This window comes from Lathyrus oleraceus, chromosome 4 (genome assembly GCF_024323335.1).
Source record: "Lathyrus oleraceus cultivar Zhongwan6 chromosome 4, CAAS_Psat_ZW6_1.0, whole genome shotgun sequence".
NCBI lineage: Eukaryota > Viridiplantae > Streptophyta > Magnoliopsida > Fabales > Fabaceae > Lathyrus > Lathyrus oleraceus.
In genome coordinates, this window is record NC_066582.1 from 214,612,055 (window position 1) to 214,684,143 (window position 72,089).

The 72,089-nt window shown below is 33.3% G+C and overlaps 3 protein-coding genes and 1 long non-coding RNA gene across 5 annotated transcripts in view; 2 read left to right on the forward strand and 2 right to left on the reverse strand.

Moving 5' to 3' along the window:
- Positions 1 to 22,533: 22,533 nt before the first annotated feature.
- Positions 22,534 to 24,222, reverse strand: LOC127074605 (salicylate carboxymethyltransferase). 2 transcript variants are annotated; one of them, XM_051015936.1, is made up of 4 exons: positions 24,085 to 24,222; positions 23,609 to 24,013; positions 23,279 to 23,536; positions 22,534 to 23,113 (listed from the first exon to the last, which is right to left on the reverse strand). In XM_051015936.1, exons 1-4 carry the CDS (start codon positions 24,145 to 24,147, stop codon positions 22,736 to 22,738), a joined length of 1,104 nt encoding a protein of 367 aa, XP_050871893.1. In that variant the 5' UTR covers positions 24,148 to 24,222; the 3' UTR covers positions 22,534 to 22,735. The 2 variants fall into 2 exon arrangements, with proteins under 2 accessions (XP_050871893.1, XP_050871895.1); XM_051015938.1 differs by having other exon boundaries at positions 24,115 to 24,218.
- Positions 24,223 to 26,396: 2,174 nt separating this feature from the next.
- LOC127074606 (uncharacterized) lies at positions 26,397 to 27,848 on the forward strand. Its single transcript, XR_007786068.1, has 2 exons — positions 26,397 to 27,331; positions 27,517 to 27,848. It is a non-coding gene; the product is annotated as an uncharacterized LOC127074606 (long non-coding RNA).
- Positions 27,849 to 36,885: 9,037 nt separating this feature from the next.
- LOC127136733 (uncharacterized mitochondrial protein AtMg00810-like) lies at positions 36,886 to 37,335 on the reverse strand. The gene has a single exon (XM_051063260.1). It carries the CDS (start codon positions 37,333 to 37,335, stop codon positions 36,886 to 36,888), a length of 450 nt encoding a protein of 149 aa, XP_050919217.1.
- Positions 37,336 to 71,051: 33,716 nt separating this feature from the next.
- LOC127074607 (uncharacterized) overlaps positions 71,052 to 72,089 on the forward strand; it is a 2,633-nt gene continuing 1,595 nt past the window's right edge. The window contains exons 1-3 of the mRNA XM_051015939.1: positions 71,052 to 71,199; positions 71,328 to 71,460; positions 72,013 to 72,089. The exon at positions 72,013 to 72,089 is cut by the window's right edge and continues 135 nt beyond it. Of these exons, the coding sequence (XP_050871896.1) occupies positions 71,337 to 71,460; positions 72,013 to 72,089 (201 nt within the window). The 5' untranslated portion in view covers positions 71,052 to 71,199; positions 71,328 to 71,336. The remainder of the gene's footprint in view (positions 71,200 to 71,327; positions 71,461 to 72,012) is intronic.

The following is a 72,089-nucleotide window of genomic DNA, read 5'->3' on the forward strand; positions in this document are numbered from 1 at the left end:
GGTCATAAAACATGTTTTTGATGTCGAAAACTAATGATGACCATGTTCTAGATAGTGATAACAATTTAACGAAAGCATAAAGCGGTAAAACGGTTAAAAATGTAATCTAGGATATTAGGGTTAGCTAAAACTTGATTATTTGATTATGGAAATCAAATGGAATCTAACTCAAGTCTCATCTAAAAGAAAATTCAAGCAAGTGTTTATAAGGATGAAGCATTTGACAAGTTCTTAAGTATAAGAAAGTCCTATTTTGATTAGTCCGAGTGAATACATTGTAAAGCATAAGAGCATTCTCGTAAAAGTGAATGGCTAAATTACACACACACACAAGCTTGCTTTCAAACTTATTTTTCTCAAGAAAATATTTTCAAAATTACATTGAAGTCATGCCAGATGATTCATAAAAGATAGGAGCAAATTTTTGTCTCTGCCAATCAATTGGCACCTTGACCTAATTGATTGGATCAGTTCAAAAATGTGTCATATGCGATTAAGACAACATCTTAATGGGGTGTAACGGTTAAATATCTTTCTTTTTCATTTTTAACTTGGTAATCGGTTAATTTGAAGACAACCAGTCAATTGGTGTATAATCGATTGGTAAGTCCTAAAAGGCCATATTTTTTTTTTACTTTTTTGTGCTAACCTATAAATAGATGTCCAACTTTCAAAATCATCCAGAAACGTGTTTTCTTTTCTCACCTCTCACTCTCTCTCTCTAAAATTTCTTTCATTTATTTTCTCTCACTAAGAATTTAGTCGATGTGCTTTTCGAGAAAGTCATTCTACGAGTGAGAAAGTTGTAATTCTATAAGGGTAGTTTTGTAAGTTTACCAAAGAAGTTTTGTTAATACCTTGGTTGAAAATTTTATCCACTTACGGATTATTTGTTTGAGTTAGAAGATAAACCCATAAAAATTTTAGGTTTGAGATTTGTTTGTTTGGATTCGAGGCTAAATCCGGAAAAAGCTTAGGTTTGAGATTTGTTTGTTTAGGTTTGAAGCTAAAACTAAGTTTAGTATTAGAAAAAAAAAGCATATTCTGGCGGATCTTTTGACTGTTACGGCAGTTCAAACTGCTGCAATAGTTGGTTCACATTGATTTTCTATATGTCATAATAGTTTGCGTCGCCAGCATGATCAACGTCGGTTTGGAAGACTGTCACTCCGTCATTACTATTTATGATAGTTGCCTTAAATAGCTATTTGTGAATAGCTATTTGTGATGGTTTTGAACGGTCATGAAATTTATTTGGTGTTCCGTTTTTAATGCTAATTTTAACAGTTTCAAACTATTGTGTCTGTCAAATGGTGTGTGTATCAAATTATGACAGTTCAAACCGTCGCAACTTTTTAAAACAAACTAGGGAGATTTATAACTCCTTCTAAATTAATAAAAAATATAATATCGTTATATGATTAACTAATGAAAATACTAAAACGAAAACTGGTGTATAGTTGAAAATTAAACAATGGAAATTGTAACCTATGCCATAAAATTAAAATCAGTAAAAGGAAAGTAAACAATGGAAATTGTAACCTATGTCATACAACTCTAAATCTAACTTCACCAATCACACTATACGGACTTAAAGTGAAGCTCTTCATGTTCCAGGCGAGCAGAGACCTTGCCGCTGCATATACCACTTAGGCCATTTTCTTTGCCGCCATCCTTTGAGCTGGAACCTGCATAGGTAAAAATAAAAACGAATCAACTTGTCAAGAAATACAATATTCAAGCACTCTAATTAATTACTAATTAAGATTAACTAAGCTTCTTAGTACACTTACTCTTAATTATAATAGAATCAACTTTTCTAACAGACCATTCATCACATTGATAAATCTAAACTCAGAATTATAGTAGAATCATAAACATATTAGTCTTTGTTAGAATAATAGTTATGACACTTCTATCTACACATATATCGTTAGATATAGATAACAATAATTTGGTGCTTTAAAAGGGTAATACTAGGTAAATGTTGCATATATCATACATACTTGAATTTCGACAGCAAAAATTTGGTAAATGTTGCATATAACATTCGAACCTCCATCACAAAAGCAAATTCTCTGCACATTTATAGCTCAAATTCCTATTTCAAGCACCCTGAAAATTAGTGTAATAGCCATAAATACAACAAGCAAGTAACTACAATGTAGAAGCCAATAGGATCAAAATTAGTTAACTTTCAGACCGCTAACATGAAACTAATACAGAAATTTTGATGAGGTAATTTCCGATTTGTAAAACATAAAGCATGGGTTAAATTGGAATTTCTGGAAGAAGGGAAACAGAGTATTACCCCTCAATAGCTGAATGAATATCGTGGATCCAAGTTGAGTTAGAAGCGGCACCGTTTTTGATTGGTTGTTGGATTTTGCTTTATCATTGTAGGAAAAATTGGGCCAATTTGTTGTGACTTTTTAAATGATTGTGTAAAAAAAAATTCTTTTTTAAAAATAAGCACTATTTTCAAACTAAATATTAAAATAATTATATTTTTAAATTATTTATTAAACTAATCACTTTTCAAAAAAAATTACATGGAAAGAACATGCGTCATTGCCTGTGGTGTATTCGTGTTCTTTTTCTAATTATTTAAAAAATATAATGCGCATGTATTTAGGGGAGGCGTCATTAGGAGTGACGCTTGTATGCAAAAAGTTATTGAGCATGTGCAAGGAGGAGTGACACATATGTAATATTGGTAAAAGAAATAACTGCATGTGTCTTAGGTAGTGGCGCCTTAGTGCAAATAACTACATGTGGTGCATGCTCTTTTTCGTGTAATTTTTTTTATTTGAAAAATTGTTAATTTTATAAATAATTTGAAAATACGGATATTTTGGTATTTTCTTCTAACTAAGCAGCTTGGAAGAAGAATAGGAATGTGGCGATGCTAGGGTAAGGGTGGGAGGAGATATGGCTTGTGATTTGAGGAGAGAGAACGCTAGTAATACTTTTTTTATAAAGTAAATATAACTCAACAAACGAAGTGGAAATAGGAATATAGATAATAATTAATATTGTTATTTTAAATGTAAAAAAATTTTATTTTATTTTTGAATCAATAGTTAAAATACATATAATTACCTTTATTTTTTTTTAACTTTATTTTTAAATTAAAAAAATTAACTTTTAACTTTTATAATATAAATATTTATTATTAAAAATTAAAATATAGTCAAAATTTGATGATTGGCTAAAATAGTCACGATAATTTTTTTTAACGAACGCAGATGTGGAAAGACAAGGGTTCCTTGATAATCATTGCAACTATGTTGCTCAACGTGTCTATAAAATATGCGACAGTTGGCCTTAACTATCATGATAACTTTCACAAACCAAGAATAAGGATGGTTTTGTGGAAACTACTGCAATTCATGTGTGGTAAATCTCCCTTTTTTGTGGTGAAATCAAAGTTTATGTTCGAGAGCTCATCCAAGTGTTTAAAGCTCCCAAAGTCTGTTTGAAGTTTGAAAGCTAACTACTCTAAATTTTTTGTAAAAAAAGAGACTAACCGCTTTCATCCGCAGTTTGGAAGGAAGCCTCGTTACTTCTCTCTCGTGTTTGCTATTTGGTTGTGTTGTTTGGAACATGTTGTGTGACATCTTGGCGTGCGTGTTATAATACCTCAACTATAGTTATTTATTTTAATTGAATTTATATTGTATTTTTTTTTATTTGAGTGAATATATGTGGTTTGTTTGATTTATTGGTAATTTATTTAATTTGATTAAAATTTGAGATATTTTAGAGTCGGACGAAAATATAATTTTATTTAAAATTAGGGAATAAGGGATGGATTGAGTAAGCGCTGAGGTGTGATGAGAATTAGAGAAATAATAGAATTAGAATAATATTATATTTTAATTAATAAAATAATAGAGAAAATATAATTAACTTAAAATAGAGTCTTAGGAAATAGAATGAGTGAGGAGTGTGAGGAGACTTGAGGGGTGAAAAAAGACGGGGTCAAATTAGGGTGAATAAGTAGATAATTGTTTTGGGAAAATTTTCAGAGTACATGAAGAGTTGAGAAAAAGGGAAAAAAGGCCAAAGCTAAAGCGATTATAGGAAGCAAGAGATATGTAAATTCCATGGAAAAGAAAGTTCAACAACAAACAACTTCGAGGTAATGGCTCTTTACATATGGGTGTTTAGGCAGTTAGATGGTGACAGATCCTAAACCTTATATATTTTCCTTATCAATTCCCTATTTGTGTTGTACGGTGTGCCCAAAGGGTTACCTTAAACTCTCATTATTGATTTTTGAGTACTATTGTATTGTTTTACTTGAATCATTTTTGAATCTCTTATGTCTTCTATTGTTTTGAGCTTTTTTAGACTTAAGGCGAAATTATAATAATTGGATTATGGTATATATTTATTTGTGCTGTTGATTTGCTATTGATCTGTGTTGTTGGGCAAAAATTATAAAAAAAAGTCGAAAAAGTTAAAAAAAAGTTGGAAAATCGGGTCAGCGGTGGCGAGTTTCACAGTCTGGTTCGATGAGTTTTGAGCAGGTTGTGATTCCAATGACTTTTCGCTACCTTTTGATAAGTTTAAAAGTCAGATTTGTTATTTTAAAGCTGTGAGAGTTACTTAGAGTTGGAGATTAGACTATAGGATACACTAGAGTTAAGTTTGAAGCATTTTGACATTATAAGATGGCTTTTTGAGTGATATTTTTACTTTTTTAAGGTTGTCATGCCAAAAGAATTAAAATTGAGTTATCGAGTAAATTTTATAATAACATTATTGAGTTTTTGAGTAAATTATAATAATATTGTTAAGTTGTTTGAGTTTAAATTTGAGTAATATGACAGGTTCAAAGTTGTTTTTATAAGACTAGAGTTTATCTTGAAAATTTGTTGCCTTACCATGTTGGCGGATTTACAAGAATAATAATTTTGCACTGTTGATGAGTGCGTGTGAATATTATATATTTATATGATTGAGTTATGATTGCATAACATATTTCGAGTTGAGTAGTTCAGAGAGGAACTATGGAGTTGACCTTATATTAAAAAATTTGTGGTTCAGAGAGAACCTTGTTGAGTATGAGATGTGAATGCTATTTCTTTGAATTCGAGTTGACTGTTGAGTATGTACTTTGTTGTTGAGTCTCGTGCATTCATGTATATAAGAGATAGATAAGACTTCAGTCTAACGGGGTCAAATTCATAGAGGAACCAGAGACATGGATAACTCAGTAACATAACTATGAAATCCAAACTTTTGTACCACATGCATATTGAAGGAGAATGACAAAGTTGAAAAATCCTAAAGGACAATTTGTGTAAACGTTTGAGAAAAGTTTATAGTCCTAAAAGGTTTTATATTTGAATTTAAAGCAATTAGATAAAAGTTCAAAGAAGTAAATGCAGAAGTACTTAAAGGGATAAAGTGAATAAAAACAAATAGTAAAGCAATCATATAAAAAGTGATTGGATTAAGATTGGTACGCAAGTTCATACATTTCTCATAAATTATTTATCTCAATGACTAGGATGTGTGAATTTTACACAAGATAGAATGAAATGTGAACCCTAATTAAAGAAATGAAATTCATTTATATACTATGTACATCAATAATTGTCAACAACAATTATGTTTCCAGCATTTGACACATATCTTATATGTGGACTTTTTTCTTCTGATATGTTTCCACGTGTCTTTGGTTCTTGAACGGTTTCAAACTGTCACTGTTGTAAAAAAATGCCCTCAAGTCACCCAGCCATATATGTCAAAAATTTCATTTGTCGAATTTGCAACTTGGTGATGACAACGTGAATTAGCCAACTACACTTAATATTTATATCCATCTCGTATCTCACATTCATATAGAAAAATTAAATAAAAAATATCAGGTTAACAGATCCCCCCTAAAATATCATTTTCGATCGTATTTGTAATATGATAGAAAGATGGTGTTTTACGGTAAACAATATTCAAATTATTCTGCATATGTCATCATCATCATCGTGACTCTTATTACCTAGCATAATGTTCACAATTCACACTTGACTAACATACTCATATTACAAGCATTAAATAGATCTCATATTTTGATGTATTTCTTAAGCCTGATATTTTCCTTGCGGACTCTTTCACCTATACGTGCTTCCACCTGTCTGTCTCGGTTGGTTGGTTAGTAACCAAAATATTCTCCTAATTCAGTGAATGTGGGTCCACCTGTGTATACACACAGGTGACTCATTTGGTTTCTAAAAATTGTATCACATTTGTTTTCATTACAGGATTCTTCTATGCGCCATGAGTTCAAATGATTATATTAAATTGAGAGAATATATTTAATTTGAAGATAAGCCTTTTGTGGAATTATTTGCCATGACATTAGACACAATAACAAAATTGATCAACCAGGATAACAATTAGATCCTTATCTACCTTAATGGGTTATACAAAGGTAGCCCCCTTTTCTTTGAGTATTCTTGTTTGATCTTTTAACTTTTCAAATTTCTCAAATAAGGTTGTTGTTATGTCAAAGTTAATTTTGCGTTACTTGTTTGTTAAGTTAAAGTTGTATTTTTAGATATTTATACATTACTCATCTTGCTTTTGATTGTGTTGGTGAAATGGAGAAATGCTTCGGACATTATATGTGACAACAAAGTATAATTCAGACTTAAAGAATATTTTTATCTCAACTATAAGATTTACAATACAAAATTATGTGAAACTGAATGTTATTACTTTAATCTACTCTGTGAGAACGTGGTTACCCGGGTTACAGTCATTGTCATGGCAAGATCTTCATGCACCTACCTACAACGTTAATCCATATTATAGATGTTGAAATGGCTCCACTTCTCGATACTTTCAGTACACCTCTCTCCAAACAAATTATCTTAGTGCAAACATTAATGAAGGTCTTGACACCAATTAACATGCAAGAAGTTGTATCCTTTGTTTCAGATCGTCAAGTTGACCCGGATAAATATCGTTGATTGGTTTATAATTAATTTTCCGAAGAAGCACAAGTAAATCAAATTAAAAAGTGATTTTATTATATTATAAAAAAGTTTAAATTTGGTTTCATCTTTCGACTAACATTATGTTGTATCAGTTATAAAAAGTAATTAATATAGTTAAAATCATGATATTTTACAAGCTGTAAGATAAGTATATTATATTTTCCTCTCCGAGTTTATATTTTAAATATTATGAAACAATTATTAAATTGAGTTTGTAACTTATTTTATTTTATTTTATTTTCAATAGGCTACATATAATTTTAGTGCCCTAAATCAGAAAAATTCTTAAAATACATGCATTGATATGATGGAAGACAAGATGATTAGAAACGGTTTTTATCTTAGATATGTTTGTGTTTTTTTTGTTGGTGTCATAACATCCATTTTGATGGTTGTTATTATATAATTTATATTGCTTTGTTATTTTGATGTCAGTAAGATTTACTATTTTGATAATATAATTGAAATTTTCTTTGTATTACTCTAAATTTTGTGCGGTGTATTTGCCAAAATTTGATTATAAAAAAATATTAATTATATTTGTAAAAAAGAAAGATATATATCAAGGATTAATTTTATCTTATATCAACGAAAACATGTAATGGGTAAAGTTACTAAATGAGTAATTAATCGTGATTATAGTCTCAAAAAAATTTCCAATACCTGAAAATTATCATTGGTATAAGATATTGGGATGACAATTTATGGTTGTTATGGAAAATTATAGTTGACGGAAGCAAGCATTCATATAATATTTTTTTACCCTTAGCATATATTTATGGACTTTTAGCAACAGACTCTTGCAGTGTGTGCTTTCTGTTCTAACAGGTTGCTTGAATGTTTCCTAGCCGGTTACTTTTTGTTAACCTCTTTTCCTCTTTTGTTTGCATCAGTTGTGGAGTTTAGTTGGTGGCAGAACCCACTAGAGAGAGTTTTAAAAAAAAATATTCATGGCAATTAATATATCATCTTTATACTTTTCTTTTAAACTAGAATTATTTTTTAATCGTTATAATAATATAATTTTCATAAGGGACGAAAAGAGAGATGAGAAGACATAAACTTTATTCTCAAAAACATAAACAAATATAAAACAAGCCAAGAAAATACAATTTAGTAACAAAATACCATTTTACAATTAAGAGAGTGAAATCTAATTATTAAGTTAAGTTTGTAATTTATTTTATTTTATTTTCAATAGGCTAAAATTGTTTCTAATAAATGTTAGCCAGCCAATTTCAACTGTGCCGAAGGGGAAAATCGACAAACAAAAAGGACCTAGGCCAGGTCGAAAGGAGGTCGATGGGGTATGAGCTTGTCGAAATCGAAGCCAAGCAAGCAAAAAAGATACAATCAGTTGAGCAGAACGTGGGGGCAATTGCAAAAGACGTGGGATTGCAGGTTCAGACGCGTGACACATTGTAGATGGCCAACAGTCATGTAACAGTTATTTTTTATTACTATTTAAGTAGATTTGATTTCTAGTTCTAAGGGGAGACATTTGTAACATTGCAAAGGGAAAACACTCAAAGCATCAAGCGTCTAGAGAAAAGAGTTCATTTCTACTGTCGTATTCCAAATTTTGTTCATCCTTCATATGTTTTCTAGCGCCATATTGTTCTGAATAAATGAATAATTGATAGAAGAGCATATGTAAGAAGTTACAAGGGTGAGAGGTCTTAAGTTCAAATCTCTTCCATTACAATTTCCTCATTTTTTATGTTTTATAACTTCAATTACAATCAAATTTGCATTTTTCATTTTAATCAAGATAAAATTTATAAAAAAAAAATCTTGTTATTATTATTACCACATAGTTTTTATTATTTACCAAAATGATCGATTAGTATTTCTTTATAAATTAAAACAATCCATAAAAAATAATCTTACTTAGAGTATCATTATTAAAAATTACATGTAAACTCACATTAAATTATGAAAAATTGTTTAGAGTCACCTTTGATATGATTCTGATTTTTTTAGAAGTAAATTTTAAAATTAAAATATATTCGGTTAAAGTATAATTAAAATGGTTTTGTGCTTAATTTTAAAATAATTTTCCATTAAAATATTATACAATAATATTTGTTTTATAAATTTTTATTTTAATACTAAGATGTCATCACAAAAAATTACCTACAACTATTAATACCATCACTTTTATATATAAAAATATATAGATAAATATTTGTATTAATAATAAAATTGAAAAAATTACAAAAAAAATATATTTTTATTTCATTGAATCTTAGAGAATAAGTTAAAACTTTTACGAAACACAATCAACGGGGAATAGTTAAATATGATCACTAAATCAAATTAAATATATTTTATTGATTAGTTTGAAAACCTAATTTTTAAATATAAATAGAAGTCTTCTATACACAAAAAAAACCAAGATAAAATAAAAAAATATCATCAAAATCTTTTTCTTGTTATTACTAATACATTATTTTTATTATTATCAATTATTATTTCTTAATAAATAAAAGTCCATAAAATACTTTTTATCTAATTTCTTTTGTCTAGTTTTAGTTAAATGAGTGATTTTGTGAATATGATTAATCTCTTTATTTTTAGTATTGATCTTATTTATTTATTATTATTGATGTACTCCTATCAATTTAATATCAATTATTAGATATTATTATTTAAGTGAAAATTAAAATAGAATCAAATTGATCAAATGAAGCTTTTTCTTTCCCGTGAGTGTAACAATATGCCAATAACTCCATGAAACAACAAAATCTGCAAAAATCAGGAAATGAGAGATCCATACATTATCTCTTGATTCATTCCAAACAAAATCAGTTCATGCTTCTTTCTAAAAACAATATCTCAATATAATAATTCGGTTTTCAAAAGTCTAAAATATATAACCAATCTCAATCAAATCCAAATGAAAGTAAATCACCAATAATAACATCAATTTAAATCAAATTCCACCTTTTTCATTTTTAGTGTATTTCTTTATTTATGATCATTTTATTTTCTCACCTTTTTAAAGTTGTAATTATTCACTATTATTAAAATTATATTGTTTTTGTTATTATTAGATTTTTAGATTTATTATATTATCATCAATATTGAATTATAAAGCAAAAAAAAAATGCATTCATTTTTTAATTTTCATATTTTTTTAATTAGTCATTTTAAAAAAAAGTTATTTTTTCATTTTTATTCACTTTTATATTGATCTTATTTATTTATTATTATTGATGTACTCTTATCACTTTAATATCGATTATTAGATATTATTATTTAAGTGAAAATTAAAATAGAATCAAATTGACCAAATGAAGCTTTTTCTTTCCCGTGAGTGTAATAATATGCCAATAACTCCCTGAAATTTTGTTGTCTTGATCTATTAATTTAATTTTGTTTAAAATTTTCACTTAGTTCTCAATTTATTTATTTTGTTTTAATAATAGTTTTATTATCATTATACATATAAAAAATCTTTCACAAAGAAAAAGGTATAAACTATTTCTAATAAAATTAAACCATTTAACTATTTCAACTTAAAAATTATATTCTATTTCAAATTAAATTAAGTCAATCAAATTAATAATTAGGATTTTAATTAATAATTTAGTATTTATTTATTATTTAATTATTTAAATAATAAATAGTATATAATTAATTAAAGGATAATTAATTAAGAAATTAAGGTTAATTCATGAAACAATCATGGGATAATTCAAGCATAATTGTGGGATAAAATTTAGGGATAATTTCTAGAATCGTAAGGGAAGTAAATCGGGATAAAATTGGGATAGGGAATATAACTTATTACATTTTATTTAATTTTATTAATTAAATTAAATTAAATTTTCAAATCGAATGGGACAAGGACATGGGATCACTACGCCAAATAAGGGAAAAGAGGGCGCTTATTTTGGCCTATAACAGCGCTTTTAAGCGCCCTCTAAAGTGGCGCTGGCATAGGTAAAGACAGCGCTTTGTTTTCCTGGAGAAAGCGCTGTCTAAAGTGGCCCTTTAAGGGCCACATTATAGTGCGCTTTAAGAAAAAAGCGCCCTCTGGAGTGGTCCATAAAGAGACACCTTAGAAAGAAAATCTAACCCGTTGCCAGAATTAAACGGTAAAAAATACAAACTAGGTGTAGACTTATCGCCGGCCGCCATGAATATATCGACTAGATCATTCTTTACGGATGTTGAATTATTCGTTATTAACGTTGCGTTGATACGGGAAGCAGCAATAAAATTGAAACGGTTACACAATTCAGTTCCCCGCATCAATGTTACATACATATACCTTAAATAGAAACATAATAAACATTAGACTACTCATTGAAATGTGTAAATAAATTGTTCAACTAAGTAAATTATAGATTGATCGGAGTACCATATGTATGTATGAATGACAGCGATGCCCAATTCGGTGTGTTCAAAAAGTTGTTGGAAGTCCTCCTTTCCAATTATTTCGAAATGAGCAGCTCCGAAAACACCTTCATCAAAATTTATAGTACGAATGGCCCCCCCATGCATAATATCGGACTCATCCACCATTTTCTCAAGACGCATCAAAATTTGAGATTTTGTCCCGGACGTCGTTGGAATATCCTTAGCAGCGCTTTTCAACTCTCGACCGGGAACCTAAAAATTCATATAAAATAAATCATGACTTTTTGTGATGCAACAGAATCGTTGCGTATATAATTCAATGGGTATATATATTTGTACCTCTTTTTGAGATGCAACCGACTCGATGCGTCTTGAAATCCCTTTACCAACTTTATGTGTGGGTCTTGTAGGAGTCTAACATTACCATATAATTGATTAAATATCATAATTGTAGCTGAATTGAAATGTGAATACTAAATATTCATAATCATTTAGAACATATATACCTCGGCATCAGGGAAAATTAGCTCTGACGGCCAACCAACAAAGGATCCGACTGCATCTCGCATCAACGTTGTCTCTGAAACAACGTCAGGTATTGGTAGACGGGCGTCCGTATCGAATACGAGGTCAAGCGAAACTTTCATAAATCCCACCGGGAGGGGATTATGGTGAAGTAATTCATCCGAAGTATTGTGCACTTTTCCCTTGCCAACCATGCGATAAGTTGGTGACGATAGATACAGCTGACAAGGTGAAATGCCCTAAACCAATAATAAATGTTATTGTTAACTTGTATATGTGTCAAGTAAAAAAGTGCTATTTTAATTTCATAATAACATATATAATTACCTCGGGAAATTTCGGTTGATGATTGATACTAGCTCGGTCACTAGTATCTTTTGCCTCGGAAGCGCACCTTTCCTCTCTATACCTTGCATTCTCGTTTTGCAGTTGGAGTACTTGTGCCCTTAACTCCGCCAAGGTCTCCATCACCTCTTTGTTGGTAGGATTTTTTGTTTTTGTTTTTTTATAAAATGACGACGGAGTCACACCAAAACCCTTACCCCTCACACGACCGGAATACTCAGGAACATTTAGTACTCGACTAAGTACGCTCCTGCAATCCTGGACCTCGGTTGAAGGTACGGTTTGGGATAAAGTCTCCTGAAATATTATTAGAGGAGATTAAAAATGAATTATATGTCTAACAAAATTTTCGATATAATTAAAGAAATAATGTTACATATACTTACACATTCGTCATAAACATTTTGGACCGCTTCAACGACAGCCCCATCCTTCCCAACCCGAGCAGCCTTCCATAATACGTGATCCGGAAGAGATGTTGCGTCACTTTTCTCCTCGGCTAGCTACACATTGAATTAGATTATAAGATCATCAATTATAACATATTGTGACAATGTATAAGCTCATAGTATTTGAATATACTCACAATTCTTTGTTGTAACCGTGCATAACCCATACGCCCTTTTCTGTACGGATACGCGGGTTTTGATGCCCTTTTCCTATTTATGTCGCTTACTTCCTGGATAAAAAAGTTTAAGGCATATTAGAACTTAGTAACTTAACAATTGTATAATAGTATAATTAATAGACATTACATGGAATTTTTCGTTTCTTCGTTTGGCGACAAAGTTATTCCATTCATCGGCTGAAATAATCTCGGCATACTTCATTGGCCGTTCTCCTTCAACAAATTTTCCTTCCTCATCCTTGAGAAATTTGTTGCACAAAAAGGATCGAAATCCTCGGAGTCTTTTTCCGGCCAATTGAATACAATATTTTTGCCGGCTTTCATCGATGTGAAAGGATCTCTAAAAAACATACAAATGGAGTGTGTTATTATAAAGTAATATTATAACAATATATGGTTAACAAATAGTCAACAAAAAAACATATAACAATATATGGTAAGTACCTTTATCTCCGACCATATTTTTTCCTTGCCAACCTTCAAGTCCGGACTTCTCCAATTATCACATGTAATCGGAATATGTTGGCGAACAAGGAAACCAATGTAACTTGCCAACATTGAACCGTTAGGCTCAATTAGTTGGTCTTCAGCACTCCAATGTACTTCAAATTTTACACCCTTGTCTCTTGCACGAATGATTGACTTCATAACAGTCAATCCTCGTTTGATTTCTTTTTCAACATTATTACGTGATTCATTCGCGGCATTGGTATCGTCTTGGTTAGCCATTTTATCTGTAATATAGAAATGATTCAATAAGACCCAAGTAAGACAATGATTCAATACGTGAACACATTCATATACCTTCCATTTCTCTCATGTTACAACAATCTAAACTCTTTTTTTTTATCATTATTGAATACAAACTCACACACACCTACTGCATGCAAAAGACCAATGCAAACTTATGGTGTTTGGAACATGAACAAACTTGTATCCATAATCATCAAACTTCCAAAAACAAGCTCAAACACACTTCAAATATATCAGTTTTCAATCAGAAATAAAAAACTCAGTTTGCCCTAAACAACATTAATCAACATAATGCACAAAATGAAAAACTAAGTGAACAGTGACGATGGAGAAGAGAAATACCTTAAAGGTGACGGTAACGATGGAGAAGAAAGTGAACAGTGACGGTGGAAGAGGATAACGCAGTGAACGTGAACGGTGAGGGAGGGAGAACGAACGGCGACGATGACGGTGAGGGAGGGAGAACGAACGATGAACGGTGAGGGAGTAATCGCAGTAGAGAGTAATCGCAGTTGAGAGAAAACGAAATAGCTTATAGAGAGGGAAAATAAAGAGACATGCAGTATATGTTATATTTTTAATGTTTACTAAAGGGGACCTTAGAGGGTGCTTTTTTAAAAAAAGCGCCCTCTAAAGGGGGCCTAAGAGGGCGCTTCTGAAAGCGCTCTCTAAGGCTTTCCAAAAGCGCCTTCTAAACTGGAAATGTACATGGACTTAGAGAGCGCTTTTTCAAAAGCGCCCTCTAAGGGTAACCTTAGAGGGCGCTTTCACAAAAACGCCCTCTATTGTTGTCCCTCCATTTTTTTTTTGGCTTCACTTTAGAGGGCGCTTTGTTACAAAAGCGCCCTCTAAAGGGGTCTAAGAGGGCGCTTCTAAAAGCGCTCTCTAAGGCTTTCCAAAAGCGCCTTATAAACTGGAAATGTACATGGACATAGAGAGCGCTTTTTTAGAAGCGCCCTCTAAGGTTACCCTTAGAGGGCGCTTTCAATAAAGCGTCCTCTATTGGTGTCCCTTCATTTCCTCATTATTTTTTCGCTTCACTTTAGAGGGCGCTTTGTTACAAAAGCGCCCTCTAAAGTGCGCTGTCTATTCAAGTTGTTCGCTCCTTATTTTTTCTCTTCACTTTAGAGTGCGCTTTTGTAATAAAGCGCCCTTTATAAAGGGGACATTAGAGGGCGCTTGTGGAAAAAAAGCGCCCTCTAAAGGGGGCCTAAGAGGGCGCTTATGAAAGCGCTCTCTAAGGCTTTCCAGAAGCGCTTTATAAGCTGGAAATGCACGTGGACTTATAACAGCGCTTTATTAAAAGCGCCCTCTAAGGGTAACCTTAGAGGGCGCTTTCTAAAAAGCTCCATGTATTGTTGTCCCTCTATCTCCTCCTTATTTTTTTGTTTCACCTTAGAGGGCGCTTGTGGAAACAAAGCGCCCTCTAAAGGGGGCCTAAGAGGGCGCTTATGAAAGCGCTCTCTAAGGCTTTCCAGAAGCGCTTTATAAGCTGGAAATGCACATGGACTTATAACAACGCTTTATTAAAAGCGCCCTCTATGGGTAACCTTAGAGGGCGCTTTCTAAAAAGCGCCATGTATTGTTGTCCCTCTATCTCCTCCTTATTTTTTCGCTTCACCTTAGAGGGCGCTTTGTTACAAAAGCGCTCTTTAAAGTGCGCTGTCTATTGCTCCTTATTTTTCGCTTCACTTTAAAGAGCGCTTTTGTAGTAAAGCGCCCTCTAAGGTGCGCTGTCTATTCCAGTTTTTGGCGTAGTGGATAAAATATGGGATAAAACTCTAAGGTTTTCAAGGGTTAAATTGGGGATAAAATCGAGATAAAGGATTATGTCTAATATTCTAGTATAATCACTAATTTATTTTCTTAAATAAATTAAATATTATCTTTACAAACAATCAAGGGATAAAATCAAATTCAACACACTTCAAACTATAAGTCCTTTACCCTAGTGTATTGAGGCATTTTCTTAAAATCAATCACTTCTCCGCCCCCGATGCGTGAGAATTTTCAAGGGATAAAAACAATCAACAAACAATTTGTTTCTATCAGAACTACGGGACTCTGATCCTTCAATTAATTTGGAGGTACGTAGGCATAGAGCGAGTACAATAATCAAAAACATTTTTAAGTTTTCCTTTCTCAATTAATCAATTTTCTTTTAAATAATAAAACAATTTTCAATAAATAGATAAATAATTAATCAATAATAATTAATAAAGCAAACATCTCAAGGACACACTAACTCTAAAATTATAGGAGGATCCCATTGAGTACAATGGAGGTAAGTGGTCCCTAATACCTTCCGCTTACTTAACTGACTCCCGAACCCAGTATCTCACCTTTAGTTAATAGGTTTTTATCATTATTTCCCTATTCCGTAGGAACGAATAAAGGATGGTGGCGCCTCTATCATTTTTCCAACCGCGGCACCTACAAAATGTATACTTTCTTCCACATTTACCTTCAAGCAATTCAAATTACCAAGTCTTTTTATTTGCTTTGTCATTTACAGTTTTATCTAGCCTTTTGTTCATTTATTTTAACTGCACCCTTTTATAGTTAATTTCTGCCTATCATTTTCTTAATCCAAACATTCCAACAAAATACCCCATATACTTAATATTTAGTCTAGGATTTTGTAGTCGACCCCGCAAGTAAACCTCAATAGGAGGCTAGAGATTATTCGCGTGAAAACCATGTGCGAACAGTACCCTAAATCAGAAAAATTCTCGAAATACATGCACTGATGATGATGATGGAAGACAGGAAGATTAGAAACTATTTTTATCTTAGATATGTTTTTGTATTTTTTTTGTCGTAACATTTATTTTGATTACTGTTATTATATAATTTACATTGCTTTGTTATTTTAATGTTTGTAAGACTTATTTTGATAATATAATTGAAGTTTTCTTTTTATGTTGCTTTAAATTTGGTGCGGTGGATTTGTCAAAATTTGATTATTAAAAAATATTAATTATAGAAAAGAAATATTTATAAATATGAGAGACATATACGAACGACTAATTTTATCTTGTACCAATGAACATATATGATGGGTAAAGTTGTTAAATCGTGTAATTAATCGTTGCTATAATCCTGAAATTTTCTTCAAACGCTTGAAAATTGTCATTAGTATAAGATATTGGAACGACATTTTGCCAATGATATAGGAAATTATAGTTGAGGGAAGTAAATATCCGTCGGTATAATTTTATTGTTGTTACAATTGTTTATGTACTTTTACCAACAGATTTTTGCTGTTGATAAATGACAAATTAGAGCCTGTTCTAACAGGTCGCTTGAATGTTTCCTAGCCTGTTACTTTGTTTTTAATTAACCTCTTTTCCTCTTTTGTCTATATCAGTTATGGTGTTTAGTTAGGGGCGGAACCACTGTCAGAGAGAATGTTAAAGAAAAGTAATATTCATGGCAATTAATATATCGATCTTTATACTTTTCTTTTACACTAGTATTTTTAGTTTTTTAATCGTTATCTATACCTATATATAAAGGGGATATAATATTTTGGAGTGACTTTTATTTTTTTCCAAAATTATCCTTTTTTATTATTTTATTTTTTTAATAAATAATAAAATAAAATTGTGTGATAATAACTTCTTGGTAGTTACCACTTAAATTTACAACAATATAACCTCCATGTTCTTCCATTTAGAAGTTATAAATAATGCATCAATATAACTTCTTGATAGTTACCACTTGAATCCACAAAATTACTATTTATTTACAAAATTTGTTCAGTTTATTTTTTTTATTGTATTCAGATTTTAATTGATTCTATAAAATCTAAAATGGTTTGCCTATATCCCAATTCACTCTCCTTTTGATTTTTATCTCCCTTTGAGTTCTTCATATTACTTAAACCATCATACTTGCTTTAAAGTTGATTTTAAGGAGGAAAGCTGAGAAATTTGGGAAATGATTTATCTATAATTGATAAGTGATTTAGCACTGAACTTTTACTTTCACCATTTAAGTTTTTTTTTCTGTCTTTCTAATTATTATATTTCATTTTACTTGACCATAATTGTTATTAAAATATATGAAATTATTAGTTAATTTTTATGTTTTATACTAAAGTTGTGTTTTTATATGAGAAACTGATTTTTCCCTTTATGTGTTGTTTTATTGCACATGAACATTTTTGAGTGACATCAACATGGAAGCTATTATCAAGAGAAATGTAGAATATGACTGTCAACCCCCAACACATTGATATTAACCGAAGAAATCTTTCATGTTGGTGGCATTAATGACCATACGACATATATTTTTCTCAATTTCTCACAATGTTAACCCAAAGACCGTATATTTTTCTCAATTTCTAATTATTATATTTCATTTTACTTGACCATAATTGTTATTAAAATATATGAAATTATTAGTTAATTTTTATGTTTTATACTAAAGTTGTGTTTTTATATGAGAAACTGATTTTTTCCCTTTATCTATACCTATATATAAAGGGGATACACCTATTTGGAGTGACTTATTTTTCTCCCGATTTTACCCTTAGATTATATAAAGGGGATACACCTATTTGGAGTGACCTATTTTTCTTCCGATTTTACCCTTAGATTTTTTAATTCTTTTTATCCAATAATAATAATAATAATATGTGGCGCTCATACCATCCTACACTCAGTTGAGCAGAACGTGGGGGCAATTGCAAAAGACGTGGGATTGCAGGTTCGGACGCGTGGCACATTGTAGATGACCAACAGTCATGTAGCAGTTATTTTTTATTACTATTTAAGTAGATTTGATTTCTAGTTCTAAGGGGAGACATTTGTAACATTGGAAAGGGAAAACACTAAAAGCATCAAGCGTCTAGAGAAAAGAGTTCATTTCTACCGTCATAATCCCAAATTTTGTCCACCCTTCACATGTTTTCTAGCGTCATAAGCATAGGTAAGAAGTTACAAGGGAGAGAGGTCTTAAGTTCGAATCTCACTCAACAACTTTAATTACAATTTTCTCATTTTTTATGTTTTAACTTCAATTACAATCAAATTTGCATTTTTCATTTTAATCAAGATAAAATTAAAAATAAAATATTTTCTTGTTATTATTATTACCACATAGTTTTTATTATTTACCAAAATGATCAATTAGTATTTCTTTATAAATTAAAACAATCCATAAAAAATAATCTTACTTAGAATATCATTATTAAAAATTACATGTAAACTCATATTAAATTGTGAAAAATTGTTTAGAGTCACCTTGGATATGATTCTGATTTTTTTAGAAGTAAATTTTAAAATTAAAATATGTTCAACTAAAGTATAATTAAAATGGTTTTGTGCTTAATTTTAAAATAATTTTCCATTAAAATATTATAAAATAATATTTGTTTTATAAATTTTTATTTTAATACTAAGATGTCATCACAAAAAATTACATACAACTATTAATACCATCACTTTTATATATAAAAATATATAGATAAATATTTTTATTAATAATAAAATTGAAAAAATTACAAAAAAAATATATTTCTATTTCATTGAATCTTAGAGAATAAGTTAAAACTTTTACGAAACACAATCAATGAGGAGTAGTTAAATATGATCACTAAATCAAATTAAATATATTTTATTGATTAGTTTGAAAACCTAATTTTTAAATATAAATAGAAGTCTTCTATAAACAAAAAAAACCAAGATAAAATAAAAGAATATCATCAAAATCTTTTTCTTGTTATTACTAATACATTATTTTTATTATTATCAATTATTATCTCTTAATAAATAAAAGTCCATAAAATACTTTTTATCTAATTTCTTTTGTCTAGTTTTAGTTAAATGAGTGATTTTGTGAATATGATTAATCTCTTTATTTTTAGTTTTGATCTTATTTATTTATTATTATTGATCTACTCCTATCAATTTAATATCAGTTATTAGATATTATTATTTAAGTGAAAATTAAAATAGAATCAAATTGATCAAATGAAGTTTTTTCTTTCCCCGTGTAACAATATGCCAATAACTTCATGAAACAACAAAGTCTGTAAAAATCAGGAAAGGATAGATCCTATATATTATCTCTTGATTCATTCCAAACAAAATCAGTTCATGCTTCTTTCTAAAAATAATATCTCAATATCATAATTCGGTTTTCAAAAGTCTAAAATATATAACCAATCTCAATCAAATCCAAATGGAAGTAAATCAGCAATAATAACATCAGTTTAAATCAAATTCCATCTTTTCCATTTTTAGTATATTTCTTTATTTATGATCATTTTATTTTCTCACCTTTTTAAAGTTATAATTATTCACTATTATTAAAATTATATTGTTTTTGTTATTATTAGATTTTTAGATTTATTATATTATCATCAATATTAAATTATAAAATAAAATAAAAGTGCATTCATTTTTTAATTTTCATATTTATTATTTAGTCATTTTAAAGAAAGTTATTTTTTCATTTTTATTCACTTTTATATTGATCTTATTTATTTATTATTATTGATGTACTCTTATCACTTTAATATCAATTATTAGATATTATTATTTAAGTGAAAATTAAAATAGAATCAAATTGATCAAATGAAACTTTTTCTTTCCCTTAAGTGTAATAATATGCCAATAACTCCATGAAATTTTGTTGTCTTAATCTATTAATTTAATTTTATTTAAAATTTTCACTTAGTTCTCAATTTATTTATTTTGTTTTAATAATAGTTTTATTATCATTATACCTACAAAAATTAAACCATTTAACTATTTCAATTTAAAAATTATATTCTATTTCAAATTAAATTAAGTCGATCAAATTAATAATTAGGGTTTTAAATAATAATTTAGTATTTATTTATTATTTAATCATTTAAATAATAAATAGTGTATAATTAATTAAAGGATAATTAATTAAGAAATTAAGGTTAATTCATGAAACAATCTGGGGTAATTCAAGCATAGTTGTAGGATAAAATTTAGGGATAATTTCTAGAATCGGAAGGGATGTAAATTAGGGATAAAATTGGAATAGGGAATATATCTTATTACATTTTATTTAATTTTATTAATTAAATTAAGTTAAATTTTCAAATCAAATGGGACAAGGACATGAGATAAAATATGGGATAAAACTCTAAGGTTTTCAAGGGTTAAATTGGGGATAAAATCGATATAAAAGGTTATGTCTAATATTCCAGTATAATCACTGATTTATTTTCTTAAATAAATTAAATATTATCTTTACAAACAATCAAGGGATAAAATCAAATTCAACACACTTCAAACTATAAACCCTTTACCCTAGTGTATTGAGGCATTTTCTTAAAATCAATCACTTCTCCGCCCCCGATGCGTGAGAATTTTCAAGGGATAAAAACAATCAACAAATAACTTTTTTCTATCAGAACCACGGGACTCTGATCCTTCAATTAACTTAGAGGTACGTAGGCATAGAGCGAGTACAATAATCAAAAACATTTTTAAGTTTTCTTTTCTCAATTAATCAATCTTCTTTTAAATAATAAAATAATTTTCAATAAATAGATAAATAATTAACCAATAATAATTAATAAAGTAAACATCTCACGGACACGCTAACCCTAAAATTATAGGAGGATCCCATTGAATACAATGGAGGTAAGTGTTCCTTAGGAACGAATAAAGGATGGTGGCACCTCTGTCATTTTTCCAGCCGCGACACCTACAAAATGTATACTTTCTTCCACATTTACCTTCAAGCAATTTAAAATACCAAGTCTTTTTATATGCTTGTCATTTACAGTTTTATCTAGCCTTTTGTTCATTTATTCTAACTGCACCCTTTTATAGTTAAATTCTGCCTATCGTTTTCTTAATCCAAACATTCCAACAAAACACCCCATATACTTAACACTTAACTTAGGATTTTGTAGTCGACCCCGCAAGTAAACCTCAATAGGAGGCTAGAGATTATTCACGCGAAAACCATGTGCGAACAGTACCCTAAATCAGAAAAATTCTCGAAATACATGCACTGATGATGATGAAAGACACGAAGATTAGAAACCAAAACTATGTGCGAAAAGTACCCTAAATCAGAAAAATTCTCGAAATACATGCACGGATGATGATGGAAGATAGGAAGATTAGAAACTTTTTTTATCTTAGATATGTTTTTGTATTTTTTTTATCGTAACATTTATTTTGATTATTATTATTATATAATTTACATTGTTTTGTTATTTTGATGTTTGTAAGACTTGCTATTTTGATAATATAATCGAAGTTTTCTTTTTATTTTGCTTTAAATTTGGTGCGGTAGATTTGTCAAAATTTAATTATAGAAAAGAAATATTTGTAAATATAAGAGACATATACCAACGACTAATTTTATCTTGTACCAATGAAAATATATGATGGATAAAGTTGTTAAATCGTGTAATTAATCGTTGCTATAATCCTGAAATTTTCTTCAAATGCCTAAAAATTGTCATTAGTATAAGATATTGGGATGACATTTTGCCAATGTTATAGGAAATTATAGTTGACGGAAGTAAATATCCATCGGCATAATTTGATTGTTTTTACAATTGTTTATGTACTTTTACCAACAGATTTTTGCTGTTGATAAATGACAAATTAGAGCTTGTTCTAACAGGTCGCTTGAATGTTTCCTAGCCTGTTACTTTGTTTTTAATTAACCTCTTTTCCTCTTTTGTTTAGTTTAGTTAGGGGCGGAACCACGGTCAGAGAGAATGTTAAAGAAAAGTAATATTCATGGCAATTAATATATCGATCTTTATATTTTTTTTAGTTTTTTAATCGTTATAATAATATAATGTTCATAAGGGAAAAAAAAGAGAGAAATGAGGGGACATAAACTTTATTCTCAAAAACATAAACAAATATAAAACAAGACAAGAAAATACAATTTAGTAACAAAAAACCATTTAAAAATTAACAGAGAGTAATTTAATTAACAAAATACTTCTAAATTTTTATTTTTAATTTGCATCATAACATTTACTAACTAATCACTAGCTAGTAAAATGATGCAAATTAACCAACACCAAGACTTTTGAATTTTATTTTGAACTCAAAATACAAAACCTTCAACCAAATTGTTTTTCTTCTCATGGTTTTCTAGTCAACGATAAAGTATGATTGATGAACTTAGTTCTCTCTTTAGACATTCGATCAGTTAAAATATTTTTATAGCGTTCAAAAATCTCTTCAATGACACTATCACCAAAATGACAAACTAGCAAAGGTTCAGTCCCAGCCCTAATGCATTGTGCCATATTGTATCCTTCGTCTTTGAACGATTTCGACATTTCAGATCCAATGTCCAAAGCTTCCCAACTATCACGACCATTCCAATTCACTTCAGAAATCTCTAGTTTATCGATTGCAAATGATCCTTCCTCGAGAACTTCAAAATTCACTTCAGATGGAGAAGGAAAGTAGTTTGGGATGTTGAAAGTATCGAGTTTCTCTTCGTCAATGATTCCCTGCAACATAATTGAATATGTCTATAAATCTTATCTCAACCGACAAAAATCAATATTACTAAGATGAAAATTATCATCAAAGTTTGAACACTGATACTCACGTTTTTGTGTGAGTTTTTAACAGTTATTCCATTTCGTCTACTTACAGAAAAAAACAATACATACCTGCAAGACCATGTCCTTGAGAGCAATTGTCATGAGATCCCAAACTTGACAACAGTCTTTGTTTGATGGATCATCATTTTTTCTTCCTACAAATGTAAGAATCATGCGACCACCTTCAACTATTTCTTGTGCGCGACACTCGAGAAAAAGAGAAAAATCTTTTTGAAATTGCTTGTAGTAAGCCTCGAGGACATTTGAAGGGCTTGTAGTTGACAAATAAATATTACCCTTGTTGTTGTTGTCAACACCCTCTGGAACCTAAACATTTTTCAATTAAATCAATATAGAATACAAAAAGAATAAGAAAAGAGATAATGATTATAGACAAACCTTTGATAGCCAATGAAGACAGGAAGAGGAATGAACAAAATCCATACTTTTATCTGCGAAAATCCTGCCATAAAATGAACCAGGAATCCCAGAGAAGTAGCAAGAACCCATTTTAGTTTCCAATTCATCGACTAGTTTTTCCTTAAAGGTGTCAAGGGACTTAAATACACTGTTGAAGTCGTTTCCGGGTAAATCATTAAGATAGACTTTATATTCAGGAGATTTCTGATTAAATTTTCGACAAAGATTTTCCACAACCTTGATAGTTTGTGAGATGACTAACAAAGTGTTTGGTCCAGAAGAACAACCTAAGTCAGCAATGGCCAAGCTTTTGGGCAGTGTGTTGCAGTACAAACTTGTTATGGCTTCATCTCTCAGAGCTTTTGTCAAAGAAATCACCTTTCGCTGCATATTTACAAACTTGATATGGATATTTTTGTATAATAGTTATATAGTTGCATTATTTATAAATATACCTGAAGTGAGGAGTTGTTTGCATAGCTTACTTCTTCATCGCTCCCATTCATGTGTAGTTCCATTCTTGTTTCTTTTGTCTTTCTTTCAAACTAGTTTTACTTTAATGCTATTGTGTTCAAGTAATACACAGCCCTTGCCACAATATATATATATATATATATATATATATATATATATATATATATATATATATATATATATATATATATATATATATATATATATATATATATATATATATATATATATATATATATATATATATATATATATTCGAGTGATTATAGGATTCAAATTCATATAAATTAACAAAAGAAAAGGAGGGAGAAATATATATTCCACTGATTATGGTATAAAGAAATATTTTAACATGTGCATAAATTTAAATAATAGATCTAAATATAAATGTTATGATAATTTACAAATATATTAAATATCGAAAATGTCCCTTACATTTTACTATTATTATAATCTATTTTAAGTTTAAATCCTATTTGAAATTTTTTATGTTTTCATTGTTTTGTATCTGAATTGTTTTTTTTTTCTTTCGCATATGATCTCAATATGATTAAATACTTCAAATATAGACAAAGTACTCATATAATATTGAAAATAGAGATAAAACGATAACAAAACATAAATAAAACGAATCAAAATGGTGGTGTAATTTGATATTATCAGGCATATCAAATATCATTTTGTCCATCGATGGAAAGAAAAAAGTTATAAATATTTATATTTATAAACTAACTACATATCGCTCATTTATTTTTTATATACTTGATTTTTTATATTTTAAAATAAATAAAGTGGGATAGAATTGACAAGATTGAACTTGTAGTATTTATATATTTTATGATGTGATAGAATAATTTTTAAATGGGTCATAATATTTACTAAAATATTAATATTATACTAAAAAAAGTTAAGTTTAAATTTTGTGTTACTCCTTAAAATATGTGAACATATTTTTCAATTATTAAGTACGTGACAAATAAATACGGATCGTTGTTGGGTTGTTGGGTTGCTCTTATGAAAACTACATTTGTCCATAGAAAATAATAATAAAAAATAGCTGCAATAATATATTACTTCATCCGTTTTTTACCATATGATTTTACGGATACTAAAAAATAATTTATTATATATTGAAAAAATAACTTTTATTAATAATATAAAAAATAAATTAAATAATAAATAAATACTTGCATATAACATTAAAAATGAATTGTTATCATAAAACTATTTGTAATTTAGTGTGATTATTTTTTAAGTCGACCTATCATTAAAATTTGAGGTGTAACAAAATAAATAGGGATTGTTCAATACACCACAATGACTTACTCACGCATTTTTACGAAATTTTAAAATTTGAAGGAGTAATAAGATAAATAGGAAATCGTTTTTGATGAGTTGTATGCCTTCCTAAAAAGATATTAACCTTATTCTAGATAGAGATAAGTGGATTTAGAAGTACTCTAAAGAGAGTATTTTCTATGTGACATCTGCTTATCTCGTCCACAAAGCGAGTTTGGCTTCCTCTATGGCCTCATTTTCGGTCTAGGCTCATATTCTTTCTCTTATTTGGAGTAATTAGGCTTCGTATAAGATATTGGTATTCCCCTGAAAATTATTGGAGGATAGATTCCCTTCTAAAGTAAACATATTTAGAAGAGGGATGTGTCATACCCCAATTTTGTCCGGGCATATTTAAACTTTCATAGAATTGAGTTCATTTTCATTTTTGCATCATATGCATAGCATGACATACATTGCATCATGAATAATACCTGAAATGTCAGTCAGAATGAATTTATTGAAAATACAGACCAATCGGTTGAATCATTTCTCAAGAACAGGCAAAATCAACAGTGACTGTTTCGGTTATATCTTGAACCGCCTGAGTCTTTTAATCGGTGCAAAATTATTTCAGAATTTGAGGAAAATGTATTTTTTAATAAGTATGTTTTGTCCTGACAATTTTAGTGTGACCGGTTCAAATTTCCGAACAAATTTGTACTCGATTTCCATTTCTAATCGGTTCATATTTTTTGGATTTAGTTATTTATTTAAAATAATTAAAATTTATTCAAATTAAATATTAGTTAGAAATTTTATGAGTTTATTTTCTTTAAATGAATACTGAGTGTAAAATATATATATATATATATATATATATATATATATATATATATATATATATATATATATATATATATATATATATATATATATATATATATATATATATATATATATATATATATATATATATATATATATATATTCCTACATTGGATTCTAAAAAAAAAAGAAGAAAAAAAATTTGATATCTCGCTCTCAACGTCTCTCACGACTAACCACCCAATCCATAAAAATCTCATAAAAAAAAATCTTTGAAAAATCTCTCAAATTCCTCTCATCTCTCACCTCTCATGCCACTCACTCTCAGTTCACACACGTCACTCCCTCACAAAATCTCTCAGATTCCTCACCTCACGCTCCTTCTCACTCACATCTCCACTCACAATCCCTCTCCTTTACCTCACAAATCCGCTCTCCATTCTGAAAAAGGGATTCTCCCACAAAAACCCTCTTCACTCACTCTCAAAACCCTCACTCAACAACCTTCAATCCTCACAATCCCTTCATCTTCCTCATCTCTCGGCCATTCTTCAGACCTTCAACCGCCGCCACGGATTCACCACCGCGAAACCCCAAAATCACCACACGAACCACCACACCCATCACCTTCCAAATCACCACACATCGCTCATCTTCCACCATCAAAACACCACCACCAGCCATCGCACAAACCCTTCCACTCACCGCTATTTTCTCCTTCAAACCTCTACACAAACCATTCCGCCGTCACAATCCACAAAACCCTCGCCGTTTTCTACCAACCCTAAACCCCCGTCTTTATCCTCTTCAAACTCAATCGCTCTAACCTTCGCGATTTCCAAGCGATACCCCCTCCATCGTCAGAGAAATCTGGAGTCAAGACTACTGAATTTGTGCTTGAAATCGGTCTTGGTAGCGGTAATTTGACTAAGAAGCTTTTGGATGCCGAAGTCGATCTAAAAGATTAGCAGGAAGTTTTGAACAAGCCGCTAACAGTCAACAACAACATAATCTACTGCTCGGATGTAAACAAGGGTTTCTTTAGTTCTGCTTTCAAACCGATCCATTTTCGGTTCAAATTCCGTGACACCTCAAAAGCAGCGGTTATCGTCATTTATGTTGGTAATAATCTGAACACATCAAAGTTTTACCTGTTTACAGCATTCTGTATTTTTCAGTTAAACCATATTTTGATGCATTGTGTGTATTGATTGCTGGCTGCTGTTATGACTTGTAGTTTGAAGGCATGAGTTTATAGTCTAATGTGTTTTATTGTTGTTTGATTCAAATAAACTTTTGTTTTGAAGTTGTATGAACTTTGTATATAGTGGAGCGCTACTGCAGGAAGCTCATAATCAACTTTGATTTGGCATTTTTTGTATAAAAATTGTGATAAGTTATTGGTGGACCTATGGCCATGAATAAGTCTGAAATGCATCTCATTGGTGGTTATATACCAAAATTAATTTTTGTCCGATGTATATGGGTACCTAATCGGTCTTTCTTTACTCATTTTTAGTTTCCTCTTATTTCTAATTCCCATGATGTTTAGTGATTTTTAATTAAATGAAGTATTTTATTATTCTGCTAAAAGTTTGGCACATTTTAGATTATATTACAGTGATCATATTATTAGTTAGTCATGTTAGTTTCAGCTTGTTTTTAATATCCTATGGTAGTCACATTACTACATTGCTTTCTTTGTAATATTGTGGTGTGGACTCTATAAATAATTGAGACATAATATTGGTTTGTTGTTTAATTTCCATTTCGTCAAATCGGATAAAATAAGTGGATCCGGCTACTCCATGCCGTTATACCACCAAACTTCAAGAAATTAATTGTACGATTTCACCGCGTTTAGAACTCACATACGACGTTTTAATTTCATGGTCGTTATGTACAAACCGGTTTGAGCACACCGACACACACTGATTAAATCAATGTTAATACCCATTTTCTTTCTCTTTTGACTTAATTAATTGATTAAAAACTTTAATTAGTTTAATTTCTATTAATCAATTTTAATTAACTTAATTATTTGATTTAATTAAATAATTTTGATAATTAACTTTAATTAATTCAATTAACCGATTTAACCAAGTTTTAATGAGTTAATTCTGCTAAAAAAGAATTGGATTAATTTCTCCCACTCTCACAACTTCACATTATTTCAAACAAAAACTATTTCGTGTCATCATCATTTCATAAACTCTTTCAATTTCATTTCATTCCAATTCACCATCAATTCAAACCAATTTCAAAAAGCACAAAACTACAATTCTCGATCCAAGTATCGAGCCCATTTTTAAAAGCACCCTTGTAAGTCGATTGCTCTTCGCATCGTCATCAACCTCACATAGCTTACTCTTGGGCTTCCTTACAATGAAACCTACTTGGTTATTGATTAATCGAGTAGATGAAATAATACACTAAATAAAATTCATTTCATTTATAAACATGAATTCAAACATTTTTCCAAACCATTCAATTTCAAAAGGATTTTCTCTTTCAAACATAAACCTTGGGATGAAAAGGAGAATAGTAAGCTTCCGCTTCACTATCTCTCGACTATTCGAATAATTGGCGTACGCCATATTGCTCGGATTTTCGTCATTCATTTAAAACCCTAAAACTCCATAAAATTAAAATCACTTCCTCAAGTTAATTATAAATCCTAAAAGTTTCATTATCTAAATTAATTTTGAATGAAAAGGAGAATAGTAAGCATCCGCTTCACTATCTCTCGACTATTCGAACAATTGGCGTACGCCATATTGCTCGGATTTTCGTCATTTTTTTAAAACTCTAAAAACTCCATAAAATTAAAATCACTCCCCCAATTAATCATAAATTCTAAAAGCTCTATTAATCTTTGAATGAAAAGGAGAATGGTGAGCATCCGCTTCATTATCTCTCGATTATTCGAATAATTGGCGTACGCCATATTGCTCGGATTTTCGTCATTTAAATAAAACCCTAATAATCATACAAGCTCAAATCACATTTCAGATCAAATCCAATTTCACAAAATAAACTTTCACTCAAACTTCGATAGAGAATGGGAGGCGTACGCCTCACCATTCCTTGATTATTTGAATAATTGGCGTACGCCACATTGCTCAAATCATCTTTCGATCAAACCTACCAATTCAAATAGGAACTATTTTCGCAAATCAAGTACGACATATAAGGGAATTTCTTTTTACAATTTAAACTTCGGGTGATAAAAGAGGGAAGGCGTACGCCTCGCCCTCTCTCGATTATTTGAATAATTGACGTACGCCATATTGCATAAATTATCGACTTCCGACTAAAACACGTTAAATAAACTTGGATAAAGGAATAAGTGGCGTACGCCTCATTATTTTTTGAATAAGCAAGTAGGAGGCGTACGCCTCACTACCGTGCGTATTCAGCATCCGCAAACAAACTTTCAAAATAATTTGAACAAAAAGGGGATAGAAGGCGATCGCCTTATTATTCCTCGAAAGAATTGGACGATTGGTGTACACCATATTGCTCAATCTTTCGTCGTTCTTCAAAAGCATCTCAAACACATTAAACCTAACTTCTCGCCCCCGAGTGATCGAAACCAAACCAAAACACCCAAACACGTCAATTCAATTTGTCACCCCCCGCATGACCAAAACCCTTCTCAAAAGAACACTGTAAATCCTTTCTAATGCGCCCAACAAACCAGTGCTAGAGCCTCCACCGAGAGTAGACAAGCCAGCGCTTAGCCGTTAGAACGCCGACCTACACAGTCGTTCATCAAAACAAAACACACCAAATATTCGTAGTAGCCCGAACTACGAATGCTCTGATTTCCTTATTGCACCATAAGGATACGTAGGCAGGAGATTGTTGTATCTTCGCGAGCACACTAATAAAAAACCTCCCATTTCCCCCTCCTGAGGTCTTCATCCATATCTATCATCAATTCTAATTACTCGAAGCAAGCAAATAACATTCAATTAACAGTCAAATAGCAAAATCAGACTAAGAGGTTCCCGTTGAGTACAACGGACGTAAGGGGTGCTAATACCTTCCCCTTGCGTAATCGACTCCCGAACCCGAATATGGTTGCAACGACCATTATTCTTATTTTTAGAGGTTTTCTCGATATTTTCCTATTCCTTCATTGGAATGAATAAAGTTCGGTGGCGACTCTGTTTCGAACAACATTTTTTCTGCGTCCCATCGCGAGGGATCGCATTATCACATTTTTGAGGTGCGACAGGATGTTATCTAACCCTAGTAGGCTTTCATAGTCCATCATGCGAGTGTTCGATTAAGACTTTCTCTCACCTTTTTGTTTCTTGTGATTTAACCTTAATAACATGGTATCGAATTTTCAGGTGATTGGGGATGCACGAAGTTATTCGCCAAGATCTTAGGGTGTTTTTTGAATAATTCCTTTCTTAATAAAGTAAGGTTAAGTATATAGGGGCTACCTTATGGCTTGCCATGTTGTAATCTACTTTATCTAAAAAGTCTGAAGTGATGTTATCTCTAATGGAGTCACAAAAATATTGACAAAATTTATGGAGAAGAGTCTTTCTTTGGTTTGGAAATGGTTTTCAAGTATATTGGGAGTGAACTCTTGCACTTTCATGGATTGATTTTAGAATCATTTCCTCTAGCTACACCTATAGTGGATCGAGTGTTTGCTCTAATTTGGAGTGTAGTGGTGGATCTCTAATACCTCTTTTTTGGGGATATGATCTATAGATGGTGGATCTAGTTAGTCTGAGATCTAACATAAGAGTAACGACGTGGTTCTTTAGTAGTTATAACTTGCTTCTAAGTGATCCCTCTTTTCTTTGGCTTTTTGGTTGTTTCCTTTTACATGTTGATTTTCTCTATTTTTTATGTGTTTCCATGCATTACTTGTGCTGGGTGGTTTCTTGCTATAAGAAGATTATTTTCTTTGTTAATATATACTATTTGGCATTATAAAAATGATTTTGAAATCCGGATTAACAAAATACGAAAATTTAATATACCTATAATAAGAAATAAACACAGGTCCGGATAAGCAATCTCAATGGATTTCTTACTACCATCATTTGATCTCTTAGTGGTTAGCTATGTCACTTGCAACCTACATCCACCAGTGGTAAAGAACTAGTAACAAATCCTGAGATATTCAACTTCTCAACAAAAAATCTAGACCTAATCACAACCCAATAAACCATAAAGACAAAGCCATGTTATCCCACACTCTATATATAAGCCTACAAACTAATAACAACAATGGTCCCCCACATTCAAGTCTAGTTTATGGGATAATCAACATCCTACTACAACGATGTGAGACTCTAACTAAGCTTCAGGCTATGCAACTAGTGTATGTAGCGAGACATGTCATTCTTTATATGTATTCAATTACTTTTGCCATTATTTTTATTAGATAAGAGTGTTACATGTATAGAAGTCATACGAGTATGACTGGGATTTCACTTTATATCGATGTTCTTTACTAGGGATCCTACCATAACATTACTAAAGGTTTAGGGTTCCCATCCTCTATATTGCAGGTGATGTTAAGGACATGAACGTGATGTTTTTTGGCACAAAACAAAAGTAAATACTGGCGGCATGTAATTTGACATTACGACTATATTTCCTTCATGACTCACCATCACACAAGGCATAGAGAATTGTAATTTGCTCGTAATATAGCATTAAGTATGTAATTCTTCCAAGTGGGGTTTCCTACATTTTCTTTCTCTTTTGCTTCCTGCAACATAAAACAAACACAACATTATCCTTTTGCACCATTTATCTGTACAAGGCCTTGATCCATCAGATCTTGATGACACTTTTTGAAATCTTCACATTCATTTAGGTGAAAACAAAACTTTTCGTGCTCACTATAAGCTTTCTTGATCAAACCAAACATTTTAGTTCAATGAAAATCATCATTAGAGGAATCTTTACATTATACTTCCATGAAGACTTCCATGATGTCCTCTAAAAAATCCAAATATTTATCCATGAATACTTCAACAATGTCCTCTTAAAATAGTAAAACTGTCCCTTGCATTTATTATTATTATTATAATCTATCTATTCTATATATAAATCCTATTTGGAAATGTTTTTTTAATAAAAATAACAAATAAAAAGTTTAATACAATTTTGATTCCCTAATTTTATTTTTATTTTAAACATTAAAAAATTAAATAATTTAAATATCAAAACACAAACACCAACAATCTCTATCTTGAGTGAGAGTCCAGCCTTGGAAAATGGAAAGAAGATTGGTGATCAAAGTTGCTCATAAACATAAAATATCTTCTTTATCTCATGTCTCAAATTAACTTCCTTTATACACACCAACCTATATCACCCATAGTTATCTAGGTTGTTGCAGGATGGCGGAAAAAGTTTAGGGAACCTAATCTTAAGAGGTATGGTATGACCCAAACCTAAGGGTCCATTCAGAAATAAGTATGAAGACCTGAACCTACACTATTTGTGATATTTTCCACAAACTAATCTAAGGGTTTGTCTTTGTTAGACCCCAGAAGAGACACTCCTTTTTACCAAGTGGACTTAGAACCAAAACACGAAGACTGACCCCGCGTCATGGAAGAAATAACTAATGCTCCATGCCCAACTGCAAGGATATCACACCAAAATGGCCTAATTAACCAAACAAAGATCCCTCATCCCAAGCCACATTTAATTTTAGGTTTACAAAAATCCAACCACTTAACCCAATAAATTTTAGAGTCGCCCTTCACACCATCCTGAGGTAACTTTCTTTGAATATTAGTTAGTTTTTTTCAATCCTTTACAAGAATTTTCACAAAAAGACAAAAAGGAGATTAGAATAGAATTAGGAACAAAATTGGGTAAAATCACTCGGACGCTTAAGCTACCATACCCATGTTTCCACGAATGGAGTCTCTCGGGCAACATGCTAACAAGAGAGTCCCAAGTGACATCAAGAGAAGGATTAGCCCCCAAATCCAACCTAATGCACCTACACAGAAGGTACTCAAGTTTACAATGTAGAAAATCGCTGTGTGAGTCCTTAAACCCTTCCAGACTGCTTTAAAAAATATTAACTCAATGATTTGGTTCAACTCAAAACTTCCAAGAACTATCTTCATATTCCACATATTCATTACTGAAGGATCAACCAAGATTAAGGTATCATCTAATATTGAAGATAGAATACCACCAAATCAGAGGATCCCACCTTAAGACAATAGAAAAGGTCTAACCCAATTGCCCTGCTGAATATATCCCACTAAGCTCTTCTACCATTTGCAGGAAATAGAATTGAGCTAAAGGATTGCTTTGTGTTAAACCTTTTTGAATGTTAATCCCCTGGATTGGGAAACCATTCACCAACACTACAAGATTTGTTGCAAAAATATAAGTTGTCATCAAAGATGTATCATTAAAAATAAATATGATAAGTATATAATCCATAAATCTCCAACTAACTAGATCATACGTTTTCCTAAAATCCATCTTAGAAAAGAGATAGTCTTTTCTCAAAAAAAAATCCAAATCAATCACCTCATAAAAACTGCCACCAAACTATTAACCAACGACTTCCTTTGAGAAAATCCGATTGATTTGAAGAAATAAGTTTAACCATCAGTTTCCCTAGTCTAGTTTTCAACCCTTTAGTTACCAACTTGTATAAGGACCCCACTAGAAAAATATGTCAGAAATCACCCAATTGGAATGAAGACTTAACCTTAGAGACCAAGGTTACAAAACAAGAGGATTGAGCCATCACCTAGTCTAACTCCTGGAGAATAAATAACACAATTAAAGTCATTAGGACTTGGGCTCTAATTATAATTATATAGAGTGATCATTCAATCTAACACTTAGAGAAAAAACCGAATTTGTAAGGGCAAGATTTTCCTCGTTAAAGAGAGAAAAATGAGAGAGACCTTATCAAGTTGAGGCCTATCTGTAATCGGATCTTTAAAAAGATCTAAAAATGATCACCTCTTGTCGAATCTCAAACACTCGTACTTTTGACAATCATCCCCAACCTTAAGGGTTACAATGTTCCTCTTACTTTTACTTTCGGCAAATGTGTGAGAAAAAACAGTATGAGTTTCTATCCTTAATCCTTTTAAGAATGGGTCTCTAAAAGAAATGAGAATATTTTATCCTTAACAAGGATCAAAGTTATGAAATTCTTTAGTCATGGCCTCAATCTAAACCTTCAGTATAATCCACTTATAGGCCAAATATTCCAAATTACTCACCGCCTCTCTTAAAAGTGAATTTCAAAGTCAAGATTATCAAACTCCTAAGTATTCCATACTTTTAAGACAACTTTGAGGAATTTGAGTTTCTTTTCTAGAAAAGAAAGAAAGAAAGCTTTCAAGTAAGATATTAGAGAATAACATTGTGTGGTATGAACCAACTAAAAACGTTATTGTGGGCTAGCTAGTGATTATTGAACCTCATCGACTTGGTACCCCCCACAATTGCTTGAAATGCTTATGGATGATCGGATAATGGTCAGAGACATCCTTAGACAAGGGCTACTGAGACACAACCTCCAACTGTTCTCACCACTTATTAAACATAAGAACATGATCAAACCTACTAATCGTCCTTCTATTAGGTTTAATTATGATATTTCGAGTTTAAAATATTTTGATTAATTCAGTATTTTAAATATCTTTTGATGGTGTAATGATGGGGTGAAGGATGACGTTGAAGAGAGAATGCGATGTTAAGAACTTATGAATTTATGAATATAAAATATATTTTTCATAAAAAATTGGTTTTGTTGAATATAGAAGGTGAAAATAAAACTTTGGGTTAAGAAAATTTAGAATTTAAAAGTCAATGAGTTGTAGAATTGGAGTCCATATTTTTAAATATCTTGAATTGTTTTTTATCAAAATAACCCACATTTAAAAAAAACTCAATAATTCATATTTAAGATACTATCCCAAAATAATCCACTTTGAGGAACTAGTGCCTGATGAATTGACGTTTGCTCTCTAAGTTAAAGAGGTGACGTCAATTGGATTGACTTGTGCATCTAGTGTTGCCAATCTAATTGACGCCTATGTATTATTTTTAAATGTAGTCGCCAATTGGATTGACACCAGTGTGTATTGTGTAATTTTTTTGGTACAAAAGTTGTCAAGGGTTATAGTTCCATTGGTCGATAATTCTTCATAAATGTCATTCTCCGAGGTTTATGAGGCGATATGGAATGTTAATAATTTTTGAACTTATGAAGATAAAACACATTTTTTCTAAAAAATTGGGTTTGTTGAATATGGAAGGTGAAAACAAATCTTTGAGTTAAGAAAAATTAGAATTTAAAAGTCAATGACTTATAGGATTGGAGCTCATATCTATGAATATCTTGATTGGAAAAATATGATTTTTTTTTAAATGTGGCATGAAATCAAATGATCAGAGCAAAGAAGAATAACAATTTTATTTTGTGTGTAATTTGAATTTATTTAATAATTATCTTTGTATTTAATGAGGACATATATGAAAATAAAATATATTATTATGTTTTATCATATAACGACAATTTTGTTTTATTGTGTTAGGCTCCAATCAATTGTTTAAATTCTACTTTTTTTATTGTAATTTGTCAATTTTAAAATAATATATATATATATATATATATAGATATATATATATATATATATATATATATATATATATATATATATAAATGATTGATTTATAAATATATATATATATATATATATATATATATATATATATATATATATATATATATATATATATATATATATATATATATATATATATATGATTGATTTATAAATATCAACGAATTACTTATATTAAAATATAAATATAAAAAAATATGATTGTTTGAAGTTGAAACATAGATCAATTGTTTAATTAATTTAACTCCAGTACATAACACATATTCATTGACATACTCCACTAATTTAATTATATATATATATATATATATATATATATATATATATATATATATATATATATATATATATATATATATATATATATATATATATATATATATATATATATATATATATATAAAAGTTTTTTCAATGTCTATCTTTTCAATGAGAATGTTGATTTCTCAAAAATAGATATCGTTTTTCTTAGTGCACACTCTATAATTCCACTTAAGTATGAGAGAAAGAAAACAGAGAGAGCAGAGAGAATGAAAGTGTGAAAAGTGGTGAGGTAATATATTGACTTGAGTGAGTCAAAATATTACAATCAAAAGTGTTTATTTCCATCACATGAAATTACTTGAGTGTGAAGCAAGTATCTAACTACCACACTTAACAATCTCCTTCTAACTATCATACGACTTAATTTTAGATTTACTCACAACATGTTCCCTATAATCCAACTTAAGAAACAATAAAAAATATGTAAACTATTCAAACTGAATAACTTCCATCTTCTTTCTAAGTGACAAGAACCTCTCGATATTTAATTCCCTAGTTAGAATATTAACAAATTGACATTCACTTGGACAATTCTTCACTTCAAGCTTTCCTTGATTGACATGTTCCCTCAAGAAATGAAATCTTGCTTCTATATGTTTGCTCTTGCCATGAAAAACTAGTTTATTTGCCAAGTTGATGGCTGAACTATTATCTAATTGCAATGCAAATGGCTTGGCATGCTACATAAGATCATGCAATGTACTCTAATTCACCTGAGGATAATGCCACAACTGGTTGATTCCTAGAACCCCATGATTTCAGTGCATCAAAAACCTTGAAGAAGTAAGCAATTGTACTTCTTCGATCATATTTGTACCCATACCAATTTGAGGATAAATAGCACATGATCATTACATCATTATCATTTGTGCTTATAGGAAAAAGAATATCATGAATGGTTGTTCCATTTATGTATCTTAGGATTCTTCTTGCATCTTTCATATGAGATACTCTAGGATCATCCATGTATCTGCTTACTAGGCCAACTGAGAATTCTATGTCACCCATGTTATAGCATTGATATTTCAATGAACCTACTATTTTTTTTAATAGAGTTACGTCCACCTTATCTTCATCACCATTTTTCTCATGTTTTAGGTTTGCTTCAATAGGAAAGGATGCTAGATTAGATTCAAGCATTTTGATTCTCATATGAACTTATCTAGCATATATCCTCTGATTCAATATTGTGTCTTTATCAATTTTTAGTAATTCCATACCTAAGACATATGATATATTTCCCAAATATGACATCTCAAATTCTTTCATCGTCAACTGCTTGAACATTTTCATATTGTTAATGCTATTTCATGTGACTAACATGTCATCAACATATAGGCATATAAGTGTTATGTAATCTCCCATTGATTACACATACATGCCATATTCATGCCGACACTTAATGAAACCCAATTCCACCAAATAAGAATCAATTTTCTTGTTCCCAACTCTAGGTTCTTTTTTAAGGCCATAAAGAGCTTTGTGCAATCTATATACCATCGTATCCTTTCATATTTTCACAAATCTCGGAGGTTGAGTAACATAAACCTCTTTATTTAATAGTCCATTAAAGAACCGCAAATTTCACATCCAAATGAAAAGTTGACCAGTTTCTCTTGCAGCCTAGAACTACTACTAAATTGATTGTTTCTAACCTTGCGATTGGAGCACAAACTTCAGAGTAGTCAAGACTTGCTCTTTGCAGAAATCCCATTACTACTAACCCGAACATATGCTTAGAAATTGAGTCGTCGAGATTGTGATTCGGCTTATACAACCACTTGGCCTCAATGGCATTGGTGTTAGTTGGCAATTTGATAAGTTTCCATGTATTGTTCCTCTCAACATATACCAATTCTTCAATCTTTGTAGCTTTACTGGCTTCATTCTTCAAGGCTTTATTATGGTTGATAGGTTCAACATCTGCTAGTAGTGGAAACTGAACAATATTTTCATCTTTTGTGACTTCATTATCTGCAATCACCTCACAATCTTGTAGTCTTGCTGGAGTCATCCTTGTCATTTGAGGTATTTGGATCACATCAAGAACATTCTCAGTTATTTCTTATGGTGAAGCATCGTTTGAATCCTCAACTAATTCTTCTAAGCTTGAGTTCAACAAAGGCTTGATAGTTGTGTTATTAGACACTCAATTCCATGTTTTATTTTCATTAATAATGATGTCCCTAATGACCATAAGCTTTATTTTATTGGATTAAAGAATCTATAAGCTCTAGTTTTGTGATAATCAACAATTATCATGGCTTCACTTTTATGGTATAACTTCTCCCTTCTAACATCAGGCACATGCTTATGACATATTGAATAAAACACCTTGAGATAATTCATTAATGGTTTCTTACCACTCCACATTTCTGGAACTTTATTCTTTAGTATCCTTGTTAGAAACTTATTCAACACATAAAAAGTAGTTGTGACTGCTTCTCCCTATAATGAGTTAGGCATGCCCTTTTGCTTCAACATACACCTATACATATCCAGAATTCTTATATTCCTTCTCTTAGATATACCATTGTGTTGGGGGATACATGGATATGTGACCTAATGATTAATCACATGTTATGCACAAAATTCTTCAAACATCTTGGAAGTGTATTTTCCTCCACCAATGTTCTAAGTACCTTTATCTTCTTCTCACTCTGATTTCCCACAAGCATTTTGAATCCTTTAAAGAATTAAAAGACTTCATATTTGTGCTTTATTAGGTACACATAAAGCTTCCTACTATGCTCATCCACAAATGATACAAAATATATATTCTCACCAATGGTGCAATCCTCAAAAGGGCCACAAACATCCGACTGAACCACTTCTAGAATGCAAGCTGATCTCATAGGTAAATAGGACTTAAAAGAATTCTTGGATTTCTTTCCCACCAAACAAAATTCACATAACTTCTCAGGAAATGAGAATATTGGTAGACCAATCACCATTCTTGTAGAACAAGTTGATTGAGTGATCAGAAATTTAAGTGGCCAAATCTCATATGCCATAACCAACTTTGTTTGTGCTCAACCATAACTGGTAGATATTGAAATTATTTAGAGCTTATCAAAGTCTTTAAGGTCCTTTTTTTGAAAAAGAAGACCTCAAGACTACCTTGCTGCTTGGATAAAAAATTTCAAGAGCTTCATTATTCATTATTGAGAATCCTTTCTTAATAAGTTGACTAACACTTAAAAGATTTTACTTAATACCTAGTACATAAAGAACATCTTCATTGATTGTTGACTTTCCATTACTTGTAATGACCATGTTGCATGCTTTTTCTTCTTGTAATGATCTACTACTAACAATCTTAATCGTGCTTCTTCTTGACTCATCAAACATTATAAGCCATGATTTTTGACAAGTCATGTGATTGGAGCATCTTATGTTCAAGAACCAAGTCTTTGAACTAGAATTTTCATCTAAAACTACAACCATAAAGACCATAGTTTCAGAGCATTTGAATCATCTTGTGCCATTTTTGCTTCATCACCGCCACATTTATCTTTAGAAACTCCTTTTCCCTTATTGTACCAACAGTCCTTGGCCATGTGACCCCATTTCTCACAATTATAACACTATACAACTTTATTATCACATTTTTCTTTATGATGAGGAGTCAATCCTCTTTTAGAAGATCCAGGTTTCTCATCATTCTTCTTTTTTTAGAGTGATGCCAAGAAACCATCTTGTAATTTCTTTTATCAAATTTTGCTTTGATCTTTCCATATCCATAATTCTTCTTCCATGTATGAGCTTGCAAAGCCTGAATGAGTTCTTAAACCCCTATTCTTTCAATAATTCACATCACATGAGCTTCTAATGAGCCTACAATATGTTCTAACTTCATTATGGATAAAGCATTTAATTCTTGAATATCCATAATAACATGATCCAAATGAAAGGTCAAAGTTCTTATCACCTTCTCAATGATCATCCCGTCTATCATTGTTTCACCATAAACTTTCATAAAGTGAATAAGATTTTGCACCTTGGATATATAGGTTGCAACTATTTTATTTTCTCCCATCCATAATAACTCATACTTCCTGCATAAAGTCTGCAACTTCACGCTTTTGACTTTCTCACGTCTTTCACAGTATTTGACAAAAATATCCCATGCCTCTTTCACAAATTCAACATGAGTTATTCGATCAAAATTTGCACCATCAACTGTTGATTGAATAAGATTCTTTACTTAGTTAAAAAGTGGTTTTGATTGGTAAGTTTAAATAAAAAGGGTCCCTAGTTTCCGCTCAGGTGACCGGGTTCTAACCCTATAGGTGCGCGTTCGCAAATAGTTCTAAAACCTTCTTCTAGAAATATTATACCCCCTAAGTAATTAATAAAGCGCTTTTGCGGTATTTACTAATAAAAAATAACCAATTTTTATCTTTAGTGTCAGACGACTTACGATCTTATCTGACGTTATCACTACCTACATTCGTCGTAGTGGATTTGATTAAGTTAGGAAAAATTACGTTAAAACCAAAACAATCCAAAATTGTAATTCCAAAGAAATAACTGACAGAGTACCGTAAAATGACGGTCTTCACATTCTAGTACGAACAAATTAGCTACACATGATTACGGTAAATAAAAAGGCATTTGGTTTAGATTTAGAACTAAACATAACAATGGATTTAAATAAAGCGGTTTAAAGGCAAAGACGAGGAAATAAAATGTGAAAAATAAAGTGCGGGAAAATAAAGCAAAGATATTAAATAGATAAAGAAATTAAAGTGTAAATAAAAATGAATAAAATAAGAATATATTCCAATTGGAGAATTGAATCTGATACAATGCGGGTAGACGGAAATACACTTCGACGGAATGTAAATGCGGGAAGATAAATAACTTCAAAATAAAAGTGCTTCATGCTTGATACACGAACAAAATGCGATAACCATTTGATGTAAGGAGTCAAAGCTCTAATGGTACTGAATTTATGGCTTATGTTGGTACTAAGCTTGGATGCCCAAAACAGAAGAGTAAAACAATTATTTATAATGATCCTAGCCCTAAAATGTCAAGTGAAACCTTCTTGGTTCCTGGGAGAGAAAATAGGAGAACAAGGGTTGGGTGGAAGACCAAGTAAAACCCATTTCCAACTGCAGCGCAAAATAAAGGATGACGAACGCCATCCCCCACATGGCGAACGCCATCTTCGTAACATGGGCGTGACTAAGTCTTCCGACCGTTGAAACGTGGGACACGTCATTTTCCTGGTGACTACCTCTATGGAAAACCATATGTAGGTAGCCTTGAGTGCAAATTTTCATGTTTTCATTGTTTTGCATCCGAATTATTTTCTTTCTCCGCATATGATCCCAATATGGTTAAATACCTGAAATATAGACAAAATACTCACATAATATTGGAAATAGAGATAAAACGATAACAAAATAAGTCAAAATAGTTGTGTAATTTGATATTATCAGTTGGGCATACCAAACACCATTTTGTAAAGCAAAAAATTATAAATATTTATATTTATAAACTAATTACATATCACTCATTTATTTATTTATATACTTGATTTTTTATATTTTAAAATAAATAAAGTGGGATAGAATTGAACTTAAATATTAATGTAGTGTTTAAATATTTTATGATTTGATAGAATAATTTTTAAATAGATCATAATATTTACTAAAATATTAATATTATACTAATTTTAAATTTTATCTTATTCCTTAAAATATGTGAAGCAGACTCTGAGTAGTACATTGTTTGGCTGGGATATATTAAGTACGCTACAAAATTAAATACGTGACAAATAAATAGAGATCCTTGTTGGGTTGCTGTTATGAAAACTACATGTTAGACATTCCAAACAACATTTTGTCCATTTGTAGTACAATGTTTGTCCATAGAAAAGAATAATAAAAAATAGCTGCAATAGCATATTATTTCATCCGTTTTTTACCATATGATTTTTACGGTATTTGGAGTAATTGGGCTTCGTATAAGATATTAGTATTCCCCAAAAAATTATTGGAGGATAGATTCCCTTCTAAAGTAAACATATTTAGAAGAGGGGTGTTATCTAACCCTAGTAGGCCTTGATAGCCCATCATGAGAGTGTTCGATTGAGACTTCCTCTCACCTTTTTGTTTCTTGTGATTTAACCTTAATAACATGGTATAGAATTTTCAGGTGGCTGGGGCTGCACGAAGTTATTCACCAAGATCTTATGGTGTTTTTCGAATCATTCCTTTGTTTATAAAGTAGGGTCAAGTATATGGGGGCTACCTTATGGTTTGTCATGTTGTAATCTACTCTATCTAAAAAGTCCGAAGTGATTTTATCTTTAATGGAGACACAAAAACATTGACAAAAGTTGCGGAGAAGAGTCTTTCTTTTGTTTGGAAATGGTTTTCAAGTATATCGGGAGTGAACTCTTGCACCTTCATGGATTGACTTTTGAATCGTATCCTCTAGCTACACCTATAGTGTATCGAGTCTTTGCTCTAATTCAGAGTGTAGCGGTGGATCTCTAATACCTCTTTTTTTGGGATATGATCTATAGATGGTGAATCTAGTTAGCCTGAGATCTAACATAAGAGTAACGACGTGGTTCTTTAGTAGTTACAACTTTCTTCTATCTGATCCCTCTTTTCTTTGGCTTTTTGATTGTTTCCTTTTACTTGTCGATTCTCTCTATTTTTTACTTGTTTCCATGCACTACTTGTGCTTGGTGGTTTCTTGCTATAAGAAGATTATTTTCTTTATTAATATATACTATCTGGAATTATAAAAATGATTTTGAAATCAGGATTAACAAAATTCGAAAATTTAATATACCTATAATAAGAAATAAACACAGGGCCAGATAAGCAATCTCAATGGATTTCTTACTACCATCATTTGATCTCTCAATGGCCAGCTATGTCACCTGCAACCTACATCCACCAGTGGTAAAGAACCAGTAACAAATCCAGAGATATTCAACTTCTCAACAGAAAATTTGGACCTAATCACAACCCCATAAAGTATAGAGACAAAGACATGTTATCCCACACTCTATATATAAGCCTACAAACTAATAACAAGAATGGTCCCCCACATCCGAGTCTAGTTTATGGGATAATCAACGTCCTACTACGATGATGTGAGACTCCAACTAAGCTTCAGGCTATGCAACTAGTGTATGTAGCGAGACATGTCATTCTTTATATGTATTCAGTTAGTTTTACCATTATTTTTATTAGATAATACACGTATAGAAATCATACGAGTATGACTAGGATTTCACTTTATATCAATGTACTTTACTAGGGATCCTACCGTAACATTACTAAAGGTTTAGGGTTCTCATCCTCTATATTGCAGGAGATGCTAGAGACATGAAAACATGAAGTTTTTTGGCACAAAACAAAACTAAATGCGGGCGGCATGTAATTTGACATTACGACTATATTTCCTTCATGACTCACCATCACACAAGGCAAATAGAATTGTAATTTTCTCGTAATATAGCATTAAGTATGTAATTCTTCCAAGTGGGATTTCCTACATTTGCTTTCTCTTTTGCTTCCTGCAACATAGAACAAACACAACATCATCCTTTACACCATTTATCTGTACAAGGCCTTGATCCTTCAGATCTTAAGGGCACATTTCAAAATTTTCACATTCATTTAGGTGAAAACAAAACTTTTCATGCTCATTATAACCTTTCTTTATCAAACCGAACATTTTAGTTCAATAAAAATCATCATTAAAGGAGTTTTTACATGATACTTCCATGAAGACTTCCATGATGTCCTCTAAAAAATCCAAAAAATTATCCATGAAGACTTCCACAATGTCCTCTTAAAATCAAAAAAGTGTCCCTTGCATTTATTATTATTATAATCTATCTATTCTATATATAAATCCTATTTGGATTTTTTTTAATAAAAATAACAAATAAAAAGTTTAATACAATTTTGATTCCCTAATTTTATTTTTATTTTAAACATTAAAAAATTAAATAATTTAAATATCAAAACACAAACACCAACAATCTCTATCTTGAGTGAGAGTCCAGCCTTGGAAAAAGGAAAGAAGATTGGTGATCAAAGTTGCTCATAAACATAAAATATATTCTTTATCTCATATCTCAAATTAACTTCCTTTATACACACCAACCTATATCACCCATAGTCCTCTAGGTTGTTGCAGGGTGGAGGAAAAAGTTTAGGGAACCTAATCTTAAGAGGTATAGTATGACCCCAACCTAAGGGTCCGCTTAGAAATAAGTATGAAGACACGAACCTAAATTATTTGTGATATTGCCCACAAACTAATCGAAGGCTTTGTCTTTGTTAGACCCAAGAAGAGACATTCCTTCTCACCAAGTGGACTTAGAACCAAACCACGAAGACTGGCCCTGCGTCAAGGAAGAGTAACTAATGCTCCATGCTCAGATGCAAGGATATCACACCAAAATGGCCTAATTAACCAAACAAAGATCCCTCATCCCAAGCCACATCTAATTTTAGGTTTACAAAAATCCAACCACTTAACCCAAAAAAATTTAGAGTCACCCTTCACACCATCCCGAGGTAACTTTCTTTGAATCTTAGCTAGTTTTTTTCAATCCTTTATAATAGTTTTCACAAAAAGACAAAAAGGAGATTAGAATAGAATTAGGAACAAAATTGAGTAAAATCACTCGGGCGCTTAAGCTACCATACCCATGCTTCCACGAATGGAGTCTCTCAGGAAACATGCTAACAAGAGAGTCCCAAGTGACATCAAGAGAATGATTAGCCCCCAAATCCAATCTAATGCACCTAAACGGAAGGTACTCAAGTTTACAATGTAGAAAGTCACTGTGTGAGTCCTTAAACCCTTCCAAATTGCTCTTAAAAATATTAACTCGAAGATTTGATTCCAACTCAAAACCTCCAAGAATTATCTTAATATTCCACATATTCAGTACTGAAGGATCAACCAAGATTAAGGTATCCTCTAATATTGAAGATAGAATACCACCAAATCAGAGGATCCCACCTTAAGATTATAGAAAAGGTCTAACCCAATTGCCCTGCTGAATATATCCCAATAAGCTCTTCTACCATTTGCAGGAAAATGAATTGAGCTAAAGGATCGCTTTGTTTTAAACCTTTTTGAATATTAATCCCCTGGATTGGGCAACCATTCACCAACACTACAAGATTTATTGCAAAAGTATAAGTTGTCATCATAAATGTATCATTAAAAATAAATATGATAAGCATGTAATCCATAAAACTCCAGCTAACTATATCATACGTTTTCTCAAAATCCATCTTAATAATGAGATAGTCTTTTCTCAAAAAAATATTCCAAATCAATCACCTCATAAAAACTGCCACCAAACTATTAACCAACGACATCCATTTGAGAAAATCCGATTGATTTGGAGAAATACGTTTATCCATCACTTTCCCTAGTCTAGTTTTCAACCCTTTAGTTACCAACTTGTATAAGGACCCCACTAGAAAAATATGTCAGAATCATCCAATTGGAATGAAGACTTAACCTTAGAGACCAAGGTTACAAAATAAAGAGGGTTGAGCCATCACCTAGTCTAACTCCTGGAGAAGAAATAACATAATTGAAGTCAGTATAACTTGGGCTCTAATTATCATTATATAGAGCGACCATCCAATCTAACTCTTAGAGAAGAAACAAATTTGTAAGGGCAAGGCTGTCCTCGTTAAAGAGAGAAAACTGAGAGAGACCTTATCAAGTTGAGGCCTATCTGTAATCGGATCTTTAAAAAGATCTAAAAATGATCACCTCTTTTCGAATATCAAACACTCGTACTTTTGACAATCATCCCCAACCTTAAGGGTTACAATGTTCCTCTTACTTTTACTATCGACAAACGTGTGAGAAAAAACAGTATGAGTTTCTATCCTTAATCCTTTTAATAATGGGTCTCTAAAAGAATTGAGAATATTTTATCCTTAACAAGGATCAAAGTTATGCAATTCTTTAGTCATAGCCTTAATCTAAACCTTCAGTATAATCCTCTTATAGGCCAAATATTCCAAATTACTCACCGCCTCTCTTAAAAAGTGAATTTCAAAGTCAAGATTATCAAACTCCTAAGTATTCCATAGTTTTAATACAACTTTGAGTAATTTGAGTTTCTTTTCTAGAAAAGAAAAAAAAAGCTTTCTAGTCAGATATTAGAGAATATCACTGTGTGGTATGAACCAAATAAAAAAAGTTATTGTGGGTTAGCTAGTGATTATTGAACCTAATCGACTTGGTACCCCACAATTGCTTGAAATGCTTATGAATGATCGGATAGTGGTTAGAGACATCCTTAGACAAAGGCTACTGAGACACAACCTCCAACTGTTCTCACCACTCATTAAACATAAGAACCTGATCAAACCTACTAGTCGTCCTTCTATTAGATTTGTTTTTGATATTTCGAGTTTAAAATATTTTGATTAGTGCATTATTTTAAATGTCTTTTGATGGTGTAATGATGGGGTGAAGGATAAAGTTGAAGAGAGAATGTGATGTTAAGAACTGATGAATTTATGAAGATAAAATAAATTTTTCATAAAAAATTGGGTTTGTTGAATATAGAAGGTGAAAATAAAACTTTGGGTTAAGAAAAATTAGAATTTTAAAGTCAATGAGTTGTAGAGTTGGAGTCCATATTTGTGAATATCTTGAATTTTTTTAATCAAAATAACCCACATTAAAAAAAACTAAAAATATGTCATATTTCAGATAATATCTCAAAATAATCCAATTTGAGGAACTGGTGCCTGATGAATTGGCGTCTGTCCTCTAAGTTAAAGAGGTGACACCAATTGGATTGACTTGTGCACCTAGTGTTGCCAATCCAATTGGTGTCTATGTGTTATTTTTAAATGCAGTTGGCAATTGGATTGACACCAGTGTGTATTGTGTAATTTTTTTGTTATGAAGGTTGCCAATGGTTATAGTTCCATTGGTCGACAATTCTTCGTAAATGTCATTCTCCGAGGTTTGTCGGGGGTATATGAGATGTTAATAATTTTTGAATTTATGAAGATAAAACACATTTTTCCTGAAAAATTGGGTTTGTTGAATATAGAAGGTGAAAACAAAACTTTGGGTTAAGAAAAATTAGAATTTAAAAGTCAATGACTTATAAAATTGGAGCTCATATCTACGAATATCTTGATTGGAAAAATATGATTTTTTTTAATATGGCATGAAATCAGATGATCAGAGCAAAGAAGGATAACAATTTTATTTTTGGTGTAATTTTAATTTGTTTCATAATTATTTTTGTATTCAATGAGGACATGTATGAAAATAAAATAGATGATTATGTTTTATCATATAACGACAATTTTGTTTTATTGTGTTAGGCTCCAATCAATTGTTTAAATTCTTTTTTTTTTGTAATTTGTCAATTTTAAAATATTATTATATATAAAAAAATTATAGATTTATAAATATCAACGAATTACTTACATTAAAATATAAATATAAAAAAATATTATTGTTTGAAGTTGAAACATAAATCAATCGTTTATCTAATTTAACTCCACTAGCACATAACACATATCCATTGAGATACTCCACTAATTTAATTCTCGCTTTCTCTCTCTCTCTCTCTATATATATATATATTATTTTAAAATTGTCAAGTTACAATAAAAATGTAAAATTTAAACAATTGTTTGGAGCCTAACACAGTAAAACAAAATTTTCGTTATATGCTAAAACATAATAATCTATTTTATTTTCATATATGTCCTCATTAAATACAAAAATAATTATTATAGATAGACATTTTTTTCAATGTCTATCTTTTCAATGAGAATGTTGATTTCTCAAAAAGAGATATGATCTTTCTTAATGCACACTCTATAACTGCAGGTAAGTATGAGAGAAAGATAACTAAGAGAGTAGAGAGAATGAAAGTGTGAGAAGTGGTGAGGTAATATATTGATTTGAGTGCGTCAAAACGTTACAACCAAAAGTGTTTATTTCCATCACATGAGATTACTTGAGTGTCAAGCAACTAACTAACTACCACACTTAACAATCTCCTAAATGTTTCTAACTCTCAGACGACTTAATATTGGATTTACTCACAACGTGTTCCCTATAATCAAACTTAAGAAAAAACAAAAATATGTAAACTATTCAAACTGAATAACTTCTATCTTCTTTCTAAGTGACAAGAATCTCTCAATCTTCAATCCCCTAGTTAGAATATCAACAAGTTGAGATTCATTTGGATAATTCTTCACTTCAAGCTTTCCTTGATTCACCTGTTCCCTCAAGAAATGAAATCTAGCTTCTATATGTTTGCTCCTTCCATGAAAAACTGGTTTATTTGCCAAGTTGATGGCTGAACTATATTCTAATTGCAATGCAAATGGCTTGACATGCTACATAAGATCATGCAATGTACTCTAATTTACGTGAGGATAATGCCACAACTTGTTGATTCCTAGTTGTAGCGGGGTATTCGTTACCATTAGAGATATTGACTAAATCCAAGGTAAACCATACAAGTCGAGTCGCCACCGCTCTTCTATTTATCCAAAGGAATGGTTAGAAAGCGAACAAAAACCTAAAAGTTTTAACAAAAACTAGTAAAAGAAACAGATATCTGGGTAAGGGGGTTGGTTATGCAATGGGAAGGTGTTAGGCACCCAAAACATCCTAGGTACTCCTAGGGAGCCCTTTTCATACTTGTTGCAAAGGTTGTTGTTTTGTGAAAGTTTATTTGTGCAAACATGATTGAAGAGATGAGAGGAGAATATACAAGTTATTTACATTTTGTGTTTGGATGGATAAACCCATTGCCTACGTACCATCTTATAAAAGATTAGGATCAAAACCTCCTAGTTCGGGGTAAAAATCTCAAAATGAGTTAGTGAATTGATTGGTCCAAAAGCCTTAAGGTCTTTTGTTATCAAAGGGAGAAAACTCAACCAAACCACAAATCCACCATGTGAGGATAGCTTCAACATGCTAGTGAGGGGTTAACCCTATAATAAGCATGGAAGACTCATTGTCCATCACTAAGGATATATGTGAGTATTACATCTACCATAAGGATAACTCAAACCTAATGACTAAAAGTTATGAAAACTTGATTAAGGAGGTGGCCATTGGAACCACAAAAGCAGCTTTGAATGGGTTATATTTACCAATTAGAAGTATATACAAAAATGGTCAAAGTTGACTTAAAGATTCAATTCAAAATAAGTATTATGAAAAGGAGGTTTGAAAGTCAAAAGCATAAGGCTTAGGTTTCTAATGTTTGAAAATAATAATTAAATGTTTGCACAAAAGGTTTTGGCTTGGGTTAGAGTGGAGAGATGAAGAAGAAGGGCTAAGTCCTAAGCAAAAGCAAAAAGGTAAAGGGAAAGAAATGAACCACACAAGGAGTTCCTCTCTTGAGATCATATTGATGATCCAAGTAGCTCCCATCCTTTGGAACAAAGCAATCACAAGCAAATATTTCAAGCAATCAAACAAGCAATGAATGCTTCTAAGAATCCTCCAATGGCTTTTGCATCTCTCTCTTTAGATGATCATGGCAATGGTCCTCCAATTAAGCTCAAATGGAAACTCCTAGCACAAAAGCACACACACCAAAAGTTCCAAGAAGTAAAACAAGAATGGACAAGAGAGAGTTTAGAGATTTGGTCCTTCTAATCCATCTTCATCACTAGGATCCTTTTATTCCAATTTTGCATAAGGAAAGTCCTAGAACTAAGTCCAATTCTCCATTTCTTTGCATAGGGAAAGTCCTAGAAACTAAGTCCATTTCTTTGCATTTGGTTCACCACAAACAAAACACAAGCAAAATAATATATACACAATTATATGCTCAAGTGAGCAAAAGGCAAATGGCATTAACATAAACATGTGCTCAAATGAGCAAAGAGAAAAGCAAATGGATAATATGTGCAAGAATAGTAAATTGCATAAAAGTAAATTGCATGAAGTAAATTGCATAAAGTAAATTGCATAACGTAAATGTTAATTGTCAATAGTTAGTGTTAGTGGTTACTGTGCCATAAGGCAAATTTAGCACTATGTTAAGCAATCGTAATTGGACTTATGTAGAAGTCACAACTATCTGAGGCCGGTCAATAATAATGTAGGCAACAAACACAAGTTAGGAGTCTTGATTAGTAAACCAAGTCCCAACAACTTGCCATGCCAAAAAGAAAATGAGAATTGATCTTGTATTCGTTTAAGCCTTTTGCATGATTTAGAAGACAACCTATCCTTAATGCAAAGCCACTCACTTGATCAATTGATCAAGATGAATTAGATTTGAATATAGGAAGGTTAAATCTCCTTAATCAATACTAACTTATCAACCTTCAACTCATTGATCAAAAAATAAAAAGAAGTAGAAGAAGAAGAAGGAGAAGATGGATAAGAGAAATGGAAATGACAAAATTAAAGTGCACTAAATGGAATAAAATGTACCACTCCTCATATGTTGACCAATAACATTGAAAGTCAAGGTCAAACAATCAAAAACAGAAGTGAGATGAAGATTGGAAGTTGTAATACCCCAAAATTTACCCTTCATTTTTCCTGGAAGCATACGTTTTACCCCTCATTCATGCATTCATTTTTAGGTCATTTAGCATTTGCATTTCATCATGGCAATCAGAGTCGGATCTAAGAAGCTTGAACAGGACACTTTGTGGGCTCTATTTAGATGATCAGTCAACACAAGGGAAAGACTTGAGTTACTTTCAACAGGGGTCTATTCGTCAGTCAAAACGTTAATCTTGAAGGAGCAAAGGTTTGTTCATGAGCTGTCATGCTCGCTAGGCGAAGCCCACGTGCTTTGAAAAAAAAACGAAAAATAAAAAAAATAAATATATATATATATATATATATATATATATATATATATATATATATATATATATATATATATATATATATATATATATATATATATATATATATATATATATATATATATATATATATATATATATATATATATATATATATAATAAACAAATAAATAAATAAATAAAAGAAAAAATCTTGGACTTGGACCTCTCTCATTTGAGCCCACAGGTCCACAAAATTCAGGTTATAAATTCAGAGTTTCAGTGAAACAAAAGGCCATTCTATTCCTATTACCCTGTATGGGAAAAAGATAATGAGAGAAGAACCCTGGGGAAAAAGATAGTGAGAGAAGAGCTAATAGAGTTCAGAGCAACCTCCAGGCAACTCTGAAAGGTTCATTCTTACTCACACACTTTCAGCTCAAGCAAACCCTAACATTGGTTTGCAAATCCAGCCGTGCCATTTGACTTCAACCGATCTCTCCAATCAGGTTTGCCCTTATTCCCATTACCTTTGTGCTTTGAAGTTGAATACTCTGAATGTTTAAGGTATGATGGATGAATTTCATTAGGTTTTTGCCCACGGGTTCATAATTATGTATGAATGTATAAATAATGCCTTGAATGCTTAATTGTTTAATTTCTGAAGTGTATGCCACAGGGTTTGAGGTTTCTGAAACCATATTGTTATCCATGAAAAACCATATTGTTTTGCTCTAATCTGACTTACGTTTGTCATAACATGTTTTCTCCTAATCCTTATCTTGTTTCACTAACCCTTTTGTTGAGTTTTTGTGAAGGCTCACATGACTTTTGCAGAGATAGCTCGCTGGATATTCCACTTTGCTTGTGGGATACCATTTGGGAGATTTATTCTGATTGCCTTGTTGGCACATTTACTTTATACATGTTTGTTTTGTATGTGTTCGTATCCCCGCAGGTAGCGCGGTTCCTTCGTCAAGGACTGCCTTTTTGCATGAGCATCCCAAACCCTAACCCTTCATTGATTTTTCTTCTCCTAAACACACGTTTACTCCTTCTACTACAGGTGAGTAAGTCTCCAAAGGTCGAGCATCCGGTAGATTGCGTAGTAACGTCGTCCGCCCCAAAACATAATCCTTAACCCCGTAGTTAGCCGAACTACGGCTTGCTCTGATTCTCATTCCATATGAGATACGTAGGCATAAGACGCGATGTCTTAGCGAGCACACATCCCCCTACCCATAGGTCAGCCGAGCTACGAAGAGTCTGATTCTTATATTCAGATGAGATACGTATGCAGTGGATGCGACATCCGCGCGAGTCATTTTCATTTAACCCCTTTTTTTAGTAAACAACACAAGATAAACTCACACCCTTTAGACAAGAACTACAAAAGTGGATCCCGTAGAGTACTACGGATGCGTAGGGGTGCTAATACCTTCCCTTCGCATAACCGACTCTCGAACCCAAGATTTGGTTGCGAGACCTTGTTTTTTCCTTTCCTCTTTTCAGGTTTACTTCGAGCGTTTCCTTTCCCTCCTTTGGGATAAATAACGCACGATGGCGACTCTTCTGTCATTTTCTTTCGCCGGTCGTTTTTTTGCACACTGTATTTTTCAGGTTGCGACAACTGGGGACCCGGTTTCCCTAAGCGAGTCCCTCCTAGCTTTTGTAGTTTGTTTGTTTATTGGGTGTTCATGCTTTTGTACAGTTATTTATTTACCTGCTTTACCTTATTGCATTGTGTACATATCATTGTTGTATCTGTTGGCTGGCTATGGCTGCTTGGTGATCTTTGTGAGATGAGTTCTATACCCGAACTCGAGTGCACTTAGGATAGGAGAATGGCATAGTCTTGTCGACTTGTGTGGAGTTATTCCTTAGCAAGTTGACTTGCAAGCCCATTCACTTGGTGGAGGTCATGTTGAGATCAATAATGTCACACAAGTAAGTTGTGGTTAGACATTACTTTTTCCAATATACACCTTAGAAGTCGAGGACCTTAGTTTACCAAACCCATCTTGGCCTATTCGTAGGACGTAGTGCGAAAGTCGTTCAAGTGTAAGATTTGATACGATTGTTACGCGATACTACACGCATAAGAGTCTCTCTTGAGAATATTTTGGAATACGAGTAGTCGTTCCTCCGATAATATCCGAAAGATGGGATTATGACTATGGGAACCTTTTGTAGAACATGTTTGGCAGGTTTAAACCTTAGTACACTCCTTTTGGGTGGTTCTTAACCTAAACTCAATGCTCGTGACTTGCAACAAACCCTTGATTCATGGTTGATCCGATCAGGTATCCTTAATATCAATGAAACTTGGGTGTTGATAAGGTGTAAACCATAATCCACCAAAATGAGTGGTTGATATTAAGGATAACATGATCCATCCCATGACCTTTGTTTGGTGTGCTCTTAATTTCTCTCCAGACAGTGCAACCTGACAGATGTTCAAGCAAATATAGCGATCCTGATTCCCATGCCACTGCACTGCATTCACATCATTTTGCATCACATCATTTTGCATTCATAATCATTCACACATGTTTATCCATTTCTGTGGGGTTTATATCTTCTACTTGATTCTAGTCAAAATTTTCTTGGTTCTCATCAACGGATTAGTCTTTTTTTTTACATCGTTTATCTATTGAGAGACTGGAATCAAGGGGGTAGAATACCTTTGGAATTGATAAACATGTCATTGCATTTACATATTCATTAGCATGTCTTGCATAACAGGTACCGCCACAGTGTTCTCAGTTTGTTTGGTGTTCAATCAGCAGGACAGCTGACCCAGGCATTCACCGGTACGGTACCCGCAGAAACCAACAGAGAGTAATGGAAAGCCTACAGGCAGAGTTCGCCGAGATGAAAATCCGCATGAATCAATTCATGGATGTGGTTCAAGGGGTGGCTCAGGGACAACAAGAGCTCAGGCAGATGATACAGAGGAATCCCCCTGCTCAACCAGAGACGGTGACTGACCCTTCAGCTGGAGAGGCTAATGGACCCAATGAACCGGGGCCTATCCCAATCCTACATGTCACCTCCGGTCAACAGCCCGTTCATGATGATCAGGACGGTCAGTTCCCTCTGCTGCAGGAAGACTTTGGTATGGGTCATGGTGTGGACCCCATGTTTAGAAGATTGGAAGAGAGGTTGAAGGCAGTGGAAGGACATAATCCTCTGGGAGTAGATGTTGCTGACTTGGGGCTTGTCCCAGGTGTGAGAGTGCCACCGAAATTCAAGGTCCCGATATTTGACAAATACAATGGCAACTCTTGCCCGAAGACCCATGTGCAAGCCTATTTCCGTAAAATGGTTGCATACTCCGATGACGAAAAGTTGCTTAGATACTTTTTCCAGGACAGCCTAGCTGGGGCATCCCTGGAATGGTATATGAGGCTGGACAGAGCCCACATCCGTTGCTGGAGGGATTTGGCTGAGGCTTCCGTGAAGCAGTATCAGTATAATGCAGACATGGCTCCGGACAGAACTCAACTTCAAAATCTGTCTCTTAAAAGCAATGAGTGCTTCAGAGAATACGCTCAACACTGGAGAGAAACAGCTTCCCGTGTTTAACCTCCTATGTTGGAGAAGGAAATGGCTAACATGTTCATGAACACTCTGCCAGGACCTTATTTGGAGCGCCTGGTGGGTTGCAATGCCTCCAATTTTACTGATGTAGTCTCTACCGGAGAGAGGGTGGAGAATTACCTAAGGACATACAAGACCCAGAGTGAAGGTGGATCCTCATCAGGGGTGAAGAATCCGTTCATTCAGGGACAGAAGAGAAGAGAAGGGGATGCAAGTGCCATATCTTCTTATCAGAACAGGGATAACCGGAGGAATAACTTTCAGAACTATCATCAGCAACCGTATGTTGCGGCTGTGACCATTCCAGCTGCAGCACCACTACAACAACAACAACCACAGCGTCAACCAGCTCAGTACCAACCACAACAACCGGGTAACAGACCCACCTATCAACCGAGGCCAAGGACGATGGACCGGCGTTTCGACACCCTTCCAATGTCGTACGCTCAGTTGCTTTCTAGTCTTCAACAACTACAACTTGTGTAGTTGCACACTTTGGCTCCTCCCGTTGGTAGGCTTCCGGTGGGTTATGACGCCAACGCTAGGTGTAGCTTCCACTTTGGGGCACCTGGCCACAATATTGAGAACTGCAAATCTTTTAAGCACGTAGTTCAGGACCTCATTGATTCAAAGGCCGTTAACTTTGCACCAACTCCTAATGTCGTCAGCAATCCCATGCCCCAGCATGGTGGAGCCAACGTTAACATGGTTTAAGGAGAAGTCAAATTAGTATCTGCGGTCAACAATGAAGATGGGGATAGTGATTGCGACATCGATAACTGGGTGCGTCCGAGGATCCCGGGTGAAGTTCTCAATAATTGGTCTTCTGAGGAGATTGTTCAAGCCACTTGTCTGGAGGAGTAATTTTCTTTGTTTATTCATGCATATCCAAGTCTTACGTTCCGCCAGGGCGTAATGACTCATTGTAGGGCTCATCTATGTGACACTTGCATTTTTTATCATAAATAAAGGACGTCTTTTTGCATTCAAATATTTCGTTCCCTGTCTTTCTATTTTTGCAGTTTTTCAAAAAAAAATGGCAATGTTTTGTTTAGTTTCCACTTTTCTTTTTTTTCACACTCATAAGCACATACCATCACTCATGCAGATGCACATCACCAGATCCTATTGATAACGGTTCTGCTATGGCTCGCTTCGACTTTGAAAATCCAATCTTTCAAGCTGAAGAAGAGGGTGATGAAGACTGTGAACTCCCTGAAGAACTTACCAGGTTATTAAAACAAGAGGAAAGGGTCATTCAACCGCATCAAGAGTCTGTTGAAGTGATTAATCTCGGCACCGAGGACGCCAAGAGAGAAATCAAGATAGGGGTTGCTTTGGAAGACAATGTGAAGAAGGGGTTGATTGAATTGCTGCAAGAGTATGTTGACATCTTCGCTTGGTCTTATCAGGACATGCCAGGGCTTGACACAGACATCGTGGTACATCGCTTGCCGCTCAAAGAAGGTTGTCCTCCAGTCAAGCAGAAGCTTAGAAGAACAAGACCAGAGATGGCTATCAAGATAAAGGAAGAAGTGCAAAAACAGTTGGATGCAGGGTTTCTAGAAGTCACAAAATATCCGCCATGGGTTGCAAATATCGTTCCGGTACCTAAGAAGGATGGAAAGGTACGGATGTGTGTTGACTACCGGAATCTGAACAGGGCTAGTCCTAAAGATGATTTCCCCTTACCTCACATTGACGTTTTGGTGGATAACACGGCTCAGTTCTCGGTATTCTCCTTCATGGATGGCTTTTCTGGCTATAATCAAATTAAGATGGCACCAGAAGAACATTTGGTGAATTTGCAGAAACTGTTTGAGCGTTTGAGGAAATTCAAGCTGAGGCTTAATTCGAACAAGTGTACTTTTGGGGTGAGATCTGGAAAACTACTGGGTTTTGTTGTTAGCGGAAAAGGGATTGAGGTGGATCCGGCCAAAGTGAAAGCGATACAGGAAATGCCTGAGCCAAGAACATAGAAACAAGTTTGTGGTTTCTTAGGGAGGTTGAACTACATTGCAAGGTTCATCTCTCACCTAACAGCCACGTGTGAGCCAATATTCAAATTGTTGAGAAAAGATCAGGCTATCCGGTGGAATGATGATTGTCAAAGGGCGTTCGAGAAGATAAAAGAGTATTTGCAGAATCCTCCTATCCTTGTGCCTCCGGTCCCAGGGAGACCGCTGATTATGTATTTGACAGTACTAGACAATTCCATGGGTTATGTTCTCGGTCAACACGACGAGACAGGTAGGAGAGAGCATGCCATCTACTACCTGAGTAAGAAATTCACAGATTGCGAGTCGAGATACTCAATGCTTGAAAAAACATGTTGTGCACTTGCATGGGCTGCTAAGCGATTGAGACAATACATGCTGTCTCACACAACCTTACTGATCTCCAAAATGGATCCAGTCAAGTATATATTTGAGAAGCCAGCTCTCACCGGAAGAGTTGCTCGTTGGCAAATGGTACTGACAGATTACGACATCCAGTATACTTCCCAGAAAGCCATCAAGGGGAGTATTCTGTCAGACTATCTTGCTCAACAGCCGGTTGAAGATTATGAGCCGATGAAGTTTGATTTTTCAGATGAAGACATCATGTTCCTCAAGATAAAAGACTGCGAAGAGCCAGTTGTTGAGGAGGGACCTGATCCAGACGAAAGGTGGACGTTGTTGTTTGATGGGGTTGTCAATTCCAGAGGAAGTGGAATTGGTGCTGTCATTACTACTCCGAAAGGTGCCCACATGCCTTTCACCGCTCGTCTGACTTTTGAGTGCACAAATAATGAAGCTGAGTATGAAGCCTGTATCTTGGGTATTGAGCAAGCCATTGATTTGAGAATCAAGACTCTGGACATCTTCGGAGATTCAGCTCTAGTGATCAATCAAGTGAATGGTGATTGGAACACTCTCCAGCCCAATCTGGTCCCTTACAGAGATTACACGAGAAGACTATTGACTTTCTTCACAACAGTAAAGCTGTATCACATACCTCGTGATAAGAACCAGATGGCAGATGCTCTTGCCACTCTATCCTCCATGATCAACGTGATTCGGTGGAACCACGCTCCCAGGATCGATGTGATGCGCCTCGACAGGGCCGCGTATGTGTTTGCTGCTGAACTGGTAGTTGACGACAAGCCCTGGTATCACGACATCAAGCGCTTTCTGAAGAATCAAGAGTACCCTGCAGGGGGCATCCAATAATGATAGAAAGACTTTGAGAAGATTGGCAGGCAGTTTCTTCTTGAACAACGACGATGTGCTGTATAAGAGGAACTTCGACATGGTTTTTCTCAGATGCGTGGACAGACACGAAGCAGACATGTTAATACAGGAAGTTCATGAAGGCTCCTTCGGTACTCATGCCGGCGGACATGCAATGGCTAAGAAATTGTTGAGAGCAGGTTATTACTGGATGACCATGGAATCTGATTGTTTCAAATATGCTCGGAAGTGTCATAAATGCCAGATTTATGCTGATAAGGTGCATGTGCCGCCGAATCCTTTGAATGTGATGTCTTCGCCGTGGCCTCTCGCTATGTGGGGAATCGATATGATTGGAAAGATTGAGCCGACCGCTTCCAATGGGCATCGCTTCATCCTTGTTGCCATCGACTATTTCACCAAGTGGGTCGAAGCAGCGTCATTTGCGAAGGTCACCAGACATGTGGTTGCCCAATTCATCAAGAAAGAAATCATTTGTCGCTATGGGATTCCCGAAAGAATCATTACTGATAATGGTTCTAATCTCAACAACAAAATGATGAAGGAGTTGTGCCAGAACTTCAACATTCAGTATCACAATTCTTCCCCTTATCGCCCTAAGATGAACGGTGCTGTTGAAGCGGCAAATAAGAACATAAAGAAGATTGTGCAGAAGATGGTCGTTACGTACAGAGATTGGCATGAGATGCTACCCTTCGCCTTGCATGGGTACCGTACTTCAGTACGTACATCGACCGGGGCAACCCCTTACTCCCTTGTGTATGGTATGGAAGCAGTCCTACCTGTTGAAGTGGAGATTCCTTCTCTAAGAGTCCTGTTGGATGTCAAGTTAGACGAAGCTGAATGGATTCAGACAAGGTTCAATGAGTTGAGTCTTATCAAGAGAAGCGAATGACAGCCATTTGTCATGGGCAGTTGTATCAAAGTCGGATGAAGAGATCCTTTGATCAGAAAGTGCGTCCTCGATGCTCCCATGTCGGAGATTTGGTGTTGAAAAGGATCCTTCCTCCTCAGACAGATCACAGGGGCAAGTGGACTCCTAACTATGATGGACCGTATATTATCACCAAGGTTTTTGATGGTGGGGCCTTAATGCTTGCAACTATGGATGGTGAAAACTTCACTTCCCCTGTGAACTCAGACGCAGTTAAAAAATACTTCGCATAAAATAGACCCGCTGGACAGTAAAAAGAATAGTCCAGGCAAAAAATGGGCATCCTGACGAACCAAGAAAATGAAAAGGTTCAAGAAAAAATTAGGGATTAAAAATGAAAAGATCGTACACCCGGTAAGTTGAAAACCTGAAAAGGCAACTTAGGCAAAAATGGGTATCCCGGTGGATTGAAAACCCGAAAAGGGCGATCCAGGCAAAAGTTAGGGATTAAGCGAATGACTGTGTTCTGAATCTCATCTCGTGTCAATGACTGGAAACTTTTGAAGGATAGGAAACAGTCCAATCACTCTTTTCAGAAAGCTGATCATCTGAAGGATCTTGAAGACGAGCAAGTCATAGCAGAATTGGAACCCAATAGAAATCCATTTCACATTGCCATTAGATTAATGTCTGTTTTTATCTGTTGTGCGATTACCTCTTTCCATGGATTGCTTCCTGATGTAAATGCCTATTCAAAGGCCGTTCAATCAATAAAATCATGTTATTCAGTATATCTCTGTTTTCATTTTCATTTTTCTGTTTTGTTTGCAAAAATGACGTCCGAATTTTTTGATAAACATTGCATCATGACACATAAGAGCTTTACAGGTACATGCTTAATAAACATTTAAAATTGTTGTAAATTTTAAGTGCTTTGGATCGTCTATTCAGAACAGGTACCCTCGGGGCATTTCCTTAAAATCCCCTGCAGATGATCGTGAATGTTTTTTCGCCAACAGACGAATTTGGTATCTTATCCCTGCAGAGCTGATTAGAGCGTTGGATTCTTCAATCCCCAGCAGGCTCTCACTACTGTACCTCCCCCCAAGAGGTGGTTTCAGATTATACACTCCCCAGTAGAGTTGACAGTGTCAGACTATATACCCCCAGCGGAGTTGACAGTGCCAGACTGTATCTTCCTAGCAGAAGCGGCTGCTCCTCAGAGTTCGAGGCCAGATCGATAATCCCAATGCCAGATCCATGGTTTCTTTCCTTGAAGCAGAACCTCGGTACCGTATCGGTGTTTGCTTCCCCTGCTGATTCATCTCTCACAGATCGTGGTTGCCAGAACCACTATCGCTTTCCCCAACAGCAGGTTTTCAGTGTCGTTCTCTCCCCAGTCAGAATCTCGGTATTTCGTCATTGCTAGAACACCGTGTGGCGGGTCATTTCCCCACAGAATTCTTTGCGCTGTGCATCTCCAGCAGCCTTGCCAGGGTCCAGAATATGGTGATCATTTCCCCAACAGATCCCCTTGCCTCAGTTTGGCATTCTACCCAGCATTTCGCATCCCTGCATGTAGAATCATATTGCATTGCATCCTCCCAAATCGCGTAGCATTTCCATTTCCATGGAGCATTACGCCATTGAAAAATTCAAACATACGCATGTAAGCATAAAACGTTCTCGGTATCCCAAGTGATAAGCCAGAAGTTGTTTCCAGTACTCAGACTGAAGATTGTTCATGACTTACCTTTGTTATCCCCAGCAAGTGTCATTGGCCCATGCGCCGCCTCTATTATCGTTCCCTATTTCTGCCGATGCTGACAGGCATGAAGTTTCCGGTATTCAGACCGAAGTGGCGTTCAGGCTAGTTTTCCGATGTTCAGATCGAAGAAGTTTCCGACGTTCAGGTCGATGCAACTTGTGGCGTTCATGCCAGTTTTCCGATGTTCAGATCGAAGAAGTTTCCGACATTCAGGTCGATGCAACTTGTGGCGTTCAGGCCAGTTTTCCGATGTTCAGATCGAAGAAGTTTCCGATTTTCAGGTCGATGCAACTTGTGGCGTTCAGGCCAGTTTTCCGATGTTCAGATCGAAGAAGTTTCTGACATTCAGGTCGATGCAACTTGTGGCATTCAGGCCAATTTTCCGATGTTCAAATCGAAGAAGTTTCCGACGTTCAGGTCGACGCAACTTGTGGCATTCAGGCCAGCCTCTCGGTGTTCAGACCGATATTAATAATCTCATATCTCCTGATATTCAGGTCGAAATCATTTCCAGTATTCAGACTGATGAGCGGCATTCAGGCCATGGTTATTTTTGTGTTACCATTTATTTTGGTATCCAGGTTAACATTCTTTTTCGGTATTCAAACTGACTCTCACCGTACCAGACGGATTCTTCTTTCAAGACCACCTCTTTACCGATTCTGACAGGCATTGTTACTTCACTTCACTTCGGTGCAAATTTTTGGGCTTTTATTGTATTCAATCCCTTGATACCCCGAAAGCACGAAAGCCGCTGCTATCTCCTTTCCAGGTCTCCAGTTGATTGAATAGGGGCAACTGTAATACCCCAAAATATACCCTTCATTTTTCCTGGAAGCATACGCTTTACCCCTCATTCATGCATTCATTTTTAGGTCACTTAGCATTTGCATTTCATCATGGCAATCGAAACCAGATCCAAGAAGCTTGAACATCATCCAGGACACTTTGTGGGCTCTATTTAGATGATCAGTCAACACAAGGGAAAGACTTGAGTTACTTCCAACAGGGGTCTATTCGTCAGTCAAAACGTTAATCTTGAAGGAGCAAAGGTTTGTTCATGAGCTGTCATGCTTGCTAGACGAAGCCCACGTGTTTTGAAAAGAAAAAAAAACGAATAATAATAATAATAATAATAATAATAATAATAAATAAATAAATAAATAAATAAAAGAAAAAATCTTGGACTTGGACCTCTCTCATTTGAGCCCACAGGTCCACAAAAATCAGGTTATAAATTCAGAGTTTCAGCGAAACAAAAGACCATTCTATTCCTATTACCCTGTCTGGGAAAAAGATAGTGAGAGAAGAGCTAACAGAGTTCAGAGCAACCTCCAGGCAACTCTGAAAAGTTCATTCTGACTCACACACTTTCAGCTCAAGCAAACCCTAACATTGGTTTACAAATCCAGCCGTGCCATTTGACTTCAACCGATCTCTCCAATCGGGTTTGCCCTTATTCCCATTACCTTTGTGCTTTGAAGTTGAATACTCTGAATGTTTGAGGTATGATGGATGAATTTCATTAGGTTTTTGCCCACGGGTTCATAATTATGTATGAATGTATAAATAATGCCTTGAATGCTTAATCGTTTAATTTCTGAAGTGTATGCCACAGGGTTTGAGGTTTCTGAAACCATACTGTTATCCATGAAAATCCATATTGTTTTGCTCTAATCTGACTTACGTTTGTCATAGCATGTTTTCTCCTAATCCTTATCTTGTTTCACTAACCCTTTTGTTGAGTTTTTGTGAAGGTTCACATGACTTTTGCAGGGATAGCTCGTTGGATATTCCACTTTGCTTGTGGGATACCATTTGGGAGATTTATTCTGATTGCCTTGTTGGCACATTTACTTTATACATGTTTGTTTTGCATGTGTTCGTATCCCCGCAGGTAGTGCAGTTCCTTCGTCAAGGACTGCCTTTTTGCATGAGCATCCCAAACCCTAACCCTTCATTGATTTTTCTTCTCTTAAACACACATTTACTCCTTCTACTACAGGTGAGTAAGTCTCCAAAGGTCGAGCATTCAGTAGATTGCGTAGTAACGTTGTCCGCCCCAAAACATAATCCTTAACCCCGTAGTTAGCCGAACTACGGCTTGCTCTGATTCTCATTCCAGATGAGATACGTAGGCATAAGACGCGATGTCTTAGCGAGTACATATCCCCCCAACCCATAGGTCAGCCGAGCTACGAAGACTCTGATTCTCATATTCAGATGAGATACGTATGCAGTGGATGCAACATCCGCGCGAGTCATTTTCATTTAACCCCTTTTTTTAGTAAACAGCACAAGATAAACTCACACCCTTTAGACAAGAACTACAAAAGTGGATCCCGTAGAGTACTACGGATGCGTAGGGGTGCTAATACCTTCCCTTCGCATAACCGACTCCCGAACCCAAGATTTGGTTGCGAGACCTTGTTTTTTCCTTTCCTCTTTTCAGGTTTACTTCGAGTGTTTCCTTTCCCTCCTTTGGGATAAATAACGCACGGTGGCGACTCTTCTGTCATTTTCTTTCGTCGGTCGTTTTTTCGCACACTATATTTTTCAGGTTGCGACAGAAGTCAAGAAAAGAATAAAATATTTTTGGCATTTTTTAATATTCAAAATAAACTTGAATTAAAAAAATAAAGAAAGGTCAAACTTCAAAATCACTTCAAATCAACCTTGAAAGGTCCAAGTGATTTATCCTAAGTTCAACAAGGTCAAACAAAGTTTGACAAAAAATTTCAGCATTTTTAAAAGTCAGAAACTATTTTTAATCAATTAAAAATGAATAAAAATAACCTAATTGAACTAAAATCTCAAATCAATTCAGAAATTGATGAGAATATTTTTCATAGATCCATCATCATTCAAATAGGTTAGGAAAATATATTTGTATTTTTTGAATATTAAAAACTATTTAAAATGAATTAAAAATAACCAGAAAAGAGAAAATTCACAAAAAATATCAAATGATGAAATAAAAAATATTAAAAATCAAAAATAGAAACTAGAATTTATTTGGGAAATAATGCAATTGGTCCCATATTTTTTGGATAAAAAATGAAAGAGATATTAATTTTTGAAATAAAAGGAAATAAAGAAAATAAAATCAGAAAATAAAATAAAGCAAAAAAACAAGGAGCGTTGGATCTGAGCTCATTAATTGAGCTGGCAGATCACACGCTCCTAAGGGTGCGCCTATGGTGGTCTCTGATCAATGCACGCACAGGGAAAAGAAACAAAAGTCATAACAACGGACGTCTGGGATCGAATCTGGAAACACCATCACACGGTCCATATTTAAACTGGAGATGATGAAGCCACCGGAGCCACCGTCTTCTCCGGTGAGCTTCCAGATTCCGGCCAAATTGCAGAAATTCAAAAGGCAACCAAATCAAGCGATATATACATCATTAGAAAGCTGGGATGATGTACATCATCCTTGTACCATCCATTTTCATTCTAGATCTCTAGGATTTGAGAAATCAGAAGTTGAAAAATTTGGTGTTCATCATGAACTCAATGAATTGCAAAAATTAAAAGCATAAACATGATGCCTCTATTGAGAGGACTTCAGCCAACATAAAATCTAAGCCAATAGGTCAATGGATTAGGAGAATCGAAGGAAATACCAGTTGGAATGTAAGCTTGAGTTCTGGTGATTTGAGCTTGAAACCTTGCTTGCTTTATCAAAACAAAAGTTCAATGAAGTGTATAATGAAGGTCTAGAAGCATTAGATCTAAGAATACAACCAGATGAAGCTGAATTCTAGATCTGAATTTTTTTGAAGAAAATGCAATTGCTTCTTTAGTGATGGTTGGAGAATGAATTCTGCAGCATTTCAGGTTGAATTGGGTCTTCAAAATGGAGGGAATGAAGTCTCTATTTATAGAGGAATTGGCAAGGAAAGTGTGAGATGATCCGTGTGCATGAATTTGGATACCACTTGCATGGGCTTGCATGATCATGCACAAGGCCCAAAATCAATGCCAAATGCAAGCTGAGTTCAAATGCCAAGGGTTTGGACGTGTAATTTGCTCTGAATTGGCTTGTGCAACAAGATTTCAACATGAATTCCACAATTGAACCTAATCATTCACCTCTTCGAAAATACCATTTAGAAAATCCAAGCATAGGCATAGGGGTAATGGTTGGAAAGCTCTTTGTGTGAGGAACAAATGTTATGTTGGTCAAAAATCCATTTGGAATGTGGAAATTTATGAAATTTGAGTTTAAAGTGTGATGTGCAAAACATGTCAAGGCAAGGTTTCTAAAATTGGCCAACTTTCAAGCCCTTCTGTTTTGATGATGCAAGCTTCAAATTAAAAAACCTCCAACATCAAAGTTGTAGATATTTTCAAGACAATCAAAATGGACTTAAATTTTGCATCATTTGGATTTTTGATGAAGCAGTTATGGGCACTTGAAGTTGAACTTTTTTGACTTTTAATGCCTTTGACCCAAAAGGACCTATAATGTCTTGCATTATCACATGTATTTCCTTTGAGATTTTGAAATTTTGTTCAACATAACATTTGAAGTAGACATCTTAAGCTTTCCAATTCATTTTATCCCACCTCAAAATCATAAAAAATGAATGAGTTATGTCCTTAGGAAGTCGACCTAAAATTAGGGTTTCAGTCAAAATGACCTATAATGTATTGGAATAGAAGATGGCCTTACAAGCTTCAAATCAAATTTTGATGAACATGAAAGTTGTTCATATTGTCCGTAAGAACATTTTTGCTTTTGGAACCATCTCCATTTGACCAACACATGAAAAGTTAGGTCTCAGTGCATTTCAAAATAGTCAGATGAATTGACTGATCAACTTCTCAAGTCCATGACACATATCTTGATGAATTGATGATTGAGGATACTCAAATAAGTTCAAATATGCATGAAATGATGAATTAAAGAACTTCCCATGATTGTATTTGACCATGGGCTAAGGTTACTTCATGAGCAAGGCATTGTAGTGTACAGATGAATTAGGGTTTCTCTGAAGAGCAAGATCTCAAACCCTTTGACTTGATTGGTCAAAATGATGCATTGGGGTACTAGGGAGGCATATTTGATGGATGAGAGCTTTGGGAACTATTACCCTGCTTGCCTTCATCTTTTCTTGGCCATGTCATTGCATCAAGGATCTCCTAGAAGCTTTTGACCTTGTGATTGCTCAAGCTACAAACAAAAGATGTTAGTGACATATTTTTGTGCTTTTGGTTAGTAAACAAAACAAGAAAAGAAATGATATACAATTCAAGCATGCTTGGTGATCTCAAACCACTCACAAGGAGTCCCGCCCAAAGGGAAAGGGAACCAAGATGCTCAATGATCCTTGAGGCTATGCAAATGAAATGTTATTATGCCATGAGGGATCTTAGGGACAAAATTGGGGTCTTACACTAGTATGCCATGATATCGGTGCATCAAAGACCTATAAGAAGTAACCAATTGTACTTCTTCAATCATATTTGTATCCATACCAATCTGTGTCTGAATAGCACAGGATCATTACATCATTATCATTTGTGCTTATAGGAAAAAGAATACCATGAATGGTTATTCCATTTAGGTATTTTAGGATTGTTCTTGCAGCTTTCATGTGAGATACTCTAGGATCAATAATGTATCTGCTTACTAGGTCAATTGAGAATCCTATGTCACCCATGTTGTAGCATTGATATTTCAACGAACCTACTATTTTTTTGAATAGAGTTACATCCACCTTATCTTCATCACCATTTTTCTCAAGTTTCGGGTTTGCTTCAATAGGAAAGGCTGCTAGATTAGATTCAAGCATTTTGATTCTCATATGAACTTATCTAACATATATCCTCTGATTCAATATTGTGCCTTTATCAATTTTTAGTAATTCCATACCTAAGAAATATAATATATTTCCCAAATATGACATCTCAAATTCTTTTATCGTCAACTGCTTGAACGTTTTCAGATTGTTAATGTTATTTCCTATGACTAACATGTCATCAACATATAGGCATATAAGTGATGTAATCTCCCATTGATTATTCATACATTCCATATTCATGCTGACACTTTATGAAACCCAATTCCACTAAATAAGAATCAATTTTCTTGTTCCCAACTCTAGGTGCTTTTTTAAGGCCATAAACAGCTTTGTGCAATCTATATACCATCGTATCCTTTCATATTTTCACAAATCTCGGAGGTTGAGTAACATAAACCTCTTTATCCAATAGTCCATTAAAAATCGCATATTTCACATCCAAATGAAAAGATGACCAGTTTCTCTTGCAGCCTAGAACTACTACTAAATTGATTTTTTCTAACCTTGCAATTGGAGCACAAACTTCAGAGTAGTCAAGACTTGTTCTTTGCAGAAATCCCATTACTACTAACCTAGACTTATGCTTAGAAATTGAGCCGTCGGGATTGTGACTCGACTTATACACCCACTTGACCTCAATGGCATTGGTGTTAGTTGGCAATTTCATAAGTTTCCATTTATTGTTCCTCACAATGTATACCAATTCTTCAATCTTTGCAGCTTTACAGGCTTCATTCTTCAAGGCTTTATTATGGTTGATAGGTTCAACATCTGCTAGTAGTTGAAAGTGAACAATATTTCCATCTTTTATGACTTCAATATCTGCAATCACCTCACAATATTGTAGTCTTGTTGGAGTCATCATTATCCTTTGAGGTATTTGGATCACATCAAGAACATTCTCCTATATTTCTTATGGTGAAGCATCGTTTGAATCCTCAACTATTGCCTCTAAGCTTGAGTTCAACAAAGGCTTGGTAGTGGTGCTATTATACACTCAATTCCATGTTTTATTTTCATTAATAATGATGTCCCTAATGACCTTAAGCTTTATTGGATTGGATTAAACAATCTATAAGCTCTAGTTTTGTGATAATCAACAATTATCATGGCTTCACTTTTATGATATAACTTCTTCCTTCTAACATCAGGCACATGCTTATGACACACTGAACAAAACACCCTAAGATAATTCATTAATAGTTTCTTACCACTCCAAACTTCTGGAACTTTACTCTTTAGTATCCTTGTTAGAAACTTATTCAACACATATGCAGTAGTTGTTACTGCTTCTCCCTATAATGAGTTAGGCATACCCTTTTGCTTCAACATACACCTAGCCATTTCCAGAATTATTATATTCCTTCTCTTAGATATACCATTGTGTTGAGGGATATATGGATAATTGACCTAATGATTAATCACATGTTATGCACAAAATTCTTCAAACATCTTGGAAGTGTATTTTCCTCCACCATATGTTCTAAGTACCTTTATCTTTTTATCACTCTGATTTTCCACAAGCATTTTGAATCCTTTAAAGACTTAAAATACATCACTTTTTTTCTTTATTAGGTACACCTAAAGCTTCCTACTATGCTTATCCTCAAATGATACAAAATATATATTCTCACCAATGGTGCAATCCTCAAAAGGGCTACAAACATCTGAGTGAACCACTTCTAGAATGCAAGATGATCTCATAGGTAGATAGGACTTAAAAGCATTTTTGGGTTTCTTTCCAACCAAACAAACTTCACATAACTTCTCAGGAATTAAGAACATTCGTATACCAATCACCATTTCTTGTAGAACAAGTTGATTGAGTGATATGAAATTTAAGTGGCCAAATCTCATATGCCACAACCAACTTTGTTTGTGCTCAACCACAACTGGTAGACATTGAAATTCTTTAGAGCTTATAAAAGTCTTTAAGGTCCTATTTTTTGACAAAGAAGACCTCAAGGCTACCTTGTTGCCTGGATAAAAAATTTCAAGAGCTTCATTATTCATCATTATTGAGAATCCTTTCTTAATAAGTTGACTAACACTTAAAAGATTACACTTCATACCTGGTACATAAAGAACATCTAGAATGATTGTTGACTTTCCATTACTTGTAATGACCATGTTGTATGCTTTTTCTTCTTGTAATGATCTACTATTAACAATCCTAATCGTGCTTCTTCTTGACTCATCAAACATTATAAGCCATGCTTTATGACAAGTCATGTGACTCAAGCATCTTGTGTTAAAGAACCAAGTCTTTGAACTAGAATTTCATCTAAAACTACAACCATAAAGACCATAGTTTCAGAGCATTTGAATCATCTTGTGCCATTTTTGCTTCATCACCGCCACATTTATCTTTAAAAACTCCTTTCCCTTATTGTACCAGCAGTCCTTGACCATGTGATCCAATTTCTCACAATTATAACACTATACAACTTTATTATCAATTTTTTCTTTATGATGAGGAGTCCCTCCTCTTTTAGAAGATTCAGGTTTCTCATCATTCTTCTTCTTTTTAGAGTGATGCCAAGAAACCTTCTTGTAATTTCTTTTATCAAATTTTGCTTTGATCTTTCCATATCCATAATTCTTCTTCCAAGTATGAGCTTGCAAAGCCTGAATGACTTCTTAAACCCCTCTTCTTTCAACAATTCACATCACATGAGCTTCTAATGAGCCTACAATATTTTCTAACTTCATTATGGTTAGAGCATTTAATTCTTGAATAACCATAATAACATGATCCAAATGAAAGGTCAAAGTTCTTATCACCTTCTCAATGATCATCCTGTCTATCATTGTTTCACCACAAACTTTCATCAAGTGAACAAGATTTTGCATCTTAGATATATAGGTTGCAACTATTTTATTTTCTCACATACATATTAACTCATATTTCCTGCATAAAGTCAACAACTTCACATTTTTTACTTTCTCACATCTTTCATAGTATTTGACAAAAATATCCCATGCCTCTTTCACAGATTCAACATGAGTTATTCGATCAAAATTTGCACCATCAACTGCTGATTAAATTAGATTCTTTACTTAGTTGAAAAGTGTTTTTGACTGGTAAGTTTAAATAAAAAAGGGTCCCTAGTTTCCGCTCAGGTGACCGGGTTCTAACCCTATAGGTGTGCGTTCGTAAATAGTTTTAAAACCTTCTTCTAGAAATCTTAAACCTCCTAAGTAATTAATAAGCGTTTTCGCGGTATTTACTAATAAAAAATAACCATTTTTAATCTTTAGTGTCAGACAACTTACGATCTTATCTGACGTTATCACTATCCTATGTTCGTAGTAGTGGATTTGATTAAGTTAGGAAAAATTGCGTTAAAACCAAAACAACCCAAAATTGTATCTCCAAAGAAATAACGGACAGAGTACTATCAAATGACGGTCTTCACATTCTAGTACGAACAAATTTGCTAGACATGATTACGGTAAATAAAAAGGCATTTGGTTTAGATTTAGAATTAAACATAACGATGGATTTAAATAAAGCAGTTTAAAGGCAAAAATGAGGAAATAAAATGCAATAAATAAAGTGCGGGAAAATAAAGCAAAGATATTAAATAGATAAAGAAATTAAAGTGTAAATAAAACTGAATAAAATAAAAACTTGTTCCAATCAGAGACTTGAATCTGATACAATGCGGGTAGACAGAAATAAACTTCGACGGAATGTAAATGCGGGAAGATAAATAACTTCAAAATAAAAGTGTTGCATGCTTGATACACGAACAAAATGCGATAACCCTTTGATGTAAGGAGTCAAAGCTCTAATTATACTGAATTTATGGCTTATGTTTATACTAAGCTTGGATGCCCAAAACAGAAGAGTAAAATGATTATTTATAATGATCCTAGCCTTAAAATGTCAAGTGAAACCTACTTGGTTCGTGGGAGAGAAAATAGGAGAACAATGGTTGGGTGAAAGACCAAGTAAAGCTCATTTCAAACTGCAGCGCAAAACAAAGGATGACGAACGCCATCCCCTATATGGAAAACGCCATATTCCACTAGTACAAAAAGAATAATATAATTTGTAAATTTACACCCGTTTTACCAACAACGGGTGTAAAAAGCAAATGCGGTGGCAGTTTTGTAAATAAAGTCTTATTTTGAATTTTAGTACGTAACAATAGACACCCTATTATTTATTATCAACTCTATATTACACCTGATATTCAAAAAAAGGGTGTAAATTTAAAAATAAAAATAAAATATTCGTGCCTTAAACAATAACTTTTATTATTCTTATTTGTTTAATCTTAAATTTTCTTAAAAAAATAATAAATTTTAATATTAATATATAACAATAGACACCCTATATTTAAAAATAGGGTGTATAATTATAACAATATAAATGACTAAATTTATATTAAACCCGTTATATTAAAATAGAGTGTAAATTTTGGAATATTAATATAACAATAGACACCCTATATTTAAAAATAGGGTGTATAATGCAAAACAATATAAATGACTAAATTTATATTAAACCCGTTATATTAAAATAGGGTGTAAATTTAGGAATCCCTAAGTACAATTTATCATTACCGCCTAAAATATAACCATGACTTCTCATGTTCCAAATTTTCTTTTCATTTCACATTTTAGAAACTTTTCATCATCGATGAAGTGCAAGAAATAGTGAAAAAGGAACAAAGAACGTGATTGCTCGGAAATCTTCACAACCCACAACGGCTTCATCATTCTTCATCCAAGTCGAAATTGGAACAAGCATACCCAAATCCGAATCCAATTCCCAATTCTCTCTTTCAACCCTAAATCACTCTCTTCTCTCTCAACGCAACGCAAAGAGAACCCAACATCAATCACAACCTCATTCATCACTTCTATTTCAGCTGTAATCTTTCTTTTCTTTCAATTCCAATCTCTGTATTGCGTTATCTCCTTTCAAATTAGGGTTTTTGTAATATACACTTTGTTAAGTTAGGGTTTTTTGTAACATGCGCCATGTTTTTTTTTTTGCAGCAACCAAACATGTCTGACGAACGAGATGTGCATCCCGATTGCCGGAATGCAAGTAATCGTTTTCATGAATGTACTGATTATTGCTTTAGAGTCATCGCTGAAGCTAAACTCAGGATGCAGCAACATGAGTCTGGTTAGTTTTTCAATTACACAAGATAATTTGGGTGATACTTGTCTATTGGTTTCATTGTGTTTAGAATTATAACTGATTTTGAGAAGCGCTTGTTTGGTTGTGCGGTGAAAAAAATTGATTTTGAGTGAATTGATTATGTAAAGTTGATGCGGGTTAAAAGTGAGTTGAATGTAAAATGATTTATGTTAGGACAACTTTATGCAAAGTTGAGTTGAAGAATAAATTTCAATGTAAAAATCATGTTTAAATTCAAAAGCTACAAATTCTAGCTTCAAGTAGAATCAATTCTCAAGGCAGAATCAATTATACTATAGAAGAACCAAGCATCTCAAAATTATTTCAAAATCAATTCTACGTCTCTGAATTGCTTTTGACTCTTCCAAAAGCTAAACCAAATATATACGTGATGAATTTTCTTTTGTAATAATTTATCTTGTTATTGGTTGTATTTATATTTTTTAGGCGGCGAATTTTAGTATTATTTTTGGTTATATATGCTTATGAGTTTGTCTGTGGAAAGTTATTTACGCGGTGTTTTCTGGGTTATATCAGAAGTTGCTCAAGCTAGTGGTGGAAGTGGCCGTGAGCAAGCCATTCCAAATGAAGTATATCCTGACGAGGGAATGCAT

Excerpts from the sequence above, each read along its gene's own strand:
- LOC127136733 (XM_051063260.1), bottom strand. The coding sequence starts at position 37,335 with ATGCTTGAATCTAATCTAGCATCCTTTCCTATTGAAGCAAACCTAAAA.
- LOC127074605 (XM_051015936.1), bottom strand. The coding sequence starts at position 24,147 with ATGGAACTACACATGAATGGGAGCGATGAAGAAGTAAGCTATGCAAAC. Across the intron at positions 24,014-24,084 it reads CAAACAACTCCTCACTTCAG|CGAAAGGTGATTTCTTTGAC; the intron begins GTATATTTATAA and ends GTAAATATGCAG. Across the intron at positions 23,537-23,608 it reads GTCTTCATTGGCTATCAAAG|GTTCCAGAGGGTGTTGACAA; the intron begins GTTTGTCTATAA and ends AAAAATGTTTAG.